The 72089-nt window shown below is 39.1% G+C and overlaps 3 protein-coding genes across 9 annotated transcripts; 2 read left to right on the top strand and 1 right to left on the bottom strand.

Moving 5' to 3' along the window:
• The first annotated feature begins 22284 nt into the window (after positions 1 to 22284).
• On the top strand, positions 22285 to 26035 carry LOC125191096 (uncharacterized). The gene is made up of 9 exons (XM_048088556.2): positions 22285 to 22518; positions 22599 to 22704; positions 23215 to 23495; positions 23776 to 23881; positions 23951 to 24304; positions 24385 to 24461; positions 24547 to 24671; positions 25232 to 25561; positions 25797 to 26035. Exons 1-9 carry the CDS (start codon positions 22427 to 22429, stop codon positions 25817 to 25819), a joined length of 1494 nt encoding a protein of 497 aa, XP_047944513.1. The 5' UTR covers positions 22285 to 22426; the 3' UTR covers positions 25820 to 26035.
• Positions 26036 to 27263: 1228 nt separating this feature from the next.
• On the top strand, positions 27264 to 33544 carry LOC125188926 (zinc finger CCCH domain-containing protein ZFN-like). Of its 7 annotated transcripts, none has more exons than XM_089058782.1 (11): positions 27375 to 27429; positions 27522 to 27682; positions 27890 to 27952; positions 28278 to 28397; positions 29014 to 29286; positions 29591 to 29899; positions 30108 to 31618; positions 31793 to 31904; positions 32555 to 32647; positions 32761 to 32971; positions 33055 to 33544. In XM_089058782.1, the coding sequence occupies exons 1-7, from the start codon at positions 27390 to 27392 to the stop codon at positions 30387 to 30389; spliced, it is 1248 nt and encodes a 415-aa protein (XP_088914908.1). In that variant the 5' UTR covers positions 27375 to 27389; the 3' UTR covers positions 30390 to 31618; positions 31793 to 31904; positions 32555 to 32647; positions 32761 to 32971; positions 33055 to 33544. The 7 variants fall into 7 exon arrangements, with proteins under 7 accessions (XP_088914914.1, XP_088914908.1, XP_047941983.1 ...); XM_048086026.2 differs by having other exon boundaries at positions 32545 to 32647; XM_089058787.1 differs by having other exon boundaries at positions 31793 to 32647; positions 33055 to 33248; positions 33325 to 33544.
• A 401-nt stretch (positions 33545 to 33945) lies between these two features.
• Positions 33946 to 37925, bottom strand: LOC125188927 (protein TRIGALACTOSYLDIACYLGLYCEROL 3, chloroplastic-like). The gene is made up of 10 exons (XM_048086028.2): positions 37643 to 37925; positions 37431 to 37529; positions 37070 to 37165; positions 36849 to 36926; positions 36703 to 36764; positions 36527 to 36602; positions 34971 to 35078; positions 34582 to 34757; positions 34420 to 34504; positions 33946 to 34155 (listed from the first exon to the last, which is right to left on the bottom strand). Exons 1-10 carry the CDS (start codon positions 37805 to 37807, stop codon positions 34117 to 34119), a joined length of 984 nt encoding a protein of 327 aa, XP_047941985.1. The 5' UTR covers positions 37808 to 37925; the 3' UTR covers positions 33946 to 34116.
• Between the last annotated feature and the right edge of the window lie 34164 nt (positions 37926 to 72089).

Raw genomic sequence — 72089 nt, 5'->3', positions numbered from 1 at the left:
ATCGGAGAATCTTCAGTCGGGGGTTCAGTAGGAACGTTAAAGCGCATGAAGCCATTTCCTCACCGAGGGAAGGCTAAAAAGAAGAAGGATGACACTGAAGACTTCATGGAGATTTTTGGCAAATTGGAAATCAACTTACCGTTCCTGCAGGCTCTGAAGCTGCCTACTTTCAGCAAATTCATCTAGGAGTTCATAGCTGGAAAAACCAAATCCGATGGAAAGACAGTGACTGTAGAAAATGTGTCAGCTATGATACAGAAGAGGAGAATGCCATCAAAATGCACAGACCCATGTATGTTCACTTTGCCCATTTCCTTGGGTGACATTAAAATTGAGCATGCAATGTGTGATCTAGGAGCCTCGATAAATGTTTTACCACTTTCGATATATAAGAAGTTGATAGGGGTAAGTCTGGTTGACACGAAATTAGTAATTCAGTTGGCCGATAGAACATGCATTTCACTCGAGGGTGTGTTGGAGAATGTGATAGTTAAAGTGCATGATTTCTTGTACCCAGCTGATTTCCATGTGATAAAAATGAGTGAGAATGAATCTATTGAGTCTAGCGGGGTGCTTTTAGGTAGACCGTTTTTACGCACCGCGAAGACTATAATTGATGTGTTTGACGGAACCATATGCATGATGGAGAAATACACCTTTAGAATTGATGAAGCTATGAAAAAACCATTGGATGTTGAAAATTTGCATGTTGTTGATGTTATTAACCCCCTAATCCAGGAATATCTTGAGACTAAATTAATGCAGGAACAGTTCAACAATTCGGAGTTGAGTCAGTCTATTGACAAGGAGGTAGCAGGGTGGTGTGAAACCCTATTGACTCGGGACTTGACAGACGAGCAGATCAATGAAGCGATCATGGCATTCTGCCACCAACCGTTGTCATTCGAGTCGACGGGTTCTGTTCAAGTAAGGAGCCCAGACAAGGCAACTGACTTGGGGGAAATGGCAACCAAGAGCCTGGAGAAAAACCCCCTGCCCCATGAAGCCATCACACCCAAGAAGGAGTTGAAGAAATTGCCCGAGAGCCTAAAGTATGCCTACCTTGAGGAAGATGAAACCTTCCCAGTGATAATCAACAGCCACTTGACAGCGGAACAGAAGAATGAGTTACTGGAGGTAATCCGAAGAAACAAGAAGGCCATAGGATGGACTCTCTCAGATCTGGTGGGAATCAGGTCTGATCTTTGTATGCACCATATTAGACTGGAAGAAGGCGCAAAGGCTCATAGAGACCCGCAGCGTAAGCTGAATCCGAACATGAGGGAGGAAGTTCTGAAGGAAGTTCTAAAACTACTATCCTTGGGTATTATTTACTCCATTCCAGATAATGAATGGGTCAGCCCTGTTCACATGGTGCCCTACAAAGTCGGGAATTCAGGTGATCAAGAACGATAAAAATGAGTTGGTGCCGACTCGATTGGTGACTGGATGGAGGATGTGCATTGACTACCGGAAGTTTAATGAAGCCACCAGGAAGGACCATTTTCCTTTACCCTTCATTGACCAAATGTTGGAAAAATTGGCTGGAAAGCAATACTTTTGCTTCCTAGATGGATACAGTGGATACTTCCAGATATATATGGATCCTGAATACCAGGAGAAAACAACCTTTACCTGTCCGTTCGGCACTTATGCATACAGAAGAATGTCGTTTGGTCTGTGCAATGCACCGGGCACCTTCCAGCGTTGTATGATGAGTATGTTTTCAGATCTGCTGGAAGTGTGTATTGAGATTTTTATAGATGATTTCGCGGTGTATGGAAATTCCTTTGCTTCGTGCTTGGCCAATTTAGATCTGGTACTGAGAAGATGTCAGGAGAAGAATCTGGTCCTAAATTTTGATAAATGCCATTCATGGTGCCAAAAGGAATAGTCCTAGGTCATGTGGCCTCGGAGAGGGGTATTCAAGTGGATAAGGCCAAAGTGGATGTGATCTCGAAGCTACCCTACCCTACGAATCAGAAGGAAGTTAGAGGATTCTTGGGGCATGCAGGGTTCTATAGAAGATTCATCAGAGACTTCGCAAAGATTGCACAGCCGCTCACTCATCTCTTGCACAATGATGTGAAGTTCATCTTTAATGAAGACTGCAAGAAGGCATTTCAAATGCTGAAGGACAAGCTCGTCTCTGCACCAATAATTAGAGCACCAGATTGGAATCACCCTTTTGAGGTAATGTGCGATGCAAGTGATTTTGCAGTAGGAGCGGTCCTGAGTCAGAAGATCGAAGGGAAAAGTTATGTCATTTTCTATGCCTCGAAGACCCTCAACCAGGCTCAGAAGAACTATGATACTACAGAAAAGGAGATGTTGGCCGTGGTATACTCATTTGAGAAATTTCGACTGTACTTACTAGGGTCGAAGGTGATAGTCTACACTGATCACGCAGCCATTAAATATCTCCTGGCCAAGAGAGAGTCCAAACCAAGGTTGACCAGCTGGGTGCTACTACTGCATGAATTCGACTGGGACGTAAAAGATAAAAAGGGAACGGAGAACAAAGTCGCAGATCATTTTAGTCGAATATTTCAAGGGGACACGGACGAAGCTATACCTGATGCCTTCCCCGAGGAACATCTTTATTATCTATGGAAACCTGCTAGACCTATTAACTGGGAAGCAGTGTTGGTGGTAACAGGTCCAGAAACATCAGACAAAGGGAAGCATCCGTTGAATACAAAGCCATGGTTCGCTGACCTGGCTAATTACTTAGTCACAGGAGAAATGCCAGGTTCCCAAGAAATTTCCCAGGCCCAAAGGATGAAGTTGAAGAGTGAGGCTAGATACTATTTTTGGGACGATCCTTATCTCTGGAAGATGTGCTCAGACCAAGTAATTCGACGATGCATTCCTGAATGGGAACAGAGGGACGTGCTCAATCATTGCCATGCCCTGGCATGTGGAGGTCACTTTGGACCTAGGAAGACTGCCAGAAAGGTCTTGGATAGCGAATTCTATTGGTCAACACTGAATAAGGATTGTTTTGAATTTTGTCAATGCTGTGAGAGATGTCAACAGATATGAGGAATTTCAAGGAGGGACGAGATGCCTCAAGTTCCAATAATAGTTTGCAAAACTTTTGACGTCTGGGGAATGGATTTTATAGGACCGTTCCCATCTTCTCATGGTAACACTTACATTTTGGTCGCGGTGGACTATGTGTCCAAATAGATAGAGGCGAAGGCTATACCCACCTGTGAATCGAAGGAAGTAGCTAAATTTTCTGAAGGCAAACATTTTCAACAGGTATGGAGTGCCCAAAGCTATTGTCTCGGACCAAGGAACGCACTTCTGCAACCGCACCATAGAGGCATTGATGAGAAAATACGGTGTGCATCATAGGTTGTCTACACCATATCACCCCCAGTCAAATGGTCAAGCTGAAATCTCAAATCGGGAAATCAAGGGTATTCTGGAAAAACGGTGAACACCACGAGGAAAGATTGGAGTAAGCGCCTTGATGATGCTCTCTGGGCCTATAGGACAGCTTACAGGTGTTCGGAAAAATGTGTCATCTGCCTGTGGAAGTGGAACACAAGGCATACTGGGGCATAAAAGAGATAAATATGAAGGCGCCGGCCTGTGAAGAAGAAAGGAAGCTGCAACTGCAGGAACTGGGGGAGCTAAGGCTAGAGGCATTTAACTCAGCAATGTGGTATAAGGAAAGAACAAAGCTCTGGCATGATAAGAACCTCCGGGTCAATGAACTATGAGTAGGGCAGAAAGTACTTCTTTTTCAATCTCGGCTCAAGCTGATGCCTGAGAAGTTGAAATCCAAGTGGATAGGGCCATACACGATCGTTGGCCTTCGAGCAAATGGAGCAGTGGAGATCCAAGGAAGCGCCCCAAATTCTGTTCCCTTCCTAGTAAATGGACACAGGGTAAAGGTATACGGGATAATTCGGATCTGCATGTGGTGGACGAAATGCCACTGCATGCATCCGTCATTATTTCCTAATTGGTCAGGCAAATGACTATTCTCAATGAACTCCTAGGTCAGGTAAAATGGGGAATAAAAGTTTATCTGTACACTGACCTAGGGAATTTGAGAATACTCATTTGCAAGTGTAAATAGTTTAATTGCTTTCTAATATAAGAAAACCCAAACAAAGAAAAAAATTAATCTTCCAAAAATATTTTCGAAGCACCAAACTCTTCAGGGAAATTGTTTTATCACTCATACTCCTCGACCTGAGAATTTGGTGTTTCACCTTTATTTTTGTACGGAATCGTGAGTTGCTAGGGGAAGGAAAGATTTTCAGGACAAGAAGTTGGAGGGAAGTCTGCTACTTTTTGAAATTCAAAATCCGTCTTTTTAGGAGGCGTACGGTTGCTTACATCACCTTGAAACCGTTCGTCTGCCTACCCTAAAAAGCACAATAATTTTATTCTTTTCGTTTTAAATCAAAAAAAAAATTTCAACCGACCTTTCTCTATCTACTCTCACGATTCTCTCTCTCTAATTTCTCCCAAATTTCTCTCAAACCCTAACCCCGAATTTTATCCTAGCTTTTGCGAGTTTTTGCAGAAAAAAAAAACCATGGAGAAGGCACAAGATACTGCTGCGAGGAAGGGAAACCCCGCCACCAAACCACCGTTCGGCGGTTCGTCTGAACAGCCGCCGGTTCTGGCGACTTTTCCAGTTCTTGATATACACTTGGTGTGGCGCCCGACTTCAGTTCCAGAACCCCCTACCGTCAAAAACCCTGAAGAGGAGGCGTTCCTGAAGGAGTTGGAGGAGAAATTTGGCAGCAAAGAGGAGGACAAGAGACTCTTTGACCGATTCTCGGCGTTTCGTGAACAACCGCAGATGATCCCTGACGAATCGACAGCCCAACTACCGGTTCCACACTCGGAAGGAGTCCAACCCCAAGACCAGCCACATGCAGAGACTGGGCCGAGCCCAAACATCGGAGAACAAGAAAAGGTTGGTGGACTTGAGGAGGGACAGGAGGCTGTTAGCGGTTTCACGGACGAGCTTGACAGAATGGAGGTGGACGATATGGGGAATGAGGCCACGGGGGAAGGTAATATTTCTGTTGCAAAGCCTGTTGAGGGGGAAACCCCTATTTTGAAGTCTGTGGAGGGGAAAACCCCAACTCTGTATATTGAGGGGGGGGGGGCATTCGAATCTCGGGGGGCAACCCCGACCATATTTACTGAGGGAGAAATTCCTGGGAAATCTGAGGAGGAGACTCCGAAACCAACTAAGGGGGAAACCCCAATCGTGTCTAAGGGGGAAACCCCGATCATGTTTGCTGAGGGAGAAATCCCTAAACAGTCTGGAGGGGATGAGGTCCCCATTATTGCTGATGAACAAGGGCCCAAGAATGACGGGCCATTAGAAATTGTAGATCTGGACGATGCGCCAGAGGATTCACCAATAAAGTGTAAGGAGTTAAGGAGAAAGACAAGAAGGAGTCTGCTGGACGAAGTGGACGACGTCGATTAGACCCAAGAACCGAAATTCTCTGCCCATGAGGAGGAAGAGGACAGTGAAGAGGCAGAGGGAGGTCGCTTAGCACTGGAGCGAAAGCGTAAAGGAAAGAACGTGGTCATTTCTCGACCCAGGAAATCAACGAGGGTCGCTTCTATCAGAGAGGAAGAGTCACCACTCCCCACGCTTATCAAAGTTCCCTACACTAAGGGAAAAGTAGTTTCTGGGTCTGGCAATCCAGCAGTGGAGCACGAGTTAGAGGAAGAGTCTGAAGAAGAAGAGGTGCCAAATTTTGAGCGGACAGAGATCTGGGTTACGAAGAAATTGCTGACGTCCATGGCGAAATTTGATGACCCCAAGCGAGCCCAAAAATACAGAGACAGGAGTGTTGTGGGCAAGTTGGCCAAACCAGGGAAGCGCTTTGATCTGAAGACTCTAGAATACATCGAGTCAGAAGAAGAATTTATGTCCATCATTAAGGACATTGGCTTCGAATGGTTGTTAAACCATTGTGACCAGGAGGTACCGCTCGTAGCAGCGAAGGAGTTCTTCTCGACTTTCAATCTCAAAGCAACCACTGATCCGGATGCAGATGCGATCTCCTTCTGTCTTTTCAACATAGAGCACGAGATGAGCATTAGAGAATGGTCTCTATGTTGAAAAGACGGAAGGAGATCGCATCTGCATCCGGGTCAGTGGTTGCTTTGAGCTTGAAAGTCAGTGGTTGCTCTGCGGATGGGGCTGTTTACAAATGCTGAGGATGACGAAGGAATCTGGAATGAACGGATGTTTGAACCGCCAAAGCATACCCCAGGATTCACGCCGCAAACTGCATGGGAGTTTATCACACATGGAAGGAGTGGAAAGTTCAAGACGAGTGTCTCGAAGGGCCTACACATCACAAACCATCTCTTGAGATTCGCGCAAGAGTTTATTGGATACAATCTAATGGGAACCGCAAGCTCCGCCCTCACCACTACCGAGTTATATTTCACATGGTGCATGTCCAAAAGGATTAAAGTCCACCTGGGTTATTGGTTAGCACAAGCCTGCCATCAAATGGCCGCAAATCCCTCTCGCCACATGTACACTTGTCATTTGCTGGGTGCCTACATTGAACTCAACCATGAAATGAAGTTTGGAAAGGCAGAACCAAATGTGACAATGTATGAGCCACCGGAAGTGTTTAGTCTGGATTATTTCTTTAACAAAGGGTTGCTGTACATGGAGGGAGAAGAGGTCTGCTTCTACAATGTAGGGGCAAATGTGGACAAGGTGAAACGCGAACCGGACCTGGTGGAGGATGTGATGATTACGGACGTGGAAGAGCTGCGGAAAGAGAGGAGCTCGGGGGAGTCAAGAGGGAGCTGTAGGGAATCAAGAGGAGTCTGGATGTTCTGGCCGAACGGTCATCTGCCTAAAATGATAGGATGACCGATGCGGTCAAAATTATGAAGAAAATGGCATAGTTGTTGGAGGAGAAGTTTTCCCAGACCCAGCAGAAGCTGCCCCCTGAACCCAGTAAAGTGGTCAGGCAGCCTGGTCAGGGAAGCTCGTCACTCCAGAAACTCCCTCCCTCATCCAAGCCGTTGGTAGACCCTCATGCATCTCCAGCCCTTGCATCCGTCTCTGTGAAGAAACCCCTGTCTAAAACCCCTGTGATAGCTGAAGAGGAAGCACTGGCGGCGCCGGCTAAGAAGAAGTTGAAAGTGAACCGCCCCAACGTACCACCCAGGTCTGGCTCCCAAGGGGGCTAGACTCAGAATTGAAATTCCCCCATTGACCAAGTAAATTTTATTTTTAGTCGTTTTAGTTTTTTTCTTTTATATGTTAATGTTTTATCTGTGTTGAGCATGTGTTGTTGTTATGTGTGTTCTCCCACTTAGCTCAATCCTTGGTCTAAGTGTGAGAAGTTTTTGTTTAAGTGAGCATGCTGTTTTTTTTTCTATAATGTTGTTTTCTCCCACTTAGCCCAATTCTTGGTCTAAGTGTGAGAAGTTTATATGTATTCTCAGCATGTTATTTCCTGTTTTGTCTCTTAGTCTTCTCCCACTTAGCCCGTTGTCCGGTCTAAGTGTGAGAAGTTTTTCTTGTGTTTTGATTATATTATTTTTGTGTTTTGTTTTGATTGTGTGCACCAACTCCCTTATTTCCCCTCTTCACTGGGATAGCTTGGAGACAAGCTGGAGTGAAGTGGGAGGGGGTAGGAGAGTTAGTGCAGTTTGTGCTCAGCATGCGTAAGAGTCCCTAGGTCTAGGAGTTAGTTTTTTTTAGGTTATGTGTTATTATATGTTAAGCATGAACTAGCAAGGATAATAAGCAAGATTCCCTTAGGGAAAGTAATTGAAAATAGGATGCATTACAACTTTGAGGCCTCTTTCCTTAATAAGCTAAATCAGTTTAGAAGAAGTAAGGAAGATAGAAAATGCCTTAGCGGACCCAGTTGTGAAGGCCCGTAATATCAGTGAGTTATAATCCTTAACACTGAGTGCTAATAATCTAAAAAGGGGACTGCCACCTGATGCTTAGGGAGAAGAATGTAGAAAGGAGAATACGAGAAGAAAAGAAACAAAATACATCTGTAGGAATAAGCTGGACGGAGTCCGGAGGAGGGAATAAAATAAAAATAAATAAAATATACTCCCTTCGTCCCAATAAATATGAAACGTTTGCTTTCCGGCGCAGGATTTTATGTAGTATTGTTTTGTGAGTTAAAGAAGAGAGAGTAAAGTAAGAAAGAGGGAGAAGTAGAGATAGAGTTATTTCTATTTTAAGAAACGTTTCATTTTTAATGGGACAATCCAAAAAGGAAAATGTTTCATTTCTAGTGGGACAGAGGGAGTACATATATATTTTAGAGGTATAAGCTGGACGAAGTCCAGGGGAAAAAAAAAAAGAGAAAGTAAGAAAGGAGGTTAGAGGAGGAATTCTCATAACCCGAAGCATCAATGGCAGAAAATAACTTAGAGCGATTGATCCTAACTAGGGCTGACAATTTTTGACACGACACGATAACACGACACGAACCGGCATGAAATTAATGGGTTTGGGTCAGAGCTTATCGTGTTTGTGTCCTTATCGGGTCGACCCATTAAGGATACGAAAATTTCATGTCGGATTCGTGTTATCCGTTAACAATGAGTGTTCGTGTCGTGTTCGTGTTATCCGTTAACACATAATATTTTAATATTATTATTCTTATTATTTTCATTTTTCAATACTTATTTTCGTGTCATTAATGGGTTCTTGTCGTGTACGTGTCGTGTTGACCCGTAACGGTTTGTATCGTTAATGTGTTCGTGTCGTGTTCGTGTCTGAGGGTAGCGGGTCGTGTTCGTGTTCGTGTTTGAGATTTTCTTAACGGGTCGTGTTCGTGTTTGTTGTTATCGTGTTCGTGTCGTTATCGTGTCGACACGATAACGACCCGACACGCACGATTTGCCACCCCTAATCCTAACATCCCTGGTGAGGAATGAGTGATCGAGCGAATCCAACAATCGGTAAAGCTAAAAGGCTTTCTGGATGAGCTGACAAACCGACTAGGTGGATGAAGGGAAGGGGAGGATTTGGAGAGTGTAGACTATTGGATTGAGCTTAAACTTGTGGGGACGGATGCTTAAATATCTGAACTTGTTCATGCCTATGTGTTTTATTTCTCTGAGTGTTTGTTTTTCTTTTTTTTATGTTAGTAAAGTGTCTAGGTCCAGGAGTCTTTAGGGGTCGGTCATGGAATAACCATGCATTGAAATTCGCCTTATTTCTTTTTCTTGTCTTTATACTTGAGGACAAGTATGGTTTAAGTGTGAGCAGTTTGATAAGGCTAATTTCATGCATTGGTTATGGGGGTAAATTATGTGATTTCCTGGGTCTAACAAGGTTTTATAAGCCAGGTGTGTAGAGAAATCGCCAAATTCAGGAAGAAGGAGGGGATCACCTGGAGAAGGAAGTTGGCAAAGAAAGTGAGCAGAAAAGAAGAGGAGTTTGCTAGACGAAGGAGCATCCGAAAGGAGGGCAAAATGGGAAACACAAGGAAGAGTCTAGAAGCTCCATCCCTTATAAATAAGAGCACGCACCTAACATGAAGGGAGTCCGTTTTTCTCACCATTAGCTCTTAGCTCAGCCTTTCTCATTCTCCGCACACACTTTTAGGGGAATCATGTTAGTGGTTCACGGTTCAAAGTAAATCAGTCGTTGTTTAGCACCGTCTCCATTGGAGGCGAAGATACAATCATCTTTTCCTGTTTTCTGTTTACGTTTCTGGTTTTCCCGAGTCTTCGTTGTTCGAAGCTCGGTCGTATTTTGTTACAATTGCATTGGATATTGCTCTACTTTGCTATGGAATTTGCTACTTTGGTTTCGTTTATGTTATAATTGCATTTTCTGTTTACTTTTGATGGATATTGGTAATTGATCTGAGTTGGAGTTTAAATTGCATGGAGATTTGTAGTTGATCGGCTGAATTCAGTTAAATCTGTGAGATCTGAGATGGAATTTGTATTGGTTTGTTGTGGATGGCTTGGATCCGGAGTGGATGAAGCATCCAGTGTTTGGATTTGTTCACGTCTATATGGTTGTAGTGTTTAATTTCTATTTTCATGTTTACCTCGTCTAGGAACAGTAGATCTACTTTAGTTTCTGTAGTTGATCGCATTAATCGGTTTAATTTGGTTTACCCTGTTTCGATCTTTGTTTTACTCTGTTTTCCCTCTGCATTTCGTGATCAAAGTTTAAAGAAGATGATGTAGTTGTTAGTTAAACCTTTAGTAGTTAATCTGCTACTTTTCTGCCGTACCATGTTGTTTTGGGAAATGGTCCCCACATTCTGTTCGTTCCTCTGTCTAGGTTAGTTTTAGGAAGCCGTTTACCAGGTCTAGCAGTTGTTTCAACTTGTTGGTTATTGTTATGCATGTTCTGTTATCTCTGCCTAGATCTAGTTGTTAGCATAGAGCATTTCATTTCCCGAGTGTAGGAATTAAATCTCAACCCCGAGAAAATTGCGTGGCAGTAGCCAAACATAGTTTCCAGATCTTTTAACATGTTTACTAACGCATCCGTCTCTGTGGATTCAATCTCTGCTTCCCTGTACTAATCTTTTAGCATAGCGGGTTGAGGGTTTGAAGGGGGAAGGAAGTGATTGTGTGCCCAACGACAGGAAACTAGAGGATTCTCTGAGTTCATAGACCCAGTGTCTAGTGGATTCTCTGGGTCTGGAAAGTTCAAATTTACACAGTAACACTCTCATCACATCATTCTCGCTCTTCGAAGCCTATGACAGCTCATCCACGTACAAGGAACGAGTGAAAGCCTACCATGATAGGATGATCAGTCCATGAGAGCTCACTTTAGGGGATGTAGTTTTGTTGCACAATTCGAGACTCACTCTATTCCCCAGAAAGTTGAAATCCAAATGGACCGGCCCTTACATGATCAAGAAATTCTATGACAGTGGAACGGTTGAGTTGCTAGCCCCGGATGGACAGCTGTTTCAAGCTAATGGCCATGTGTGAAGAAGTACTACAGTTCGGAAAAGGTGATGGAGGAGGAAGTTGATCAGGAAGAGCCACCCAAGGAGTGAAAAAGGGGGTAAAGTCAAGCTAATGACTTTAAAAGAGCGCTTGTTGGGAGGAAACCCAACCATTTTTGACATTTTTTTTGCTTTAAATTTTAAGTACTTTTTGGTTTTAGTTTAATTTTCTTCCTTGCAAATTTTTTTCGCAGTTTCTGACCCTTTCGTGGCGACCGCCGCATGTGTTGCGGCGGGCCTCCACCTGTTCGCTGGAAGATTCTGACATCATGCGGCGACCGCCGGACAGGCCGCGGCAGACCGCCACCTGAGCACAATTCCCAGCGCGAATTTATAGAATTTTTTGAATTTTCGCCCCGTCCAACTTCTGCGCGAAATTTTTCAAGGTATGTTTTCTTTTTGGTAATTCACTCGCGTCCCAACCGACTCTACAAACTTATTTCACACTTTGTTGTAAATAAGTTTGGGGGGATGAAGTGGTGGACCGTGAGTTTAGGTTTTTGTTTTAGGGTTTTTAGTTTGTTTTGTTTTTGTTTTTTGAAAATCCCGTAGGTGAAATTTGTTTTCTAAAATTTTCTTGAATCCATGTCATGAACTTAACATGAAGAACTTAGAAACATGCATGCTTAGGGACACACTTTAGACTGAGTTGCCGATGATATTACATTTCATCCATGTTTAAGTGTGGCTTGACGTTTTGATTTGATGGTTTGGTGAAAATGTGCATAATTAGTGAATTGCTTGTTTGCATAATTATACGCTCGGATTTTGCATTGTTTTAAGGCTATTATTTGGTCCGTTTTTTATGTCAAAGTCACTCTATATGTCCATTAATTGCATATTTTATACATTTTGGTATTTTGACGTGTTTTGTGAGAAACGTGCATATTTGAGCCGAAAAAGAGAGTCAAAACGCAAAGTCTGAAAATCTAGAGTTCAGACGGCGACCGCCGCAAAGTGTACGGTGACCGCCGGCGTCCGGCGGCCAGTGAAGTGTAGCGGCCCGCCTCGGAAATTCAAGCTTAAAAAGGAGTCTCGTCCGGCAACCGCTTGAGGATGTGCGGCGGCCTGCCGCCGAAGAGGCAGAGACTCTGGACTACCGCGCGGCGACCGCCGGAAAATATGCGGCGGCCCGCCGTGAAAAGCGGCGAATCCAATTTGACCTAGATTTGGGCCCAAGATTTACCATATTTTGAAGATCTTTTCCTTCTATGATGAGGAATGACTTTCCCCTATAAATAGGACCTCAAGCTTTATCAAATGAGAGCTTCTTTTTGCAACATAAATTCCCAGAGATTAAAAGCTAGAGTACGTCATTGTGCAAGGAATTGAAGAAGGATTCAAGAACATCAAGAACGACAAAGATTCAACATACGGGTTTTATTTGCTTTAGTTTTATGTTCCAATTGTTTTCCCTTCAATCTATGTGTTTAGCTTATTCCATTATGTGTAATTAAACTCATAGGATTCTAGGGATGTGTTAGTAACGACTTTGGTTATACAATTCCAGTTTTTCTATTTAATATCCGTTTTGTTTTTACTTTGTTTCTTCCCTAAGTTAATCTTGACGTTTCACTTCTGAGTAACACATTATGTGATTGATCAAACATAATTTGCTTCATAACTGTGAGAGAGTTAGCTTCCTTTAATTATTGTTAATTGAGAATGAGGACTTTTCAAGGCTCTTAGGAGCTTTTCAGAATTACGTGTTAGGATTGACAACCCTAATGTAATCAACGTTTGCATCGCATGAGCATGAGCAAGGTGACTCGTCCTATCAAAGTAATAATTGTGAGGGTATTGTAGTTTGGAATTTGTATAGCCATAATTGTGAACGCACATCCTAGAATTCCCTTTATCTCTATCGTTTATCTCTGCGTTTTATCTGCATCAAGTTGTTATTTGCTTTAAATTGTTTTCAGTTTTCAAAAGTTTCCAAAATCTTTCGGTTCTCCAGATAGTAATTGAGTTCTAGTAGGAGATAGACATTTTGTGTTTGTTTCCCCCGTGTTCGATATCTAGTACTGACCTTTGGCTATACTATTTCTATTTCGTATACTTGCAGGTATTAATAGTGCTAAAAAATAGTGCATCACTCGCCTCGACCTACATTAAATAAAGCTTTGCAAGTGGCTAATTTGTATGTCAGTTAACAACTGGGATTAATAATCAATGAATGAAAAAAATTAATTACCTTCTTTCATTGTTGAGAAAAAACGAAAGCAATAACCGAGTGCTCCCACTAATCGGTATTTTAAGAGAAGAAATACAAACATTGTCTTCTTTGATTTAGAAAAAATGACAACAATTTAGGACTGAGAATGTCTTCAATGGAGAACTCACGCTGAAAGTTTAGGGGGAGAAGAAAGATTGCAGCGTGTAATCGTGGAAAATAACCGCTGTGATCTTTGATAGAGATAATCAAGGAAATTACCATAACAAACTAATTTGTGTATCCCAATTTTGACTTTTTCGATTTATTTAAAGATTTTAATTAATTACAGACGACCTTATTTTGAGCCATCAGATCTTGAAATGTAATGGTCGAGATTGAAAAAGACAATTGAACAAAACATAGAAAAAGGATATGAATAGCATTAACCTCCTATTGTCCTCTTAGTGCTAAGTTCCAACATAATATCAACCATTAGATTAAAGGGATGGACGGACTAGATGATGCTTACATATCTCACTCCATGTTACATTATTAGGACTAAACGGTACATTATAAGGGTATAATTGTAAAACAAAACTGAATGACAAATGGCAGGTGAGATAATTAAGGGGGATTTTCATATACCTTCCATCTCCTCACTCCAAACGTATCATCCCTCAACCCACGATCAAAAATTCATCTCCCCTAATTCCAAGCCGCTGCAAAACCCTAGCCGCTAATCAAATCGAAGAACCAACATCCTTACCGTCGATTTTTGCCGTGAAAACAATCATCGGCCGATGATTATCAGTTTTAGTCTAATTCCTTTCACGCGCGACCATCGACTTGCATTCGACAACAAGGTAGGTTTAAAAAGTTCCAATTTTTGGTAAGAGACACTTCTAATCGTCGATTTTCGGCATTAAAACACCACATAGTCGACGATTCAGAGTTTTGTAGCAACCAATTTCATGTTTTGCACAACTATTTGTTCGATTTTTCTGTAAATCATGAATTGGTGTTCATTTGTTTTAAGTTTTTGACCATTAATGAAATTTTTAGTTGATTACTGATTTAGATTTTTGTTTTGTTCGATTTTGTTGAGGAAACCTTACAGATATTGGGTTGTGGTTGATTGCACTAAACGATTTTGCGTCGAATTGTGTTTTGTAATAAACGATTTCACTATTTTGCACAAAAGTTTGTTCGATATTTTCTGTAATTCATGAAATGTTGTTCATTTGCTTTATAATTCTGTCCATGATTGAAATTTTTAGTTGATTACTGTTTTATATTAGTGTTTTGGTCGATTTTGTTGACAAAATCTCACTGATTTTGGACTGTGGTTGACGGACAGTGGTTTGAATAGCCGATATACAAAGATATGTCGAAGAGAAGGAGACCTTTTAAGAGCCAACCCACCCAAATGCAGGTGAGTGCAACCACCAGGCATTGGAGAGAGAGTCCGCCAAAGTTCAACTTCGATCAGTGGGTCGACGACTATGGGATGGAGTGATCGGATGGATACTAAATAGATACGTTGTTTTTATGAATTTGAACTCTCTTTTTTTTATATAACTTATGTTGGAAGGGAAAATAAGCGACTTGGTGCTTGGTTCGTTTTGAACAATATCTAGTGTTCTGAACATGAGGAAATCATAATTATATTTTCGTATTAGTTTATGATAACTCAAAACATATAATTGATGTAAATTACCAAATAATGTAAAGTTAATGCATAATAATGTAATATAGGCATATAATAATGTATAAAAATTTTAGTGCATTTTTAAAAAAATTTAATTTTTTTGGGTTAATTCTATTTGTGTTCTAGGCTACAATAGCCATTCCATCTTAATACTGCGTTTTTTTTAGCTTCCCAGTTTGGGAAAGATACATGCGTCTTAGGGAAAGACGCATGACCCTCATGCGTCTTTTAATTTTTTAATTTTTTTTATTGAAAGACGCATGACCCTCATGCGTCTTTCCCTAAGACGCATAAGTGTCATGCGTCTCTATTTTGAACATAAATCGCGACAGACAGAGGCAGAAAACCATTCTGTGAAAGATGAGAGAAAAAAAGGAGGCAGCGCGATTTTGAGCCAATTTCCGGCGATTTCGTTAATTTTGCTGGCGATTTCTTCCATCTTGTCGTTATATTTAGGTAAGTTTATCTCTTACTCTTAATTATTGAATAATATTGTTAGATTAGGTTGGTTTTCCCTGATTTATTAAATTAGGGTTCATAGGAAAAAAATTGTCCCTAATTTTTGTATTTGTTATATTTTCTTATGCAGAAATCATGCAAATATTTGTGAGTTTGTATTGGGGTGGTAAAATAGTTCAACTTCCACACTTGGGTATTTGTTATGATCCACCTCGGGCGAGAGGCTCCATTATATTGAATTCGTGCGTTTCGTATTCTGAATTAGTTGCAATGATATGTGGTGCAATGAGAATAGATATGAATCAACACGTCATTCAAATATCATGGGGACATTGTCTAGTCTTTGCATCCACTATGAGTTATATATGTACTGAGATTTACACTGATCAAAGTGTGGAGTTTATGTTCAACGATGCTCAAAATTCTACTCGTTGTATTGAATTGTTTGTTGAGTATTCACCTGTGAGAAGTTCAGAAATCACACCAAGTGTTGATTATGGCGTTGTTGATTGTGGTATTGGATCATCGGCGAGGGTTGAACATGTGAGCTCTGATCGTGATATGAGTGTTGCAGATGCTGTTAATGTTGGTGTTGGAATAAATAACGACTTAGATGTTGCAGATACCCTTGATGATAATACTCGCATTGTACGAGATAATGATGAACCATTGTCGCCAGTAACATCTGAGGCAGATGCCAGTCTAAGTGAGGATTCTCTTGGTGATGCTTCTGATGATGAGATAGTAGTTTGTAAACCCGTTGTGCAAGGTGAACAACCACTTCCAAAATACGTTCCCAAGGGGATGAAATTCTTTCGCAGCTTACCAAGTGGTCCTTCTGAGGTACCTGATGAAGTTGGTAATGAACACAGCAACATGTACTGGGATGAGAGACATCCATATCGGATTGGTATGGGAACAAAATTTGACTCCAAGCTGCATGTGAAGACGGCTATGACTATGTGGAGTTTGTGGCATCAAAGACAGTTTAAGGTCGTTGAGAGCAAGTTAAGAAGGTGGCATGTCGTATGCAAATTTCCAGCGGGAACGACAGAAGATGGGATAGCTATTATCAGCGAGACCGATGCTGAAAAAGCGAATGAATGCTCGTGGGAAGTCTCTGTTACACAAAGGGCTCATGATGATCTTTGGAAAATTAGGAAGTGGGTGAGACGACATAAGGAGGTAGGTCATCACCCAAAGGTATCCTTGTTTGGTTGATCAGAGCGGTCATCAGCATACCGCCTTGCTTTGTCTCTGATGCTGCATCGGGTATCCATCCCAACAAATCTCGGCACTTGCTGGGCCAATCATCATATCTGGTATGATGTTCACGGCCTGTGAAAACACGACCGTCCGCTCTCAAGCCCCACAGGACTTGCACATCTTCTAGGGTGACTGTCGCCTCTCCAACCGGTAGATGGAAAGTATGTGTCTCCGGCCTCCAACGCTCAATCAAAGCAGTTATAAGCTCGTTGTCAACCTTCATCGACTTCCCACATTCGATCACGCCTCCAAAACCAAACATGTTAAGCTAATGCCTCACATTGGCATGAATATCCACATCCCATGTCTTACTTTCCGTCCGGCGAACTTTGAAAATATGTGATGTGCCTTCCGTCAGTAGTTTATTTGATATGTGTTGTTTCTGAAGATATAGAACTGACGGATCTTCAGGTCCATATAACAATTGCCCTCTAGAACTTGAAGTTGCCATCTAATCCTACAAGATTTTCACAAAACAATAATTACAAACAAATAATTCACAAAACAATAACTACAAGATATCATTCTAGTGTGCCTGTTTAATACAGTTGCTCCAATAATAGACAAACTTTAGTAGAACTTTTATCTCATACTATGCAACTGAAGGCATAATGATTAGGGGCCTAATGATGGTTAGGGGCCTATCCCACAAATAAATTAAGAATCCACCCAATTTAACAACCTAATGTAAGATGAATTTCTCACATTAATTTCTGAATTTCGTCCATAAATTGGAGACAAAAGACTTAACAAAAATCTCAAGATTCAACAATCATTCTTCACTAATTCGATGAATTTCACAACTTCAATAATTGGATAAATTTCACAAACATATAGAATCAATTGCTTGCATATCATCAACAAACACCCGTTACAATTAACAGAACATCAAATTATCAGCCTAATTGAACAATTTAATCAAAAACCCTAATTTACAAAATCACCTAAAACCAAAACAAAAAAGCCAATAACCAACCAATAAGTGAAGAATGTTGAAGGATTGAAGAAAACTTATCAAAATAAAACGAAAAATTGGAAGAAGTCGCCGGAAATCGCCTGAAATCGCCAAGAATCGCCGCTGCCGTTTTTCCCCTGCTGTGCGTTCTGCGTCTGAGTTTTGGAGGGGTGTCTAAATTCAAAGTAAAGACGCATGTGCGTTATGCGTCTTAACTATAGACGCATGTGCGTCATGCGGCTTTTAAAAAAAAATTAAAAATTGATAGACGCATGATTGTTATGCGTCTTTAGTTAAAATGCGTAACCCTGATGCGTTTCAGTATAGAAAGACGCATGACGGACATGCGTTTCTCCCAAACTGGGAAGCTAAAAAAAACGCAGTATTAAGATGGAATGGCTATTGTAGCCTAGAACAAAAATAGAATTAACCCAATTTTTTTTAAACTTTTTAAACTTTTTTTAAAATTTTTTTTTTTGATTTTTTGATTTTTTTAAATTTTTTTATTTTTTTTTTAATTTAATTTTTTTTTATTCAATAAAAACTTGCTGGAGTAAATAATGAACTATATTCACTACATAATGAACTTAATGAACGTATGTTATGAAGTAAATTTTCGCATTAATTACATACCGAATTTACTTCAACTGAAAGATAATTATTTCATAACACATTATGAAGTAATAAACTAATGGAATGAAGTAACAGCATGACTGAATGAAGTAATAAATTAACGGGATGAAGTAATAAACTAATGGAATAAAGTAATAGTATGATTGAATGAAGTAATAAGTTCAGAACTACTACTTGACGTTTAACACAGTTAACATTGTATTACAATAAAATGTCATATTTACTTCATTGCTAACATTCAAAGTTACTACCGCTTACGTTTAACACTAAAATTTGTTGTATCATTAATGTATTTCAATAACATGTCAAAATTACTTCATTACATACTTCATTTAGTTCATTATTTACTCCGACAAATTTTTATTGAAGAAAAAAAAATTTAAAAAAATTTAAAAATTAAAAAATTAAAAAATAATAAAAAAAAATTTAAAAAATAAAAAAATAAGATTAAATAAGATTAAATAAAATTAAATTAAATTAAAATTAAAAAAATTAAAAAAAAAAAGAGTTTTATTGAATAAAATATTAAATTAATTATAAATTAATCCTAACCACAAGCTTAAGAAAATGTACGACCCTAATTTGGTCTCTAGTTCGGTCTTTTCATATCTTTTGTCCTTTTTCCTTCTTAATCCTAGCCCCACGATTTTGTCATCTGACGGTTAGATTAATGCCACGTGTCATTTAATAATGCACATTTTCATTCTAATAATGCACCGCGGCTAATAATGCAACATTATAGACTAATAATGCACATTTTCATTCTAATAATGCACAACGGCTAATAATGCAACATTATAGACTAATAATGCATTGATCACAACCATCCAATTTAAGGATCCAAGGGCTGAGATTAAGAAGGAAATAGGACACTTAGGGTGCAAAGGAGCCTAACGTACCCCTATATATATATATATATATATATATATATATATATATAAGGATATACTAATATGCTAACTAATTTTAAAGTGCTAACATACATCCAATCACGTGCTGTCACGTGGCACGAAAAATGCAATATTGTACATTATATTGTACTTTCTCCATCCCACGAGAAAATGCACTTTTTTCTTGTTAGCACGTCTCATAAGAATATGCACATTCTAATTTTGGAAACTCATTTTTTCTATGAGGCAGGACCCATTCTCGATTAATAATACTTTAATTATGTTTTCTTTCTATATCTCTCTTATTTTACCAATTGTACATTAAAATCCGTGTATAATCCTAAATTTTATACAGAAAATCCCCTACAATAAATTTATTCTATGTCCACTACAACATAATGTGTAACTCTAGCTGATATGTCTAAGGTTCCTATCACACGAATTTTTTAAGAATATTTTAGGGATGTCAGTGTAACCCGTAACTCGTGGACTGGTTTGAATGGCCCGCCAAATTTAGAGGTTTAAGGCTGAAAATTTATAGCCCGATTAAAATCCGATTAACCCGCACCTGATTAACCGCAACCTGTTAGGGCCAGACCCGAAAACCCGATAAAATCTTTATTATTCTATTTTTTTTATTCCTAATTCGACACTTAATTGATTAATTTTATTATATAGATTAGTTAAAAAGTAACTTTCAATTTTATACTAAATATACAAATTATATATTGAATTTTTATTAATATAATGATTGATGAATAAATTAAATTCTTCACGTTCACTAAAAAATATTTAAATTTCTAAAACATGCATTAAAATTTCACGAAATATCTCAAATATTAGTATTTGATCTTGTTTATGATTGAGTTTAAACATATATCTCAAATTTATCATAATTAATTTTTTATTACATTTTATGAATATAACTAATTTTCATCATTATTTATTGGATTGATCGCATGTTAATCTTATCGGTAGCAACCCGATTAACCCGCTGGGCTAGCCCGAACCCGAGCTTTTAGGGTTAGGGCAGAACTTTTATAACCCGAAAGAAATCACAACCCGATTAGCCCGCAACTCGAGATGGGTTGGTCCGAAACCCGACGGACCGACCCGAGTGACATCCCTAGTATATTTTATTTCTAAAAATGTATCAAAGAATACTAAATTATAATTGCCTAAATGGTAGAATAACGTTGAAACGCTCCAAATATAATCAAATAAAATTAATCATTTATGTTTTCTTAAATTAAAATTAGGTAAATTTCTCCATCTATTACATATAACTTGAGACGTATTTTGTTGTAACTTTTCTAACATTACTTGGATCATTTTAATTTTTGAAAAAAAACAAAATATATAATCGCTCTTGTTTTCATTATATCTTTTATTAATTTTTTCTTCTTTATTTTTTTTCCATTAAACTCAGTAAACATAATTTTTGTAAATCACAAGTAATATGCGACGAAAAAAGTACGAGTAGTGTAGTTTGATTTTGACTGTAATATTTTTAAGAAAAACAAGAAACTACAATGTCTCGTATTTTAAATTAATATTTGTATAAATTATATTGTACTTTAATTTTGTCATAGGAAAAAAAACTAGACTCGTATTCTATTTGTTATATAGTATTGCGAGTAGTAATTAAAAGAGTGAACTACATGAAAAGTTTCTAAGTTTTCATTTGTGTTACTGCAGGCCCCTAGGAAAAAAAAAATACTTCCATACAACCCTAACCTTAAACATAATCACATATCTTGTTTTTTCTGACTAAAATGCCCTAAGCCCTAAAAGGGCATTTTTGTCACTCCATTATATTGTTGAAATGTGATTTTTATGACATTTTTGTCAAAAACTTCTTATGTAATTTTCTAATAAGTTCTGGTATTTTATACATAATTAAAATTTATCATTATTTACACTTTCTAATTTTTTTATAATATACATATTTATCATTAACCGCATTAATTAATATGAAAATAATAAAATGAGACCCTTTCTTCCTTATAAGACTAATTTTCTGATATTTTTTTAATGTTTTCTATTTCCCCTAATTTTATTTGTTTTTTACCTTGATTTATCAATCAATTTTATTTATTATGAAAGTATCCAATTTTGCAGTATTAATTTATAAATTCACGTTGTCTATTAATTTCAGATACTATTATTAGCAAACCATATGTTTTCATATGATGTTAAAAAATTTAAGTTGAAACTAAATTAAAATTTTTAATAAAATATCAATAAATAAAAATTTGTCTTAAAGTTAGCCTTAGATTAACAAATTAGTTAAATGATATATAATGAAATACTTCTTCCGTTCCAGTTTAAGAGTCACATTTTTCTATAAAAGTCCGTTCCAGTTTAAGAGTCACATTTTTCTATAAAAGTCCGTCCCAGTTTAAGAGTCACATTTAAAATTTTTCATATTTGGTCATACAATTTTACCCCATTGTTCATCAAAATTATATCAAAATATCATTATCTCTACATTAAAATAACTCAAAACAAAAATAAAAAACCAAAAAGTCAAAAAGGGACCCACCTTCAACCAACTCATTTCATTTATTACACACTCCACCGTCTCATTTCATTTATTACACACTCCACCAAATTCTTTAAACTCGTGCCATACCTAATTGGTACCCCTAAACTGGGACGGAGGGAGTAATATTTTAAATGTCAGTGTTTTCAAGAAAATAATTATTGTATCATTTGGTTAAATATGAAATACTATTTTTTATTCTATGTATTATTGATTCAGATTTTATTTCATAAATAACTTCATTTTTTATATTTTTTGTTGTTTCTCAATGAATTTCCTACATGATGTAAGTAGTATATTGTTATCATTAAATAGAAATAGAGGAATATAAAAAGTGTAGAAATATTGACAAAACTTTAATCACGTATAAAGTATCAAAACTTATTAGAATATCACATAAGAAATTGCTGACAAAAATGTGACATAATTCATATGTCAGCGAATTTAGGGATTGCTAAAAATGCCCTTCAACGAATTCGGGGCATTTGGGCATTTTGGTCAGAAAAATGGCTACAAATATATGATATATGATTATGTTTAAGATTAGGATTGTGTGGAGGTATTTTTTTTTTCTAGGAGCCTGCAATGACACAAACGAAAACGTTAGACACTTATTATATAGTTCACTCTAATTAAAATTAGAGTTCGATCGAAGATTGTGATGCGGAAAAGGCATACGACGTCTAATTAAAATTAGAGTCCGATCGAAGATTGTGATGCGGAAAAGGCATACGACGTCGTGCTGCTGTTTTGTGCGAACACAAAATCCCCCCAAAATTTCAAAACCCTCACTCTGATCGGCAACTTCCACCGCAGCTGTATCCGAAAAAGTTATGGCTGACGAAGATGAGGAGAAGCAAAGGCTTGAGATGCAGCTAGAGGGCGCAGTGACCGCTCGCCTTCAGCATTTCAAGGACCAAGCCGAGTATAGATTTCTAGCCATTTGTTTGTGTGTTTATGATAACGCCTGCCTTTTTATACATAATGTTTTGGATTTTGCTGCAGCTCACTGACGTTGGAGTCCGTAAGGAGACTCTTGGAGAAGGACTTAGGCCTTGACAAATTTTCCCTCGATGCACACAAACGATTTATTCGCCACTACTTGGAAAAGGTTAACTGTTTTCAGATGTTTGGCAATCTTCAATTTGTTAATTCAGTTGCTGAATGAGCGCTGGTAATTTGTAAGGGATTCAATGTTACATTTTCGAACTCTGGATTTTGGTTGGTGTTTCGAGAAGACATTATTGTTGATCTTAACAATAATACGTATGCCCTGTTTAAACCCTAAAAATGGTGCTGCGTTGTGTCTGACTGTTGATGTGATTTTATTGGAATTGTTTGAAAAGATTGAACTGTTAACACACTTTCACTGATTCTGCCCTTAAGTGCTCAATTTTGATGATAAACATAGGTTCATTACATCATGAGTGGACTTGTGCTGCCTAACTGTCAGTTAGAAACTGGTGATACTTGTGGAATCCTTAATATATTTCACTCGTTGCACTTAAAAGTACCAAAACACTATAGTGTTCAAGTATTTTGATTACTGGAATCTTCGTGTCATCTTGGGGTGTTGGAGGTTAGTTCTCTTGTAACAATATCAAATTTTTGTTAATTCCAGATAATGGAGGCTGCTGATGAAACCAATGCTGACCCGATAACTGCAAACATGGACAAAGATGAACAGACAAGTATGGATGAAGAAAAGGCTTTGCGTAAACAGCAAGATGCTAAGAGTGATCCTAAAAAATCTAGCCCTGGAAAAGACGAAACAATGGAGGACTCACCTATAATGGGTGTTCTTACAGCGAAATCTGTAGTTGGCACTCAATCTTCTTTGAGTGAAAGCAGTATTAAGCAGGCCATTTTGGAAAGAGCTGATCATCTTCAAGCTAATTCTGAGTCAGTATTTTTGATTTTGTGAACAACTGAATTGATTATTCTTTCATCCGATGAATTTGTTCATTTCATCTCCCTGCAGAAAAAATGAAAAAATAGTAACGTAAGAGTCTGGAGAGAAAAATATTGAAGAAATATAGTTATAGCTAGAATTGGTGCTTATAGTTTAGCTTTACTGCTAATGTTCAGCTATTTAATTGACAGTCTCTTATAGTAAATTGTTACTTTATTCTTGCAATTGTCTGTTTAAAAAAAAGAATAAAGTTTATGCTCTGTTTTTCAGAACCATATCGCTTGCCGGAGTTCGCCGACTTCTAGAGGACGATCTTGGTCTTGATAAAAACACCCTTGATGCTTTTAAAGAATTCATAAGTCAACAAGTGGATGAGGTCAGAACAGTTTTTTGTACATCTATTAATTTCTCAAATTGATTGCTGACTGAATGTATTGCTATTTAGGTATTGAAAGGGGATAAGTCTGTGAAAGATGTTAAGAAAAAAGTCTCACGGGGCGTGAAAAACAGAAAGTTAAAGAAGGGCAGCAGTGAAGAGGACTCTGATACTTCACAGTGTGGAAGCGATAGTGATGAGATGGGTGATAAAGTGAAATCAAGGAAGGAAGCTGCTCCCAAAAGAAACATTAAGAAATCGGAACAGCGAAAGAAACGTAAAATCTCTGAAAATGCAGATGTCTTTCCGAAGAAGCCAACCAAGCTTTCAAAAAGGCAAAAAGAGGAGGATAATAACTCAGATGAGGATGGAAATTTATCTGAAGATAATCAATCCCAATCATCTGGTGAAAGATCAGTCCTGGTTAGTTTTATTATGTCAACACCGTGCTCACTTACCCTATATGTGCCTTTAATTGTACCTAATGTAAGCATTTTAACCAGAGGAAAGAAAAATCAGCTCCTGTTTATGGGAAACGCGTAGAGAATCTGAAATCAATAATCAAAGCTTGTGGAATGAGGTTTGTACATCTGTTTGACCCTCTGTTTTACAACCTGTGTTTGCAATTCGTTAACAAGGTCACATTTTTTGGTCTTTATTGTCAGTATTCCTCCTGCTATTTACAAGAAAGCTAAACAAGCACCAGACAACAAACGAGAAACCATTTTAGTGAAGGAGTTGGAGGGTATTCTCACAAGAGAAGGGCTATCGAAAAATCCCTCTGAGAAAGGTAATAGATTATTTGGTATGCTCATATTATGTGCCAAATGTGGGGACAAGTATGTTAAAAGGTTAAGATGCATGTCATGATCTAATCAGAACCTTAGTTTCAGAAATGTGTAAAATTTAAATATATTTTCTAGAACCGAGAGCTCTGAATTGGAACTCTTGCCAATTAGTTAGGTTTAGTTTGTTTTAAATTGGATGTTACTCTGCTCTGCTTCCAGTTCCATATCAACATATCAATGTCCAGATGACAAGCATGCTGTATGAGCTTGAAGAACGTTTCTCTTTATAAAGTGTCATGGACCACACAAGATTAGCTTTGGTAGATGATGTTTTGAGACATTAATGTTGTCTTTGCGTGAAAGGGAGAAGATCATTAAGTTTACAAGATATTTTGGCTGATGAATTGATTTCAAACTGGCCACAGTGGCCTTTTAATTTGACTGTGGCTCTGAAAGGCTTACTGTACCTACATTATTCTAACTTCTCTAGATCCAGTTTTCCTCACCCCCAGCACACACACCCCTCTGTAGATGAATAATGCTGCCATTTTCATTATTTCAGAAATCAAAGATTGTCGAAAGAGAAAAGAAAGAGCCAAAGAACTTGAAGGCATTGACATGAGCAATATCATATCCAGTTCAAGAAGAAGATCAACGTTTAGTTTTGCGGCTCCAGAGAAACCTGTAGTTCGTGGTAAGAAAGACAAGGTTGATGATAAAGATAGTAAAAAGCAAGAAAACAATGACAAAGATCTCAATGATGACAACGAGAAAGAGAAGGAGAAGGAAATGGAAGAAGAGAAGGAGAAAGACAAGGAGGAGGAGGCAGAAGACGAGGAAGAAGATGGCGAGGAACAAGATGATGAAGATGAAAGTGAAGAATTTGATGAAGGTAATATTGGTTGATTTGTCTTAATTTTCTCATAATTGCGCGCCTTAATCAATTATTTGTGTATTCCTTTTGAACACTTATAAATTGCACTTTGACACACCACCTGTTTGCTAGCGAGCTTTTTTACTGAGATAATTTAGAGCCCTCTGGACTGTTGATGTAACAGTGCAACAGAGGAGCAAACTCTATTACCCTTATGGGAAATATTGATATGCAGTTTTATGTTTCTTTGCAGATGATAACGAAGAGAGTGACTAAGTTTCGGGTAACAGAGGTTTGTAGACAGCAGAGAGAAGCAGTGGTATGCGGAAGTATTTGTATCTTTAGTAATTTTATTGTGTGGTTGGGTTAGGTATTTTACATTCCTTAATGTTGGATGGAACTTATTAGGCATTTGTAGTGTAATATTGCGTGATAAATTAATTCCCAAGTATAGGGTTGACATATTATACAAGCAAGTGAGAATACAATACATATTGCGCAGTTGTAGGTAGATATAGAAATGTGGGGATGGTTGTGGTGTGATTGTGACATAGCATTTCATCTTGAAAGTGGAAATGTTCACTTTTGGTGGGTGGAAGGAGGCATTTCATTTGGGTCAGATCAGATGAGAATTTGTTCCAGTCTTTTTTTTTTATCGTACTAGACAAGATGTGAAAAGGCCAATATTGCTTTAGGATTTAGGAGTAGTATTTTTTAAAGCTGAGTTTCATCTCGTATTTTTGTTGTTTTAAGATTAATGATGTTCGCATAAATAAGCTTTTATGGACATACATAGAATATTGAAATGTATCTGCTTTCTACTCCCTCCGTCTATGACACGTTTTCCTTTTTAGTTTGTCCAAACTAAAATGACACGTCCTTTTCTGGAAACTTTTTCTCTCCAATTAATACATCCAACTACTTTTTCTCACTTCTATTCAAATATTCATTTTTCTTTCTCTATTTTAATACTAACATCCACATTTTTTCTCTCAATTAAACACATTAACCAATAACTCATAAAATCTCATGCCGGCCAAGGAATTTGTCATCTTAGATGAGACTGAGAGAGTAATAAATTTTATAATTACATGACTTGTGGCAGTATAAGAAAAACATTTATCGGGCGAATGAGTTTGAAACAAAAATATTAAAACATTTATCGGGCGAATGAGTTTGAAACAAAAATATTTGATGAATTTTGATTATCCATACAAAATATTTTACAAGCGTGTTTTATAGTGATACAAATTGTTTGAAGTTTGCATTCTTTGGAGCACAAGACTTTAAAAAACGACATGCATGAAGAAAGAATGAAGTAGAGGAAAAAGAAAATAAAATAGATAAAAAGGAAAGAATAAATTTTTTTTCTAAGATACAAATTGATTAACTGTGTCCACATTTCAATTTAGTAGATTCTCATTAACTTTTTTACTTACGTAATGATATTTTTGTACCAATATAAAATAATAATAAATGTTTTTTTATCAATATGAAAACAATAATGAAATTTTTACATACTTTATGTAAACATGTTAAAATAAACTAGGAACGTACTTATTAAATTAAAATAAACACGAATGAAATATTTGAAAATAGCTTTAGGATGGAAAACGATTCGTGGTTGGATGTGGTAACATGTGGCAGAATGAGAAAGCGAGTAGAATGGAAAAGAGAGTTGATTTTTAGAGTGTAGAAAGAGTAGCAGCATTATTTTAGTTTTAGTTTTAGTTTTAAGTTTGAGTGTTTGTGTGGAGGAGAGAGAGAGAGAGATCGCCCATCCCTTCCCTTTCCTTTTTCCTGTATTCGCTCCTCCGTTTCTGAGGTCATGTCATGGTGAATTTCAATGTCCGTCACCGCCGCTTCCTCCTCCATGCACCACCAAGGTACTTAATGCCATTCACACATAATTCAATTCTACTTGTGCACTTTTTAATTAGAAGATGAATTTCTTACTTACTGCTTATCTGTTTACTAGATGTTTTGTGGCAAATGAACATGCGATCAAGGGAACAACATATGGAATATGGACCATATCCAGTGCGTGAAGGAGAACCCGATTGTTCATACTACATTCGAACTGGAGTATGCCGATTTGGCCCTACATGTCGATTTAACCACCCTCCTAACAGAAAGCTTGTATGTTATGCTCTCTCCGCACTTCTTTTTTAGATTCGATTAACAATTAAGATAATTAAGTAAAATAGAGTGTTTCTTTTTGCTGTAAATAGAAATTACTCCTACTCAACTTTAATTTTGGAGCTCCTGTCTCTGGATTGTTTGCTGGCTATACTATTCTATTTTTTTCCCTTACACTTAATCTGAAATTATCAATTTAATTTATAGGCTATTGCCACAGCAAGGATGAAAGGTGAATATCCAGAAAGGATAGGACAACCTGAATGTCAGGTATGTGTCTATACAACTTGTATCTTCATTCTTGGCATTACATTTTCTCTAGCCATATTGGTCCCATGTAGACTGACTCTTTTCATGATTCCATAAGGGTTTATTATGAAATTCTTTTGATCACTTTTGTTTTGACTTTAATTATTTTCCTTGTAATGTTTTGTCTACATTTGTGTATTTTCCTCTGATTTCTTTGTAGCCCTAGTCTTTTTTGAACTATGAATGCTGTCTTTTGTAACTTTAACTTATTTGACTTAAGTTCTCTATTTGCTTCTGACAAGCTTCTTCGTTATATCACATTTGAACATTTTTGTCTTATCTTCAGTATTATTTACAAACGGGGACATGCAAGTTTGGAGCCACATGCAAATTTCATCATCCTCGAGACAAAGCTGGGATCACCGGACGAGTTTCCTTAAATGTTTTGGGATACCCACTTCGCCCGGTCCACACTTATACCTCCCTGTCGATGATTTTCCTTGGTTTAGTTTCGTAGCTGAATTTTGGGATACTATTGATATACAGTCATTTTGCAATAGTTTTGATAAATGATCATTTTTACAGTTGCTAAGTTGGGTTATAAATTACTGGTTGATGTTTACAGGCTTTAGCTTTCTCATTATCTCTTATAACACAGTCTCAATAAAAATCTGGATGAGAATTCGCAGTGGTGAGAAAAAATTAGCCTCACTTTTCTAAACTGGATTATGAGTATAGTCTAGTATGAGAGGAAAAAGATGGATGAGTTCAAGGCCTGATGAAGAAAGCACTTTATATGAAGATCACAATTGCTTGTGTTCTAGTTCATGAAAGGGAAGGGGCTAAGCTAGGCTTCTGGATAATATGTACCTTCATAAGAGAAGGACGCATATGAGTTACTGCAAAAATCCTTGTTCCTCACTTGAGAATGGTTTTGAGTAAACAGTCCGTTCTCGAGAAATTTGGTGTTTTCTTCACCTAATTTACATAACTGACAGTAAATTTTTAACAAAAGTAACTTTTGCATGTTTTTTTCAAGCTTTCTTGTTTTAATTTAGTTTTTTCCATTGTTTTCTGTGCAGAATGAGATGGAATGTGGATATTATATGAGGAATGGACAGTGCAAATTTGGAAGTACTTGTAAATTCCATCACCCCCAGCCATCAAATATGACGGCATCTTTACGTGGTTCTGCCGTATATCCTCCAATTCAGTCTCCTACAACCAGCCAGCTGTCATATCCATTGACAAGAGCTTCTTTTATAGCCAGTCCACGGTGGCAAAGCCCTTCAAGTTATGCACCACTTGTCATGCAGCAGGGAGTGGTATCTGTGCCTGGATGGAACACATACATTGTAATATTTCATATGAGTTTGTTTTCTTTATACTTAATTGCCTGTATGGCTTTGCTTTGTCTAAGCAAGACAGATTGGAGCATGCCAGTGCCCCAATCATAGTAATTATTAATTGCAATCGAAAACTTAAATCACACTTCAGCCTTGTGGTATGAAAAATATGCATGTATGAGGTGCTCCCTCCCAAACCTGTTTCTCATGGAGAGTATTAAATAGTGAATTTCAATTGGTTGGATGCAAGATCCTTCCAAAAAGTATCCAGCTTCAGGATAAAATCTGAATTTGCTCATGCATGGCTTTTCAGGGTCAACTCGGTTCAGTTCTATCTTCTGAAAACCAACCTCCTTCAGCAGTAAACATCCAAAATGATGGAGCATCACATCAGGGCGACTCTGGAAATGTTGCATCTGAGTATGGTGCTGTACCAATGGGATATTATGCATTCCAAAAGGATAATGTATTTCCTGAGAGACCAGATCAACCTGAATGCCAGTTTTATATGAAAACTGGGGACTGCAAATTTGGTGCAGTTTGCAAGTTTCACCATCCTAAGGAAAGACTGGTTCCTGTTCCTGACTGTCACTTGAGTCCAATTGGACTTCCTTTACGGCCGGTAGGTTTTCTCACCAACATTTATTTTTTCCTAGCACACTCCTGAGGACAATAAACCAGGAATGGGTCTCTGCCTTCACTTTCAGTTATTCAATAGTTAATTTTACATACAAGCCTGTACCTTTTTGCGATGGTGCCTAACCTTTGGATTATTTTTCAAAGTCAGCATTTTTTACCTTTCAAATATATTTCTTTGTTGTTGGTTGTAGGGGGAGCCTCTATGTGTATTCTACTCGCGATATGGTATCTGCAAGTTTGGTCCAAGTTGCAAATTTGACCACCCCATGAGAGTTTTTGCATACAATACCCCTGCCTCATCATCAACTGACCCTACAGCTGTTCGTCGGTTTTTGGCATCTTCACCGGGAACAGTTCCAATAAATTTCTCCCCAGATGGACTCATCGACACAAGCTCCACAAGAAATAGGCGGCTCTCTTTGTCAGAGACTATACAAAAATCCTCGGGTGACAATAACACTGACTCAGAGTGAAAATATTTCTTCCAAAAGTAATTGAGTTATTGTCCTATTTACTTTGGAAGATAAATAAATAACAGCTTCCTGTATATTCATTTCCCTGGCTGGAGATGTACATAATTCAATTCCAAGTCGATCTGCTTTTCTGAAGATGCAGTTCAATTGACTAGATTCACTACTTAAACTTGCTGCAATGTATAAATCTGCAAATGTTATCACATTTGTTAAAAGGCAGTGGTGGATGTTTCCAATTTTTGAGAGCCGTCATCATTTTCATATATTTCTATCACTTCTGACAGTCTTCTGAGCATTTGGTTTTGCAGCAGGGTTTGCCTCTCCGGCAATAGTCTTCCCAAAACTATACAGGGTCATTCCTTGCGCTAATAGCTATTTCTGCTGATTATGGTTGATTTCCTCTGTGTTTAAAATGCTTGCTATGTCCCCTCCATTTCATTATCATTAGTAAGAATTATCATATAGTTTCCGAGCATTACTTTGTTAACATGAGCATAATTATCTCTCCACTAATTTTTTAGACATCTTTTTCTACTGATTAATGTTAATGTCCTATTTGTCTGGAACTCATGCTACATCCATTCGTGTAATGGTTATTAGTGAGGATTATCACAATTTGTGAGCATAATTTTGAGAAGCTAAGGTGTTAGTATTCTCTTATTACCAATGTTTGCTTCTTTAGTTTCTCTATCAGGAATCTAATGTCTCTCTTCATTGACCATGCTAGTGGTCAAACGATTAGGTAATTATGAATTTATGATATGTGCTATTACCTGTCAGTGATGCTATTAGGCTAGTAATTTTCTGTGTCAGCAATATGTATGGTAATTTATGACCAATAGGTTTCTGTTAAACAGTATTGATGTAGAAGTAAGAAAAGTGCACTGGATCTGTTGAAGTAAGAAAAGTGCACTGGATCTATATCCAGACACGTCAAACTAAGTATAACCTATTTTTGTGGTTTGTCTAATTTAAGTATGGTTTGTGGGTCATATGTTCTATGGAAATGGGAAGGGACTGGAAGCAAGTGTTTTTAATTCAACCTACATTGATTCAAGTTGTATGTGATTGAGTTCTAACATAATCTGATCAGACTTAAAGATAAAACCATGAAAAAAAGATACTATATCTTTCTATAAGAGCCAAGTCCAGGGGTAGTTGTTCCATGATTGAAAGCAATTCATTGAGAAAGCTAAAGATCAAGTTTTGCTGTGCCAAAACAGAATCAGGTAACTTGTGGTATCTATCTGTCTGCTTTATTAATTCTTTTGAATTGTAAAAAGTTTTCAAGTTCATAATTATCTCTTTGTGTAGAGCTCTACCTATGCTTGCTTCTACACACTGAAGCTATAAGGAAGTATGGTCAACCTAAGTTGAAATAGTTTTTAATTTCTCCTGAGCAGCTCAGAGATTGCTATACTTATCAATTAGGATCTGCAAAGAAACAGCGAAGGAAAAGTGGCGTGCTTCACTTATCCTATGTAGCAGTATATTTTTCTGAGGGGCAATTAGCAGGTATTCTACAAAATTAAGACATAAATTTTTCCTCACATGACTTCACCATTTCTAATTTCTTGAATCACTAGAGGTGTTTGATTGCAATAGCCATCTTTGTCGGGGTGTTGGCTCTCTTTACTTATTCTGTTACTCTTTCATTTACATGTTTGATGTGTTAAAACTTGCATGGTATTACACTTGTGTACAAGTGTCCTTCCTGGCATGGAGGCTCTTTTAATAAAAAAAATGTACTTGTAGAAAGAAGATTATTAGACCGAAGGAAATCTGTGTGTTTAAAAAGTTGCAACAAATTTTACTTTGATACTGCTGCAGCTCTCTTTCTCTTTCATTTGTACCATGGCCGAAGAAAGCATGAAATGCCATAGGTGTGAAATGCCCATCTGCAAACTTTAGCATTTCTTCTTTTTGGTTTATTGAATACAATTAAACCCCCCAACCTTTCCTCCTCCCTTATACACACCTTCAAACCAAAACTACTTTATTTATTATCTAGCAATATAGTTAGATCCATGTTCATACCCATTCACTATCACTTCCCTCAACAAGAAACATCTACTTCCATATCTCCTTCCAGATTACAGTTCATCACCGCCAATTTCCTGCTTCTTTTGTCGACTCTTTTAATTCCTTTTTGAAGAACATCACAGGCAGTAAGGAATGAATGCAAGTATTCGTGGAATTTTCTGGTGTGCTGATTCTTTTATTCATCTCTAGTCGCCATCAACAACTGATTGTTTATGGTAAGTTTCTCTCTCCACCACTTTTATTTTCTTTTTGTGTATCAGAAGACAGGTTGATTGTGAAAAAAACCCATCTTGAAAAGGAGTGCTGGTGATAAAAAAAATGGTTGCAGGTGGCGGCGGAGGATATGGTGCCGCTGGGGAAGGAGATGATGGTGATGTGAATGATAGCACAAGGAGTTGGGGAGCTTTCAGATTTGTTCACTTTGCACTTGCTGTGGAGGTGAAAGCAGAAGCTACTGTTTGCCATCTCCATGCTGCTATGCTATCAATTGCAACATTCCAAACAGGCCCTTTGGATCTGTTCTTTCACTCCCAAAACTTGTAATTGCTTTGGATGCCATGTCTAATTCTTGATATTCTTTTTTATTATTTTCATCATCATCAATAATGCTGGTTGCTTTCAGTTGCTGGCAGTGAAGCTGAACAACAAAATCTCTGCTGAGATTCCTCCATGCAAGGGATAGTTTGAGGATATAGCAACAACAGAAACTCTGGGGAGGGACCATACCTTGCAAGTCGTTGGAAGTTGTCGATTTGAGCTCTCTCAACGATGCTGTATCCACATGGTCCTAGCTTGGATTTTTGTCCATCTCACATAGTATGCTGAATGGATCCCTACCGAGCTGGTTGGTCACATTCGAAGCAATCAATCACATAACATAATTGTCTCTCAGGGATCATCCCACAAGGCAGGGCTACTGAGGGCATTTGCAGGCAACCCGGGTCTCTGCCACAAGGAGTCATCATGCAATGGGAAGGGACAGCCTGCGATGCTATTTAGATATGGGAGTGAACAGGGACTGACTTCAGTGAGGATTTTGTGTGTAACTAGTTTTGTAAGTTTCTATACTGGTTATATTGATCTTTGTTTTTATGGTCTAACCATAAACTCTACATGTTGCAGACCGAGAAGTAGTGATTTTGATGGTGGAATCCCTCGCTGTGAAGAGAAGCAAAGATGTCTCACGCAGCATGCTATTTAATCATAAAATATAAAGTATTAAAATATTAATTTATTTTTTAATAAAATGGTGGGGTGTGAGATTGTGCTTCTCTCCACAGCAGGAGATCTAAATTCGGAAAAGATTGATTACCGCCTTGTGTTTACTTATTAAGTACATAAATTGTCTTGTTTTGCTATGTTAATTATTTTATCTTGTCCGTTTTCAATTGAGAGTCAAATCAAATTCGATTTGGTATAGTGCAAAAAGCAAACTGAAAAACCATGATTAGATTCTATAACACACTATGCCATCGATGCTATTATTCCTCACGTGTTAACAGAACATTAAAAATAGCATCAAAATGTTTTAAAATGGGATTGGATACTTAACACTCAGCATACAAAGTAAAATAACATGCTGGATTACAAAATAAAATGAGAAATATAATTCCCCAGAAATAAACACTATCACATTCCTTCGAATACATGGAGATGGATATTGTAGACACAGACAGAAGACTGCTTAATACCTAATTGGCCCATCCAAGCTCCCAGATGCAAACTGAAACCACAATTCATGTATGAGAATCATTATTTAAACCACAAATTAGAGTTTGAGAAGGGAAAATATAAATATTAACAACTCTAAACACTAGAAAAGGTTCATATGGAAACCTCACATGATCATGATTCATAATAATTACTCATTTGCATTTTGGATCCTAAACATACTGGAAAAAATTTGACTCTTTCATTGCATCCCCACAGATAAAATCCCATGATACTGCACAAGGAAAATATGCACATAGAAAGAAATGACATTTACCTGTCGAACAATTGGATTTGTTGAGGAAGAGAATTCATGAGTCGTTCCTTGCCAAACAGCCCTTCCTTCGTACAAAAACAACAGCCTGGATATGGTATTTGGTATTAGAATGAGAAGTAGTAGCCTCAAGTTGTGTTCAAAAGGCTAGAAATTAACCACTACCTATCAACAGCTCTTTTGATTGTGCTATGTTGATGAGTGACTACCACATAGGATGCAATCTTCCCAGGCTTCCCAAGTGCATCCTCACCTTTCATATGAACCGAGCGAATGAGATCTTCAACAACAGTTGATGCAATTGGATCCAGACCAGCTGTTGGCTCGTCATATAGGAGCACCTATTCAAAAAACATTTGATGTATGGTTGACTAAGAAATTGATGATATTTTTACTTGGATAAAGCAAATTAAATTGTATTTCATGATAATACGTTGCATATCCTTATAACACCAAAAAATACAAGCCAAAATAGATATAAAATCTTAACCTTTATGTGTAAGCAGAGCACCAGAATTTTCTTTGGTAGACAAGAAAAGGAGAACAAAAAATACCTCGGGTTCAATCGCATGCTTTGTTGTATCAAAAATGATGGAACGAGCAAGGGCAACTCTCTTTTTCATCCCACCAGACAATTCAGAAGGTAATCGATCTTCAACTCCCTGTAAAAAGAATTCACTTAAACTACCCCTGCCTTGGGAAATGAGTAAGTCCTTCCACTGTATGGCATACAAACTATTAACCTGGTTACATTTTCTGAGAAATTTTGCTGTCAGATTCTTACTCCTAAGTAGGTTCATCAGATTGACCATTACATATTTTATGTGTGCATCATGATATCATCCATAAGAACTAATCTCATTTAGTCCACGCTATATTTAATTGGTTTTACAAATAATATGGAAATCAAAGCTCGATTTGTTATTTTATTCATTTATTTGAAGTTACAAAGAAAATAACCAAATGAAGCTATTCTTAAGTAATTTGTAGAATTAATGACATCAATAATAAATTTTGAGGTATAGAATAGAATTAAAATAAATGTATAAAACAAAGCAAATAATGCTAACGAGGACTAAACAAGATCTTAGTATATTACTATATATTTATAGGATTGTAATAAAATCTGAATGTGTTTATACAAAACTAACCAAATATCAGGCTTATGATTCGGAAAACAGACAGTTGTTATTAACGTCACTTGGCAACCAATTGAAACAGATAAGATTGATTTTGCCAATTAATGCAAAATCGTTTGTGGAAATAGCGTGATTCGTAGAAAATATGACATGATTCCTACAATTTATGCTATGGTGAAGTAAATGTATTGTTATGCTGATGTACATTCAATGTTATGATGAAGTAAACTTTCGAATTTGTAATGACGCCTTTCATTTTCAATGACAACCGTAACTCACTTTCTCTCTTCTAAAATATCACAAAACTATAAATTCCATACAACTATATCGATTTAAACCATTTTTTCACAAACCATGTATCCAAACTAAAAGTAATTTTATTAGGATTCTACCAAATTATTTGATTGCATATGTTCACATGAACAAACTGTCAAATTTTCATGAAAAAATGGAACATATAAGTATCTCGGCATATTTGCATTATGTTGAATTAAATCCAATGTTATGCTTAAGTTAATTGAATGCCATGCTATGCATTATGACGATGTAAATTCAATTTTATGCTGAAGTGTATTATGTCGAATTTATTGATGGTGCCAATAACAATTGACAACTACCCTTAAATGTCATGGGGTTATATACTTGTGTTGTACTAAAGTAAATTTAATGTTATGTTGAAGTAAACTCAATGTTATGTTGAAGTACCTGTTCTAATTTGTTGATAGCCCAAAAGACATCCAACAACTACACTTTATTACCGCAAGGTTCATATAATTTTGGACAATTTTACTCACATGCTGAAGAAGGTATATTGAAACGAATTATTATGAATTCCCAACCTTCCATTTTTTAATCTAATGGATGAGTTTTGGTTTTAATTCTACATTTAAGTGTGTGTGTGTGTATGTGTGTATGTGTGTATGTGATATGCTTAGATGGTAGCTAAGTGGATGTGATCATTAACCACATACCTTTAGGCCCACAGCAGCTAGAGTCTCTGTGACGAGTTTGGCAATTTTATCCGCTGGCATAGTTGAATTTTCATATCTGTCACAGAAATTGAAAAAATAATTTAATACATAACTTAAACATGAAATACAGTTGATAACAATGAAGCAAAAACTAATTATAAAGACAAATATCTTACAACAGAAACCCGACATTTTCACGAACAGTGAGAGAATCAAAAAGTGCTGCACTCTGAAAAACCTGTTACATTGGGCAGTAGCTTCAAAAACTGTCTAGATTAGAATCCCTGAAATAATAGAGGAGGTGCAAACAATGTTATCTCACCAAGCCAATTCTTAGGCCAGATAGTTCCTCATCACTGATCAGCCCGTGCCGTCTTCTCCCGCGAATCAATACCTCACCCTAGTTGTTCAGAATTAATGAGAGACCACAAGAAGACAGTCAATCTCAATCTAAAGTAGCTTCCATCAATAATAATAATAATATCAGTATAAAGTACAACATAATACCAAATGAAAGGAAGGAAGTTGGAAGAATCAGATTACCTTGTCTGGAGCAAGAAGGCCGGCCATAATCTTCAAGATGGTTGACTTTCCAGTCCCAGATGGCCCAATAATTCCGACAGCCTCTCCATGCCTAATCTAAAAAAGAATTTTAAGTTTGTGAATGGTAAACTGAGAATGATTTAGCTGGTTCCTGTGGGATCACAAGCTTATTCACTAAAGTTGACAAAATATAGTTAGTTAGAAAAAGGAGCACGTAACCAACACAAATGAAGAATGGTGATGATCTCATGTAACAAACAACCCATTCCTTTAACAAATCACCACTTGCAAACATTCATTTTCTTCCTAAAAGAAACACATAGGACAACGTATGCATTTGTAAGTTAAACAAGAAAATCACCTTAAAGCTCACACCTCTTAGTATGTGCTTTTCCCCAAAGGATTTGTAGACATCTCGGCATTCAATGAGCACATCTGACCCATCCTCAATGTGAGCACCCTGGAGAAAAAAATGAGTATAATCCGAAAAAAGCATCTAAATGTTCTCATCACCTATCACAATAGAGAAGCAAGCAAACAAACAAAACCTTGAAAGGGAAAATGAAATAAAACCTTAAAGTTTGCAGGCTGGTAATTTTGAGGCGGAGCGACGCAAGCACAACAAACCCTTCTTCTTCTATTTATTGAGGAAAGCGGCGGGAAAGATGGGAACAGATTAGAGCGGCGGAGAGAATCGAAAGCGGTGAGAGGGTTGTGAGAGATGGAAGCCGCGGCCATCCTTGATCTTCCAGCAATCCAATTTCCGATTACCGCCGGAGGAGGAGTGGCGATCGCTGCCCATCTTCGTTTATAGGAGTAGTACTATACTATTTATTTTTCTCATTTTTTAATCATAAATTCCAATCTCAGGAATGAGTAGAAATAGAATGTGTTATTTACTAAATCCTCGTCCTCCAATTATCTACTTTGATTCTTTAAACCAATTTTAAAAAATTTAAAAGAAATTGAATCGTAAAAGTTATGGTATAATAATCTCACTTTTGTATACTAGTATTAATTGTGTAAGAATATATAATAAGAATAAGTTAGTGGAATATAAAGCCTACTTATCATTTATGAAAAAAATGAAAGTAAAAAATTAATAGAAAATAAATAAAAATGACAAAAATGGACAATTAATGGGGAACGAAGAGAGTGTTATCTTTTACTCCATAAAACTATTAAAATCAAAATATAAATAAGTCAAATATTTGTTACTCTCATGTCACTGAAAAAAAAACTCCACAATAAATAGACAAAATTATAAATGACATGAGTTTTAACTTTTAATGTATAATTGGTAAAATAAGAAAGAGAAGAAAGGAAAATGTGATGAAAGTGGTAGTGTATTATAGAAAAGTATTTATTTAAAACTTTTCATATGCAGAACTGGTCTAATTTTAGTGGACACTCTAAAATAGTAAAGTTATTCTATTTTTTATGAACGGAAGTAGTACTAGTATAACTATGAATTTTTAAAAAGGCGAGTTTAATCAGTTAATGCACAATTTTTAAAAATGCACAGGTTAAATGAATCATTTGCAAGTAAGATAGATAAAATTTAATAATGATTGAAGTATTATTAGAGCATCATCAATCGTGCCCTTAGCTAAGAGCATGGTTGTGATCTGGTCGCACTTTTATTCATTTTATATTTCATGCTCTTAGCTAAGACATGATACCTGATGTACTTTTTATTAGCACTAAATAAACTTGCAAGTACACAAAGTATATATAGTATAGCTAATGGTCAGTACCGGATATCGAACACAGGGAAAACTATCACAGACTAGCTACCTTCTACTAAGCTTCTACTACTATTTGAAAAAAAACAAGAAATTATGGTTTTTGAAAACAAAAGATTTAAAAAAGAAGAACAAATAACAATTGCAAATAAAAACACAGAGATTAGATAGATGAGATAAGGGAATTCAAGGGATGTACTTTCACAGTTATGGTTATACAACTACAACACCTAGCACAACTCATACTTCACTAGAACGAGTCACAGGTATATTGTCCATGTGACACAAAGTGGATTACAGAAACTAGGGGCGTCAATCCTAAAAGCTCCTAAGACTTCTAATGTTCTCACTCTCAATTAACAGTGTTGTTTTAAGGGAAGCTAATTGTAACGTCAACAAAGCTCTTCTAACTCGCAAACCTCTTCTCACAATTATGTTGCAAGTCAATAGATCATCACAGAATGTGTCTCTCAAACGTGAAGCATCCAACACTTAGAATAGAAGCGAAATAATGAACAAAACGGATATTACATAAATAGGAATTGTATAACCAAAATCGTTACTAACACATCGAATTCTATGAATTTAGTTACACATAATTGAATAAGCTAAAAACATAGTTTATAGGAAAAACAAAGAAAAGATAAGAACTATAATAATAGAACCCAAAGGTTGAAACTTGTAGTTTTGATCTTCTCTTGAATCCTTCTTCAAACGCCTTTGATCTTGATGAACAGTAAAAGGACTCTCAAATATTATCTTTGAAAATTATGCAGCAAAAGATCTCTTATTGATGAAGCTTGAGGGGGTATTTATAGCCTTTAATCTCATGCTCTGTATGGTAAATCTTGGAGAAAAGTAGGTTAATTCTGTGCATCACCGGAAGAGCACTGCTCTTAGCTAAGACAGCGTTGGGGATGTTCTTAGTGAAGAATGAATCTCAACTCAATATAAAAAAAATAATACTGTAATAAACTTTTAAAATTTTTTAAGAAATGAATGAGTATATTTAAGTGGAGTAATAAATATAAATTTACGATTATATTTCTTCAATCCTATTCCAATTCCTATTTACCATTCCCATCTGTTTAAATGATAAATTCAACCTATAATTAATTAACATTACACAAAGTTTCAGCCCATAATGAACTTGCTACTATATGAAAATAATATGATTCTAAAATTTTATAATTATGAGTTTGGCTTAATTAAAAGGAATATAGAATATGATTTGATTCATAATTATTAAACTATTATGTTTGGTTTGATTATTAGTACTCCTCTTTTGTGGTCAAAGATGAATCACTTTTCTTTTGGGTTTACCTCAATCAAAATGATTCAATATTAAAAATAAAAACACATATATTTTCAAGTTTTACCTATCTCTCTTACTTTATTCTCTCTAGTTAACACAAAATAAAACTACATAAAATCTTGTGACGTTCAAGGAATGAGTCGTCTTCCTTGGAACGAGGGTGTAATATATTTGCGGTTTCTATCATTTTATTTGGGGCTCAAATTTAAAGCACCAACCTAATACCCGAGGCTTGTATCTAACCACCCCGATTGAACTGATTCGATCACCGTGTTTATACTTGCTCTATATCTACCCTCACCTTACAATGTAGCTCCACTTTAACATCTTTCCGCTCTCTCTATTTCTCTCTCCATGAGTACGTCATCTTCTTTGATCATTTTCGTCTTCTTTGTTTTTCTATGTAGCCGTAAGATCATTTTCACATACCGTATAGTATCAAATTAAAAGTAATAGTACTATAGTAAGAATTTTAACAAAATCTCAATTGCAAACATTCTAAAAAAAATTGGACGAAAATGTAATTTGAATGTTTCTATAATGACCTACAGTTTAATTCTCTTCATTGCATTGTTTTTTATGTGCCAAGAGGATATACAGAATGCCTTAAGTTTAATGTGTATAATATTATAATGCTGAAAAAATTGTGATGTTTAAATATGTTTTTGAATTTGCAAGCAGTTTTGGTTTAATGGAATATGTTGCACAGATAATGCTCAAGTGCAATGTATAGAAAATGTGTGTGTTTTTGAATCATACGTATGTATAATACAGTTAGTTATCATTGGGACCATTTTACCCCTTAATGCCCTATTCATGTTAAACTAATGTTGGATGAAAATCATAGATCTCCACCCTCTATTTCTTGATCCAAGGGGTCATATTTGACCTTAGTTATGATAAAAAAAAATGAGATTCATTTTAATCCTACACTACATAATTGTATTTATTGTCTCATCCGATTTTACGATTTTAATTTCTAGATCTGCCATTGATGTAGATGCTGAAAGTTCGAATGATTGATTTGTTAAGTATCTATTCGATGAATTTATTGCCTATAATTCTTCAACTGCGAAAGAAACAAAAGCAAATGTGGGTAAACTATTGCATAAAAAAGTTGTTCAAAATCAACCAACAAATAGGAAAAGTGCCAAGTGTGGAACATGTACTTAATTTAATATTTCCATATAGTTTACGTACTTAGTTTGAAATTGTGATTGATTTCCAATAATTTGGGTAAAGAAGGTACAGTACTAAATGCTTCCAATGAATTGGGGACATTTAAGTTGAAAAGGATTAATGAAGTGCAATACAATAAGATTAAAAAGGGCTAACATCAAAGTCCAATGATCACCCATAATACTTTTTTTGAAATCTAATAATGATACAACCTCAAAGTCTATGGACCATTTGTATATTGACAGGGATTGGTGTCCCTTGCACAACGGAAGTTATGTATAAACAAATAAATCAGATCTACGGATCTATTTGACCGATTATGAGATTAATTATCTACATGTTAAACAATCAAAATTGCATACAAGAACGCACATAAATCATGCTTTAAGGAATTAAACCCTAATTCATGATATTCTACGGATTAGGGTTATCGATCTGATTCTCCAAAGAATCGACGATTGCTTGCTCCTTCTCCACATGAAGATCTTCGTACTCGACTACGGATCTTCTAATCTGTATCCCGAACTCAGATAATGACCTTTGGGTGGACAAGGCTTGTCAGAATAAAAAAGGAATTGATTCGTTCACGGCAGAGAGCAGAACGAAAATTATGAATTAAATCTTAATTAATCTTCTTTCTAATCTCCTTTTATATAGAGTTATGATGGGCCAAATTAGGGATCCATGGAGGTTGGACTTGGGCCAAACCTGTTGGACTTTTACTAATTGAATTGAGCCCCAATTTAATACAAGTCCAACAGAATATTATAATCAGCCACTACAGTAAAATAATATTGACTGACCGTCCAATCAAAAATTACGAGTAATCCAGGCTTTACCTCTTTAATTTATTATTTCCCGTGTTTAAGATATAACTATCCATTAATTAATTTAAGTCTGCTATTTGACTTTAATTAATTAAAATATTTTTCCAAGAGTTGTCTAGTTCAAAATCTTTATTTATTATTCTGGAATAAATTCCAATCGGCCGGGTTTCTGAGTAATAAAACCTTTTTCGAACACCTCTTGAGGATATTATCAAACTAGACTCACTCAGCACACGATTCATTGCAATAACAATACTAGCACCTTTAGACATTGATCACCACTACCCAAGATATCAGGATTCTTGGATTGCGAAAATCCGCACCATTTGATAAATCAAAGTAGTGCATAATCAATATCATGTGCTCAATGTTATGTCAACAATGATTAAGAAATAACAATCACCGAGACCTCATCTTTCGGTAAATAGCAAGAAAGACTTATCTCAACTGTTAGATCCTTTAGTGCTATACCACACCAGTGTCGTTTATTTCCTAAGGTAAGGAAACATGCGGACTGACACTACAACCTTTCACGATAGGTAGCCAAAGCCTATCTAGGTTGTGAAATTCTATTTCTCTTCTACAAAGGACCGACTGCGTCACCTTCTGTGAACATCGTTCACGACCAGTCTTCTATGTAGAAAAATTACACTTGTTTGCTTCTTATACATTTAAATGTTTGAGAAACATCTTATAAATGCACAAACAAACATCAATGCAATAAAATTACTTCTTCTCGCTTTGGGTTAAAAGTGGATTGTAAAATTTATTGTATACAAACAATTCTATCCGTGCAACATGCTCAAAATATGCTTTTCAGTATACCAATCCTAACAATCTCCCACTTATACTCAAAATCATGCTTTCGAGTATACCCACTGCCAAAACTCTCCCACTTATACTCTAAGCAGGTCTCGGACCATGATACATCGATCTACCATACTTTTCACCTCATATGTAAAACATGTTGCCATATAGGCATTGTGTGAATAATTCTACCAGGTTGTTCTCTGATGATATCTTGGTAACCATAATGTCTCGCTGCGTACTTTTTCCTTAATTAATTTCATACTTCATCTCTATGTGATTGCTTAGCTTTATCTGATCGTGTTTCCCTCGAGTTAGACACATGTCTAGAGTAACCATAATAAAATATAATACTCATAGGCATACTCGGAATCACGGTCAAAGCTATTAGAAAGTTACTGAGATGAACAACTACCTTAGTAGTTTCCTATGAAACCACACTTGTAATTATCATGATAGAGCCTGTGATGTAATCACACTCCTTCAAGACTCAGTTTTCAACTCCTAACGTGAACACATAGTCAGAGGATAACTCGATCACCGATCAATAATAAAATCGAGTCGATGTAACCTAAAGGACATAACATGGATGTCTGGTAAACTAGAGCATACCGTTTAGTCTTCTTCATGTACTATAGTATATTCTTTACCAATCTAATATCCTTGGCCATGGTTAATATGATATCAAGCTTCTATGCCAATGGAAGGTCAGGTTTTCTTTCGGGTTTTCGTATGTAATTGGGAGTGTATCCAACTGATCAGGAAGAGATTCCCGACCCAGCTGAGTCGTTGGTACGAAAACCGGGACCTGGCTTCAACAAGTTTCCTCAACCCACTTCTACTAATTAGTATAATGGAGGTAAGGGTCGAATCCCACGAGGATGGACACGTTTTGATAACTGCGGTGACTTTCCTGGGTGTTTTGGTTAGCTTGGGTTGAGATTTTACCTAGGCGAGAAATAAAGGTGGTACTCTACTGACTAGTAGGCGTGAAAATAACAGGCATGTGGTGGTGTTCGTGAAAATAGGGGACAAGGTGTCTCAGAGGCATATGGAAAGTAGACAGTTACTAAAAGAGGAAAATTAGACAACAAGGTATATCTGGTGGCTAGTGGTGAAGAACTCCTTTGAAACGTCCTCCTGGGTGGTAGGCTTGGTCATCACGCGGGTACTAGTATCACTTCTTGCTGTCTCCTCCCGACCTACTGACTCTGATGCGAGGTCCAGACCCTCAGCCACCTTGTCAGTATTCTCCTCCTGGTCAGTCGGCGTTGCTGATACTGTCCCTGTTGCCATTTGGGTGTCCTCCTGGCTAGCATTCGAGGGCTCCTCCCCAGGTTTTGTAGGAGTAGTCTTCTCGTCATCACTCGAAACCTCCACTGCATCTGCTGCTGTGTTTGTTCCTGCCTTGTTGGACGTCCACTTTCCTAAGCATCTCTGTGACACTCTTTGGGGTTTCTGCCTTTCTGCCTTGGGGTCGTTTTTCAACACTAGCCTTCTTTTTACTGGTTTCGGTTTAGTTACCACTGAGGCTTCCTCTTGATGTGTTTCTGGCTCTTGCCTCTCCTCCTCAAGTTGTTCGGCCCTTTTCGGTTGTTCGTCTGTCTTTTCCTCTACTGATTGGTGGGCTACCCCTTCCGACCTTTCCGCTTCCTTTGTTGCTTCCCCCTTCCCTACTGCCTGGGATGCGAGGTCCAGTACCTCAGCCACCCCTTCAGGGTTTACCACGATCCTATCCCCCTTGCCCAAAACCGCTTGGAACTCATCTTTCGTCATTAACCCTTGCTTTCTGGCCATTTCGTTCAGGTCTATCTCCTCCCTCTCTGCTTCATCGGTTGTGGCTTCAGTGGCCGTTATCTCCTCTGCTCCACCTTTCTCGCTCCCGCTTGCTCTCCCTCCACTCTCCTTTTCCTCTGTTTCTCCCCAGTTTGGATCTTGATATGCGGAAACAGGGCTGACGTCGAGCGGCTCTGTTTGTTGGTGTATGGGAGAAGGGTGGGAGGGTTCTGATTGTGCAGTTACTATTGGGGAAGTCTTTTCGGATGTCGGAATTGAGGTTTTTGGGGTGGTGGTGGGTGGGTTTTCTGTGGTTGCAGTTGGGGTAGGGTTTGATGTCGCCGGCATTCCTCCGGTCAGGCTAAATCCGGCCAGTGTCACTGTCCAAACTTTGTTCGGGTCTTGTTGCCTTAGATACGCTGCCAGTGCGTCTAATGGAACCATTGCCAGAATTTCTGTCGTCGGCGGTGGCTGTGATCGTTGTGGGCTTGGCGGCTGCGACTCGGCTGTTGCTTTGACTTTTGGCGGGTCTTCGCCGGTGGTAGATGTTGGGTTACCGGTTCTTCTTCCTTTTGCCATGGCTTGTATCGGTGGTGGTTCTTTTTCTGGCGGTGGTTCACGGTGGTTTCCGTAGTGGGTGGTAGTTTTCCCCAGTCATCGTCTAGGCAGAATGAAGCAAATAACTGGATCTAACTAGTTCAGGCAGTTCACCTTCCTTTGAGAATCCAAAAGCAATAACTAGATCTAACTTTCCTAGGCAGAATGAAGCAAATTCGAACCAAAGCGACATGCAAAATAGAAACTTCATAATGTAAATGTTGGAAAATAACAAAGTACTTCAAAAGAGCAAAAGCGATGAGTGTTTGCAAATAACTAACGATGAAAACAAGTAAACTTTAAACTAAGAAAGCGATTAAGATTGTTTGTGCCACTCCGAGCGATGATACTACTACACTGCTACGATAACTGGCTGGAACGGCGGATTGATGACTTCTCCGGCAACTCTTCGACGTCAAGTAACCATGGCTGTGGCGAGAAACGAGAGGTGGGATAATGCTGAAGGAACTGATCTTCTAGAGAGAATTCTACTAAGTGTGTTGAGAACCGAGAACTTCCAACCGAACTCTAAGGAACCAACTCTAAGTGTGATTTTTTCCGAACTTCTCTCTCTCATCCAAGTGGCTTCTTTTATAGGGAGGCTTGCCCTTGCTTTTAGGGTAGACTTCTCCTGCGTTTGTTGGTGTATGGGAGAAGGGTGGGAGGGTTCTGATTGTGCAGTTACTGTTGGGGAAGTCTTTTCGGATGTCGGAATTGAGGTTTTTGGGGTGGTGGTGGGTGGGTTTTCTGTGGTTGCAGTTGGGGTAGGGTTTGATGTCGCCGGCATTCCTCCGGTCAGGCTAAATCCGGCCAGTGTCGCTGTCCAAACTTTGTTCGGGTCTTGTTGCCTTAGATACGCTGCCAGTGCTTCTAATGGAACCATTGCCGGAATTTCTGTCGTCGGCGGTGGCTGTGATCGTTGTGGGCTTGGCGGCTGCGACTCAGCTGTTGCTTCGACTTAGAATAACACGTACCTTTTTCCCATCAATCTTCTGACCCAGTACGACCCCCACTGCATAGTCACTAGTATCGCACATCACCTCGAAGGGGTGATCCAGTCAGGAGCCTGAATGATCGGTGCAGAAATCAATTTTTCCTTAAGGAGGTTGAAAGCAGCCTTGCAATGCTCATCGAAGACGAACTCCACCTCGTTCTGGAGAAGTCTGGTAAGGGGTTGGGCAATCTTTGCGAAATCCTTGATAAATCTTCGATAAAATCCAGCATGGCCAAGAAAACCTCTTATTCCTTTCTGATCATTAGGGAAGGGTAGTTTGGATATGACATCCACTTTAGCTTGATCCACCTGGGTCCCCTTTTTTGACACCACGTGTCCTAAAACTATTCCTTCTGTAACCATAAAGTGACATTTCTCAAAATTTAAAACCAGACTCTTTGCTTGACACCTTTCTAGCACCACATCCAAATGTTGCAAGCACGAGTCGAAAGAGTCTCCATAGACGGTGAAATCATCCATGAAGATCTCTATACAATCTTCAATCAAATCCGAGAATATGCTCATCATGCACCGTTGGAAGGTACCGGGGGCGTTGCATAGACCAAATGGCATACACCTATACGCATAGGTTCCAAATGGACAGGTGAACGTGGTCTTATCCTGGTCCTCCGGGTTCACGTAAATTTGAAAGTAACCACTGTACCCATCCAAAAAGCAGAAGTACTTCCTCCCAGCCAGTCGCTCCAGCATTTGCTCGATGAATGGCAGGGGAAAATGGTCCTTCCTGGTTGCAGTGTTCAGCTTTCGGTAATCTATACACATTCGCCACCCAGTAACTAGTCTGGTGGGTACTAGCTCATTCCTCTCATTCTTAATCACTTGGATCCTGATTTCTTGGGGACCATATGGATTGGGCTGACCCATTCACTATCTGGTACCGAGTATATAATGCCCAGTGAGAGTAACTTCAAGATCTCCTTCAGTATCTCTTCCCGCATGTTTGAGTTCACCTTTCGTTGAGAATCTCTATGTGCCTTGGCTCCATCCTCCAGTCTAATGTGGTGCATGCAGACGTCCGGGCTTATACCCACCAGGTCCGTAAGGCTCCATCCAATAGTCTTCTTGTTTTTGCTCAGCACAGTTAGTAGTCTTGTCTCTTGCTCTTCAGTCAGCCCGCTATTGATGATTACAGGGAATGAGTCTTCCTCCCCTAGGTAGGCATACTTAAGGTTCGCTGGCAACTTTTTCAACTCCACTTGCGGGGGTAGTGTGTCTGTAGGTAGAGGGTTCTTCTTTGAATCCTCCTCTTGCTCTTGTTCAGCATTTGATTTTATCTCCATACTGGCCGGTACCACGGCCCCTACAGATTTTGCTAGTTCTGACTTCTGACAAAATTCTGTAATTGCTTCTTCGATCTCTTTGTTAGTCAACCCTCGGCTACTGATCAGATCACACCATGCAGCTGCTTCCACATCAGCCTGGGCATACACATCCAAAGCTTGGAGTTTTTCCTGCAATAATTCGGTCTCAAAAAATTCTTGGACTAAGGGGTCAATTACATCAACATAACATAGATTTTCAGAATCTATTGGTTTTTTCATGGCTTCATTGATGTCAAAGACAAATTTCTCACCATTAAAGTCAATGCAGATTGTCCCCTCGGCCATATCCACAATTGTCTTAGCCGTTCTTAAAAATGGTCTTCCTAACAATATCCCGCTAGACTCCCTAGCTTCTGGTTCACTCATTTTTATGACATAAAAATCAGCGGGATAAGTAAAGTTTTGTATCCTGACCAACACATTTTCTAACACACCCTCAGGATTGATACATGACCTATTAGCCAGTTGGATCAACACCCTAGTATTTGACAATTTTACCCCCTTTAACCGATTATAAATGGATAACGGCATAACATTGATAGATGCTCCTAAATCACACATTGCATGCTCGATTTTCACATCTCCAATTGTTATGGGTAAAGTAAACATACCTGGGTCGGCTCTCTTCGGCGGCAGTTTCTCCTGTACAATGGCTGACGCTATTCCTTCCACCATGATTTTTCCATCCTCCTGGGCCTTTCCAGCTATAAACTCCTTTATAAACTTCCCCAGAGGGGGTAGTCTCACGGCTTGGAGGAATGGTAAGGTGACATCCAGCTTTCCAAAGATCGACATGAAATCCACAGGGTTTTCCTTCTTCCTCTTCGTCACAAACCGATATGGAAACGGTTTTTCTCCTTTAGCCTCTCCAGTTAGTCCTTGTGGACTTTCCCTTGGTTCCTCCTGGGGTTGAGGTTCCGATGCGGGCATTGCTCCTTCCGGTTGCTCATTTCCAGGTTGTGTTTCTCCCTCATTTCCTTCCACAGTAGGCTTCTCGTTTAGAAAAAACGGATCCTCCATCTGAGGCAGAGGCCTTTTGAGTTCTTCCGCTGAGATGGTGTCGCTCAGCACCCTTTCTCTACTAGACTCCCCAACAGGGTTCTTGAGTTGAGGTCCATTGTAGGTTGTTCCGGACCGCAGTGTAATCTTGCTCACATTTGCCTTTTCAGGTACATAGACTGTAGATAGGAGTTTCCCTGAGTTCCCTTTCATTTCGCCCACCGAGTTAGCAAGCTGGGCCAACTGCCTGTTCATCATATCCATATTTGCCCTATGCTCCTTCTGGGCACCTTGCATTCCTTGCATAGTTTCATTACTGGACTGCAAGTCGTTTTTAATGCTTTGCTGCGAGGCAAGAATCTCTCCCATCATGTCCTCCATGGACCTCCTCGACCTGTTTGGGTGATGGAATTGGTTCGAGCTCTGGTGCTGGTTATACTGGGGTGGTGGGTTTGACTGGTAGCCTGAGAAATTTTGTTGGTTTTGGTTCTGTGGGTACTGATTATACTGGGCAGGAGGGTTGTACTGGTCGTGGTTGTTTTGGTACTGATTTTGGTTTTGGTTGTGGCTGTTATGTTGAGGTCCTGGGTTAAATTGGTTCTGGTTTTGGTTCTGGTTGTTTCGCTGATGGGGTGGCACATAGGTAGGGTTCGGGTTCTGGTTTTGAGGGTTTTGGTTCTGAGGATGCTGGTTTCTTCCTACCCAGTTAGACTGGTAGTCAGGGTTTGTTGGGCCACGGTTGGGATTTTGGTTCGGGTAGGGGTTGGGTTGATTTGGAGCCTGATTTTGGTTCTGATTCTGATTTCCATATCCCCATCGGAAATTTTGGTGGTCCCTCCACGGTGCATCCCTCTGCCTTCCCGGAATCCAATTGCCGTTGGAATTGTAGTATCCTGCGGCATTTGCTTGCTCCACATCCAGCAAGTTGTCCGGCTGGTCATATGGTAGTTCTGGGGCCTCCTTGCCTCCAGTCGGAGAAGGTGGTGGAGTGTTCTGCTTGATTGCAATCAACAATTCCTTCTTTAATTCCTCCATCTTCAAATCCATCAACTCCTGGTCAGTAGCCGAAGCACTTGCTACCCTTTCTCTGCTGTACCCATCCCTCGCGTTGTCGTACGTCTTTTTCGCATTCAACAGCTTGCGTAACACTTTTTTGGCTTCACTTACTCTCAACTGGGTGAAATCGCCTCCAGATGATGAATTCGCCAGATCCTTGGTTTCCTTGTTCATCCCCTCATAGAAGGTCTGGTGCACCTCTATCTCCTTCATGCGATGGTTGGGGCATGACTCCAGAAGGCTCATGTACTTCTCCCAGTACTCGCTCAGGATTTCATCATATTCTTGCCTTATGCACGATATTTTCCTCTTCAATGCACTTGTCTTTGAAGACGGGAAGAACTCGGCTAGGAAAACTGACTTGAAATCGACCCATGTATTGATAGAGTCAGTTGGCAGGCGCATGAACCAAGTGTTGGCCTCTCCCTTTAGGACAAAATGTAGGGCCTTCAGCTCCGGGAGTTGGTACTCTAGCTCCTCTTTCTCCTCGTCGCTACTCGTGCCTAGGTCGGACAGTGCTGTCGACAGGCCAGAACGCGTGGTAACGAGTATTGTTCCTCGGGGAAGTCAGGTTTTCTTTCGGAAGGTCAGGTTTTCTTTCGGGTTTTCGTATGTAATTGGGAGTGTATCCAACTGATCAGGAAGAGATTCCCGACCCAGCTGAGTCGTTGGTACGACAACCGGGATCTGGCTTCAACAAGTTTCCTCAACCCACTTCTACTAATTAGTATAATGGAGGTAAGGGTCGAATCCCACGAGGATGGACACGTTTTGATAACTGCGGTGACTTTCCTGGGTGTTTTGGTTAGCTACCACGCTTGGGTTGAGATTTTACCTAGGCGAGAAATAAAGGTGGTAATCTACTGACTAGTAGGCGTGAAAATAACAGGCATGTGGTGGTGTTCGTGAAAATAGGGGACAAGGTGTCTCAGGGGCATATGGAAAGTAGACAGTTACTAAAAGAGGAAAATTAGACAACAAGGTATATCTGGTGGCTAGTGGCTCTCTGACAGGTCTGGATGGTACAACTGAAAAGTAGGGAACAAAAGCAAAAGTAACTTAAAAGTAAAAGTGGTCCAAACTAAAGTTGATTTTGACGTTTTCTTCTTCACCAAGTATTGACAAAAATCATATGAACACAAACACCATAACTAAACTTAGATTCATAACCTCAAACTCAAGATCCATTGATTTAAAAATGCTCAACTTAGGATACACGGCGAAACTGCAATTTTACTTCTACTGACTAACATGCAAGGCGGTGATTATAATGCAACGCGAAGACTTCAAGCACGAAGATTGGACTAAACATAACTACAACTTCAGATCGACAACTCCATGTAAGAAAACACTTAGAAATTAAAAGCAACAACTAGATCTAATTTTCCTAGGCTGAATGAAGCAAACTCGAACCAAAGCGACATACGAAATAGAAACTTCATAATTTAAGTGTTGGAACTTCACAAGGCACTTCAAAAGGCAACAACGATGAGTGTTTGCAACAAAAACAACGACGAAAACAAGTAAAGATTAAACTAGACAGCAAATAACGATTGTTTGGCCACTTCGGGCGATGATACTGCTATACTACTACGATAACTGGCTGGAACGGTGGATCGATGACTTCTCCGGCAGACTCTTGGACGTCAAGTGACCATGGCTGTGGCGAGGAACGAGAGATTGGACAATGCTGAAGGAACTGATCTTCTAGAGAGAATTCTACTAAATGTATCTTTGAACCGAGAACTAAAGCCGAACTCCTTCTCTCTCTCCAAGTGGCTTCTTTTATAGGGAGGTTTGCCCTTGCTTTTAGGGTAGACTTCCTTCAAGTTTTGACTTTTATGCCCTTGTTAATGATCATCCCAGCTATCCTTCTTCTCCATCTCGAGCCTTTTCTCTGGCATGCATCCTGGTCAGTATTGCACCCTTCTAGCACCCTTTTCACTTGCGTCAACTGAATCGTCTCCTACTGACTTGGATCTTTGGATCCTGCACACATGAGCAACTGTTTTGCAGATAATACATACATTTCACGACATACTGACCAGTAACCAAGGCTTAGAATACGACTTATCAGCCAACGACAAAGCTAATATCTAACTTAATACACATCATGCATACATGAGACTTCCAATTACGGAACTTGTCTCATTCCTCTTGATCTCATTTAGTGTTGAAAAACACTTGGCTAGAGACAAGATAATTCCATCTAGAGAAGTAAAACCTTTTCTTGGAATTTTCAATGCTAAAGTGTCTAAGTATGATGTAGATGTCAGATTCTTTAAGAAAACTTAACATTCTTTTTCTAGCAATCTAATGACTTAGATGCTTAGAATGTAACTAGTTTATCTTAAATCCATCCTCCTTAAACTGGGTAGACGACCAGTTTCCTGCGCTAGATAACCCTCTGAGTTGTTTATCAACTTTTATAGATGTCATCATCGTAGAGTACCAAGAATACCATATATAGTGCACTTTCAACTTTCTTGTACTTGTAGCTCTGTTTAAGGGCACTTGTCAAATTCAAAACATTTGACAAAATTAATGAAACACATATTCTATGATTTAGATACTTGCGTAAGACCATAAAGGTCTACATAAGCTTCCAAATCACGTGTTTCTTGCCCTTCATTACATAACCATTAAGATGTTCCATGCAGATGATCTCCTCAAGACTTATACTAAAGAAAGCTGTGTTGACAATCATAATGCATACATCCTAATTTATGTAGGCTACAATAGACAATATACAGATCGACTTAGGCAAAATGGCAGCCAAGAATATGATTCTCTCTGGGTATAACCCTTTGGAAGTCGATTTGGCTGTTGATGTTACTGATTATCTATGCATTTCTTAGTTTTTGTTATATTTATGTTATTTCGTGTTGATCTACGTTGATCCTGATGTTAAGAGTTTTTATTTCGGCGAGTTGCATGTTGATCTCTATTTCTGTCATTTTGGTGCTCGATCTGGGAATTTGGCTGTAGATCTGCGGTGTTGTTGTTGATCGGAGGTTGTTGGTTGAATCTGAAGTTATGAAATGTTTTTTTTGGTTGGAGTTTGTGTCGGATGCTTGGATCCGGAGTGGATTTAGCGTCCGAGGTTGGATTTGAACAGAGGAAGTCAAGTTATGCATGGATTTTGGTTTTTCTGTTTGCTTTCTGTTTTGCTTCGTCTAGCATCCGTAGATCTGTTTAGTTCTTAATTGTTTGTCTAGCATCCAGTCTGCTCTGTTCCGATTTCGCTCATGCTGTTTTCTTCTGAGTTTTTATGCAAATTGGTTGGAGAAGATGATGTCGCTGTTAGTTAGTACCTTAGTTAGTTGTTTTTCCAGCTTTTCGTCCGTACTCTGCTTTTTCAGTTATGGTCCCCATCGTCAGTTTATTTCCCAGATCTAGGTAATTAGAATAGTTTCTCAGATCTAGTGATTGTTCGGTTCTAGTTTACGTGCATGCTTTTGTTGTTTCGCTTAGATCTAGTTGTTAGCATAGCAGTTTAAAATCCCAAGTTTAAGTTTAATTTCCTCAACCCAAAAAAAATGCGTGGCAGCAGCCAACCCAAAAACAATTTCCAAATCCTTGAGCATGATTATTACGGATCCATCTCTGTGGGATCGATCCCTACTTCCCTATGCTAGGTTTTAGTAAAGTGGTTGAGGGTTTTTGAAGAAGTGCTCTGTGTGTCCGACGACCAGGATTTTCCGACGACCGTGTGATCTAGCGGATTTGCTGGACCTAGAAAACCTGTTATTTCTTTCTGTGCACACAGTGACTACCCACACACTAGTTGTGTCCTCTTCAAATGGCGCCGTTGCCGGTGAAGGATGACGTTTATTGTTATTGCGTTTGAGGATTTGGTTTAAATAATTTAATTTCTGTTATTTTGTTCTCCTTGACAGTTTATGAACGTAGGCTTCCATTCTGGAAGTTGGGCGAGCTCATCTTGGTCAGGGAGCGGCCAATACAAGTGACGAGTCAAGGAATCTACGTCTACCATCACCACCAGATCAGGTTTAAGGACGAAGGACCCATTTCCGTTCGAATCAGAAAGTGAGAAGGAGTGGAACTCATCAGGAGAAGAGGACCCGAAGTCGTCCACCGAAACAGAGCAATCCGTGACTGAGGAAGAGGAGGACGTGATGGCACACATAGAGGACCCCGATCTGGAAATAGGTTCGCTCACCGCGCATCTAGACGGCGAGCCGGCTTATGCCATAGTCTCAAACCCGCGCCGGAGGTCTATTGATATCAAGACAAATGTGCTCGGAGTTTTGCCCACATTCTCTGGACGAAGGAACGGATGTCCTTACGAATTCCTAAACGAGTTCAGTAAGTTGTGCAGCATTCAAAAGAGACCTAACGAGGCGACTGAGGAGGACTACCATTTACGTGCAGTTCCGTTTGCCCTCAAAGGGGAAGCCAATACTTGGCTACTGAGGCTTCCACCAGACTCGATTAACACATGGAAAGATTTCAAGCTGGAATTCTTGGATTATTTTTTCCCTTCCAACGACGAATGCCTTGAAGAAGGAGATTCAGGAGTGCAAGCAGGAATATGATGAGTCTCTGAGTTCTATTGGTCCCGGTTCAAGGGATTGCTGGATGCTTGTCCTAACCACAGGATGATAGAAGCGGAGACCTACTATCTGTTTTACGAAGGTGCAAATCCTGAATCAAAGGACTTGATGAATTCCTCGAGCGGGGGAAACTTTACCAAGAATAAAGCAAGTGAAGCCAGAGAGACTTTGGGAAGGCTGATTGAGGCGAAGAAGGCCTATGATAACCCGCGAAGCATATTCAGGAGAGGGTCAGCCAATGCAGTAACGGAACAAGATGACAAGATAGTGGAAGATAGGATCGATAAGCTGGAGAAAGCATTGCTGAATGCAATTGAGAAATACAATCTGCATGCTCCAGCAAAAAATGAGAAACCCCCTGGTCCAGAGGAAATGCAACTTCAGCCGTGTTATAGTCAGCCCTGTGAAGGGGAATGCCAAGCTCAAGCAAATTCGATGAGAAGTTGGAATCCAGACGGAAGTTGGAACCAAGGAAGACAGAGGGATGCTCCATGTAGGACTCACCCAAATTTTAGATGGACTGACCATGATCAAGGTCAGCCACCCCCACTTCAGCTCACGAATTATGCACACCCTCCGGAGAGGCAGTCCAACTGGTCAGGGAAAGGTCAAGAGGGGCAATTGTAACAGGGGTACAGGAATCAGGACCATACTAATTGGGGAAATAGGAATCAGAACAATCCAGGGAGCTCCTATATGCCACCTCACCAGAGAAATAACCAGGGAAACTACCAGAATTCCCAACCGAATCATCAAGGGAATCAAGGGTCTAGCAACCAGTACAACAACCATCAAGGGAATCAAGGGAACTATCGTCAGAACCAAGGTCAAGGACCGAATTTTAATCAATTCAACTCCAGGCCACAAAAGAGTTTGGATGACATGGTCCACGACCTAGTGAATTCACAGCAGTTCATGCAGAATAACTTGCATTCCAACAATGACGTGGTGCACAAATTGCAAGACGCTCAGTCTGAACATAAAGTCGCCATGGACATGATGGCAAAGCAACTGTCCCAGATCGCAGTTTCCTTGAATGAGATGCGGGGAAATGAAGGGAAACTTCCTGCCACGGTCAAACCACCAAACCGAGCAAACATTAGTCAAATCACCTTGAGATCTGGGCGCGGCTATGAAGGACCAACTTCATAAATTGACGAGGAGGTACCTATGCAGGTTAGTGAAAGGGAAAAAAGTCAGATGCTTCAAGGGGATAGCCCTAGACCCAGGGAAATCCTTGTTCAGGATGACCTCCAGAAGGGAGATTTAGGGGGATCCCTACCTCGACCAAGAGCCTATTCTTCCTAGACCCAGAACCTGAAGTAGTGAGCAAGGAAGAAAACAGGGAAGTTGGTGAAACCCAGGCTGGGACTTCCACAAATGCAGTAAAGCGAGCAAAACCATTTCCATACCGAGGGGAAGCAAAGAAAAAGAAGGATGATACAGAGGATCTCATGGAGATTTTTAGCAAGTTGGAAATCAACCTGCCATTCTTGCAAGCCCTAAGAATGCCTGCTTTCAGCAAGTTCATCAAGGAATTCATTGCAGGGAAGACCAAACCAGACGGGAAGATTGTGATCGGGGAGAATGTGTCTACTGTGATACAAAAGAGAAGGATGCCCTCAAAATGCACCGACCCAGGTATGTTCACATTACCCATCTCTCTAGGGGACATCAAGATCGAGCATGCTATGTGTGATCTAGGGGCGTCCATCAATGTTTTATCGCTTTCGATCTATAAGAAATTGACAGGAGTAAGGATGGTTGCTACAAAAGTAGTGATCCAGTTAGCAGATAGAACTTGCATTTGTCTTGAAGGTGTGTTGGAAAATGTCATAGTCAAAGTGCATGATTTTCTATATCCTGCTGATTTTTATGTGATCAAGATGAATGATAATGAGTCTGCTGAGTCTAGTGGCGTGCTTTTAGGGAGACCATTTTTGCGTACTGCTAAGACCATTATCGATGTCTTCGATGGAACAATTTGCTTGGATTATAATGGGGAAAAATATACATTTAGCATAGATGAGGGGATGAAAAGGCCTTTAGATGTTGAGAATCTGTATGCTATTGATGTTATTAACCCCCTGGTCCAAGAATATCTTGAGACGGAATTGATACAGGAACAAATTGACAACTCGAAGTTGAGCCATTCAATTGACAGAGAAGTTGTAGGATGGTGTGCAGCAATGAACACAACGGAGTTGACAGATGAAGAACTCACGGAGGCCATCATGGAGTTTTGCAGAAGTCCCGAGTCAGTCAAATCTAAATGATCGGCTCACGTGGCTAGTCTGGAGAATTCTCCTGGGTCTGGGAAGGAGGCATTACCAGAAATTGTAGACAAAAATCCCTTGTCCCAGGAGACGAATGGAACAAAGAAGGAACTGAAGACACTCCCGCCAGCTCAAGTACGCTTACTTGGAGGAGAATGAGACATTCCCAGTAATAGTCAACAGTAACCTGACCAAGGAGCAGGAGAAGGGGTTGTTGGAAGTCATCAAAAGAAACAAGAAAGCAATAGGGTGGACTCTTTCGGATTTGGTAGGAATCAGTCCGCATCTTTGTATGCACCACATTCGTCTAGAAGAAGGTGCGAAGGCTCATCGAGATGCACAACGGAAACTGAATCCGAACATGCGAGAGGAAGTCCTAAAGGAGGTGTTAAAATTGCTTGCTCTAGGGATCATCTACTCCATTCCGGACAGCGAGTGGGTCAGTCCTGTCCATATGGTACCTAAAAAGTGTGGAATACAGGTTGTTAAGAATGAAAAGAACGATCTGGTGCCCACTAGACTAGTGACGGGGTGGAGGATGTGCATCGACTACAAGAAGCTGAACGAGGCCACAAAGAAGGATCACTTCCCCCTACCTTTCATTGATCAGATGCTAGAAAGACTGGCTGGCAAACAGTATTTTTGTTTTCTTGATGGATACAGTGGCTATTTCCAGATCTACGTTAACCCAGAGGACCAAGGGAAAACCACGTTTACGTGCCCCTTTGGTACCTATGCATACCGAAGAATGTCGTTTGGATTGTGTAATGCACCAGGAACTTTCCAGCGGTGTATGGTGAGCATTTTTTCGGATCTGCTGGAAGTATGCATTGAGATATTTATGGACGATTTTACCGTATACGGGAACTCATTCGATACTTGTTTGGCCAGCCTTGATCTAGTGTTAAAGAGATGCCAAGAGAAGCATTTAGTATTGAATTTCGAAAAATGCCACTTCATGGTGATGGAAGGCATTGTCCTGGGTCACGTGGTTTCTGAGAGAGGGATACAAGTAGACAAAGCAAAGGTAGATGTGATATCAAAGTTACCATACCCTACGAACCAAAAAGAGGTTAGAGGCTTCCTAGGTCACGCAGGGTTTTATAGGAGGTTTATCAAGGATTTCGCGAAAATCGCGCAACCACTCACTCATTTGTTGCACAATGATGTGGAATTCGTCTTTGACGAAGGATGCCAAAAGGCATTTCAGTTGCTCAAGGACAGATTAGTGTCGGCACCAATTATCAGGGCGCCAGACTGGAATCACCCTTTTGAGATAATGTGCGACGCGAGTGATTTTGCTGTGGGAGCTGTTCTAGGACAGAAAATTGATGGAAAAAGTTATGTGATCTTCTGTGCTTCCAAGACGCTGAATCAGGCTCAGAAGAATTATGACACCACGGAGAAGGAAATGTTGGCTATCGTATACTCGTTTGAAAAATTCCGACCCTACCTTCTTGGGTCGAGGGTTATAGTCTTCACGAATCACGCAGCAATAAAGTACTTACTGGCTAAGAAGGAGTCTAAGCCAAGGTTAATCCGTTGGGTGTTGCTCTTGCAGGAGTTTGATTGGGAAGTGAGAGACAAAAGAGGAATGGAGAATAGAGTAGCCGATCACTTGAGCAGAATATATCAAGGGGAAACAGAAGAGGCCATCCCCGATGCCTTCCCTAAAGAGCATTTGTACTTTCTGGAGAAATTTCCTAGACCAATTGACTGGGAAGCAGTTTTGGCTTTAACCGGTCTAGGGGAATCTGATAAAGGGAAGCGCACACTTAACGCGGAACCGTGGTTTGCTGACTTAGCCAACTACTAGGTCACGGGAGAGGTGCCAAGCTCAGACGAAGTTTCCCGGGCCCAGAAGATGAAAATTAAAAGCGAAGCCAAATATTACTTTTGGGACGACCCCTACCTGTGGAAGATGTGCTCAGATCAAGTGATTAGACGCTGCATTCCCGAATGGGAACAAAAAGATGTGCTAATTAATTGCCACACTTTGGCATGTGGAGGTCACTTTGGACCAAGGAAGACAGCAAGGAAGGTTCTAGACAGCGGTTTTTATTGGCCGACATTAAATAAGGATTCCTTTGAGTTTTGCCAGTGTTGCGAGAGATGCCAACAGATGGGGGGAATTATAAGGAGGGACGAGATGCCTCAGGTCCCGGTGATCGTGTGCGAAATTTTCAACGTGTGGGGAATGGACTTCATGGGACCGTTCCCATCATCCTGTGGGAACACTTATATATTGGTTGCAGTAGACTATGTGTCTAAGTGGATAGAAGCTAAGGCCATCACAACATGTGAATCGAAGGAGGTGGCAAAATTTCTGAAGGCCAATATTTTCAACAGATATGGAGTTCCCCGAGCCATCGTCTCAGATCAAGGAACTCATTTCTGTAATCGCACCATCGAGGCTCTGATGAAGAAATATGGTGTTCACCATAGAGCGTCGACTCCGTACCACCCTCAGTCTAATGGCCAAGCAGAGATTTCTAATCGGGAGATCAAGGCGATATTGGAGAAGACAGTTAATCCGTCAAGGAAGGACTGGAGCAAGAGGCTCGGTGACGCATTGTGGGCCTACAGAACTGCTTTTAAAACGCCTATTGGAATGTCTCCTTACAGGCTTGTGTTTGGCAAGATTTGCCACTTACCTGTGGGTATTGAGCACAAGGCGTACTGGGCAGTGAAAGAGTTGAACATGAAACCTATAGCTTACGAAGAAGAGAAGAAGTTACAATTACAAGAACTGGAGGAACTTAGTCTGGAGTCATTTGAGTCTGCCATGTGGTACAAAGAAAGGACAAAGTTATGGCATGACAGGAATCTCCGGGTCAAGGAACTTCATGTGGGACAGAAGGTACTCCTTTTCCAATCCCGGCTCAAGCTGATGCCATGGAAATTGAAGTCTAAATGGATGGGCCCATATACCATCATCGGCCTCCGCGCAAACGAAGCAGTGGAGATCCAGGGAAGTGCCTCTAACTCTGTCCCTTTTCTTGTTAATGGTCATAGAGTGAAAGTCTATAGGGATAATTCTGAGCTGTGTGTGGTGGACGAAGTTCCACTACACGCACTCTCCACTATCGCCTAGACGGACGAGGAGGTATTCTCGATGAATTCCTGGGTCAGGTAAATGGTTGACATTTTTGAAAATATGTGCTGAACCAGGGGATCTCGAGGATACTCAAAGGGAATGTGTAAATAGTTTAATTGCTTTGCTAACTAAAGAAAATCCAAAAAAATGGAGTATATACAATTTAAAATCTTCCAAAAATATTTTCGAAGCACCAGACTCCGAAGGGAACCGATGTCTTACATTCTAACCTTGACCTAGGAGTCTGGCGTCTTCAAATTTTTTTTTAGGGTCATGGTCAGGGAAATCAACTAGAGGAAGGAACCCTGGAGGAAGAAGTCAAGGAGGGATGGAGATAATTTGAATTTCAAAATCTGGCCGATATTTATGGGAGTTGTACGGTTGCTTTCAGAAAAGGCAACCGTCGCCTCTCTCTCTCCAATAATCCAAATCGACGAAAAAAACCGAAATTACTCTCCCTTCTCTCTACTTTCGTTCTCTCTCTAGAACACAAACCCTAACCAAAAATTCGACCCAGTTTTTGTCTAATTTCAGATCTGTAGTAATTGGCAGAATTGACGCAGAAATTGGGGAGCGTCGAGAAAGCAAATGAAGTATACCATCACTGGCGATTCCGGCAGATTCGGCGGCACAACCGGCAGTTCTCCATGAAGAAGGGCCTCGAGACTCTGGATCTCAACATGCAGAAACCGCTTCACGGGAGGCGGAAAAAGAAGAGGCGGTGCACGAACGGCCGGAGGATGGTGGACAGACGAATAGCGGAGCAGAGGTGGAGACTGAGAAGCAAGGTGACGAAAACCCTAGTTCTGAGGGTAAGGAAGATGGTGAGGGGGAAACCACTGTTATAGATGGCGTTGTGGAGGGGGAAACCCCTATTGTGGACAGTACTGTTGAGGGGGAAACCCCTGTTGTGGAAGAGGTAACTAAGGGGGAAACCCCAATGGAAACTGGGGATGAGACCCCAACTGATTTCAGGGGTGCGACCCCTGAACCCATGGAAGAGGGGGCAACCCCAAGTGATGTCAGGGGGGAGAACCCCATTTATATTGAGGGGGCAACCCCGATGGTGGATAATGAGGGGGAAACCCTGGAAAAATTGATGGAAGAAACAGATCTACATGTGACTGGAGTACCGGAGCCCGCTAAGGGAGGGTTGAACTTGATTGTGGACCTGGTGGATGACCAGGAGGAAGACGAACCCCAGATAGACGAGAGGGCAGAGAGGAGACGAACCAGGAGGAGTCTGCTCGACGAAGTTGATGACTTAGTTCCTGATGCCGCGGAAGTAGAGGAACGTCGCCTGGCCACGGAGAGGGCAAGAAAAGGAAAGGCAGCGGCGACCTCATCCACCCGGTCAAGGAAAGCTCCCTCCGTCAAGGAGGTTTAGGAGACCCTTTCCCCAGTGACCAAAGATCCCTCTGCCGAGGAACAAGACGAGCCTACCCATGAACCCGACTATGAATCTGAAGAAGCTGAAGAAGAGTTTATTCCAGGACGCCCGGAAGTTTGGCTGACTAAGGAGCTGCTAGAGGCGATGAGGCAGTTCGACGATCAGAAAAGGACCACGGTGTACAAGGAAAGATGTAGCACCAGGAAGATGGCTAAGTCTGGGAAGCAGTACAGCCCCAAAGAGCTTAAAATGATTGCATGTGACGAGGACTTCCGCGCTTGTATCTATTCGATCGGATTTGAGTGGTTACTGAAGCATAGCCAGAAGAGGGTGCCGGTGGACCTAGCAAGGGAGTTTTTCTCCACCTTTCGATTGAAAAAAACCACTGATCTTGACGTGGACTCCATAACTTTCAGGCTTTTCAATGAAGAACATGAGATGAGCATCCGGGAGTGGTCTTTGAAAATGGGGTTGTTCACCCAAGCCGAGGATGATGAGGGGATATGGAATGATAGGATGATCGGTGTGCCGAAGAATACGCCGGGTTTCAAAGTGCAAACAACATGTGAACTGATCACCCACTCCAAGGCGGGAACGTTTAAGTCCAGCTACTCCAAAGCCTCTCACATCGAAGACCGAATCCTCCACTTTGCTCAGACGTTTATCAGCTACAACTTGATGGGAACCGCTAATTCAGCTCTTACAATTACCGACCTTTACTTCACTTGGTGCATGGCGAAGGGCGTGAAGGTGCACCTAGGTTATTGGCTGGCTCAGGCATGCCACCAAACGGCGAGCAACCATGCGCGTCATATGTATACCTGCCACCTCCTCGGCGCCTACCTCCAACGAAACATCGAAATGAAGATTGCCAAGACCGCTCCTTTGGTAGTCATGTGCGAACCCCCGGAGATTTTCAGTGTTGATTATTTTTTCAACAAGGGGTTGCTACAAGCTCATGGCGCCAAGACCTTCTTCTACTCGATAGGAGACAAGGTAAAGGCGGAGACTGGAGAAGCTGATGAGGCCATGTCAAGTGAAGATATTGAAGAGTTGCGTAAGGATGTCCAGGATATGAGAAAGGAGATGCAATTGATGAGGAAAGAAATGGTGAAGGAACTTAGGGGGGATTAGAAAGGAATTGAACGGAAGCCGGGAGGAAGTGAAGACCCTGAGGGGCAATATTGCAGATTTGGCGGTGAAGTCTGCCAAACAAAATGAGCGAATGACGGAGGCAGTGGAGCTTTCAATGAAGATGTTGAAGTGGTTGCAGCAGACACTCCCCTTGACCCAGTCGAAGGTAACTCCTGGGTCCAGCAGCGAAGTCAAGCAGCCCGTCTAGAGCAGTCCCTCCGTCAAGCGACCACAACAATCGCTCAAGCAGATGATCTCCCCACCCGTTCCCAAGCAAGTGTCAGTCCCAACAAAATCAAAGTCTCTGATGAAGAAGCCAGTACCCGACCAGCCAGAACAGGAAGAAGAAGAGTCGGAGCAGCAGCTAAGAAGAAGGTGAAAATGACCCGACCCGGAATCCCACCCCAGTCTGGCTCTCGAGGGAGCCAGCCCCAGAAGTGAATCACCCCCATGACCAAGTAACTTTTATTTTTTTTTTCTGCTTTCAGTTCTCTGTTTTTGTTTTTGTTGCCTATTTGTGTTATGTATTTGTCTGTGTTTTCTCCCACTTAGCCCACTGCTTGGTCTAAGTGTGAGAAGTTTGTATTTTCTTTTTTGTTGTGTTTTCTCCCACTTAGCCCAATGCTTGGTCTAAGTGTGAGAAGTTTTTTTTATATATATAAACTGTTGTTGTTGTTGCATTGATCTCTCTGTTTCCCCCCTTCACGACGATGGCTTGGGGACAAGCTTGAGTGAAGTGGGAGGGGGAGATGAGTCAATGCATGTATTTGTCCGCATGATAAGAGTCTTTAGGTCTAGTTTTGTTGTGTCGCATGAGCCAGTGAATATAATACGGCATGAAGAGAGAATGATAGAGGGGTATTTCAACTTAGAAGCCTTTTCCTTTAATAAGCCAAGTCAATCTGAGTGAAGAGAGAATGATAGAGGATGCCTTACTTACTTAGTTGTGAAGCCCTACTATAATAGCGAGTTATAAGCCTGAAATAACTTCGAGCTAACACATGTTAAAGGGCCGCCACTGAATGCTTAGGGAGAAGAGTTGTGAAGGAGAAAAATAGGTGGATTGGGTTATGAAGGTATAAGCTGGACGAAGTCCAGGGTAAGGTGTTATAAGCTGGACGAAGTCCAAAAGAGAGAAGAGGAAAATGGAGGAATAAGCTGGACGAAGTCCAGAGAAAAAAAAAAAAAAAGGAAAGCAAAAAAGGAGAAAAAAAAAGATATAAAAAGAAGGGGGTATAAGTTGGACGAAGTCCAGGGGGAAGTTGTTTAAAGGGCAAGAACAATAATAACCTGACCCAGGAAAAAAGGAGGAACTCTCATAACCCGACGCTTCAGTGGTGTGGCAATAACTTAAGAGAGAATCGATCCTAACATCCCTGGTGAGGAATGAGTGATTGAGTGAATCCAATAATTGGGTAAGTAAAAGGCTATCTTGACGAACTGACAGATTGGCTAGGTAGAGGAAGGGAAAGCGCCTATTTGGAGGAGTGCAGCCTGTTGGATTGACCTTAATCTTGTGGGGACGGTTGCCTAAAAGTTGAAGCTAGCTCATGCATATGTGTTTATGTGTTTATGTGTTTGTATGTTTTTCTTTAAGTGTTTTAGTTTCAAATTGTGTCTACATATAGGAGTCTGTCTAGAGTCAGGGGATAACCTTGCTTGAAATTCTCCTTATTCTTTTTCTTGTGTTTATACTTGAGGACAAGTATGGTTTAAGTGTGGACAGTTTGATAAGGCTAATTTCATGCATCGGTTATATAGTGAAAAACATTACATTTTGCTGGGTCTAACACGGTTTCTAAGCTAGGTGTGTGACAGAATCACTAGATCCAGGAGATGCTGGAGGAAACAGTCTAGCGAAGAAATGAAGTAGAAGTGAGCAGAACCTAAGGAAAAGAAGGCTAGAAGAAGGGAGTCAATAGCTGAGGGCAACAAAGTCTATCTATACCTCGCTGGGCCCCACCTCAACGCCTATAAATAGAGGAGCATGCAACACACAAGATATCACTCTTTCGTTCACTCTTAGCTCACACACAACACACACTTGGGAAATGGGAGTTCTGGGGTAGTTTTAGGTTTCAAGGGGTCAATTCTTCAGAGAAATTCCGTCGTAACACCGTCCGCGTGAGGGCGAAGATACAATCTACTTACTTTCAGTTCTTTTGCATTCTATTTCGTTCAAACTTCACTTTTGGAAGTCGATTTGGCTGTTGATGTTACTGATTATCTATGCATTTCTTAGTTTTTGTTATATTTGTATTATTTCGTGTTGATCTACGTTGATCCTGCTGTTAAGAGTTTTTATTTCGGCGTGTTGCATGTTGATCTCTGTTTCTGTCATTTTGGTGCTCGATCTGGGAATTTGGTTGTAGATCTGCGTTGTTGTTGTTGATCGGAGGTTGTTGGTTGAATCTGAAGTTATGAAATGTTTTTTTTGGCTGGAGTTTGTGTCGGATGCTTGGATCCGGAGTGGATTTAGCATCCGAGGTTGGATTTGAACAGGGGAAGTCAAGTTATGCATGGATTTTGGTTTTTCTGTTTGCTTTATGTTTTTCTTCGTCTAGCATCCGTAGATCTGTTTAGTTCTTAATTGTTCTTCATTAAATTGTTAAAATCCAGTCTGCTCTGTTCTGATTTCGCTCATGCTGTTTTCTTCTGAGGTTTTATGCAAATTGGTTGGAGAAGATGATGTCGCTGTTAGTTAGTACCTTAGTTAGTTGTTTTTCCAGCTTTTCGTCCGTACTCTGCTTTTTCAGTTATGGTCCCCACCGTCAGTTTATTTCCCAGATCTAGTGATTGTTCGGTTCTAGTTTACGTACATGCTTTTGTTGTTTCGCCTAGATCTAGCTGTTAGCGTAGCTGTTTAAAATGCCAAGTTTAAGTTTAATTTCCTCAACCCAAAAAAAATGCGTGGCAGCAGCCAACCCAAAAACAATTTCCAAATCCTTGAGCATGATTATTACGCATCCATCTTTGTGGGATCGATCCCTACTTCCCTGTGCTACGTTTTAGTAAAGTGGTTGAGGGTTTTTGAAGAAGTGCTCTGTGTGTCCGACGACCAGTGAGTTCCTAGACCGTGTGATCTAGCGGATTTGCTGGACCTAGCAAACCTGTTATTTCTTTCTGTGCACACAGTGACTACCCACACACTAGTTGTGTCCTCTTCAGTAGTATCGCAAGTCTTGCAAACATTCTTGTCTATCTTAGATTATTATTCAAAATCTATCATCTTATCAAGAATGATTATCTGAATGAGTCAACGCGTCCTTATAGTTACATGAATTAGATTCAAGTCGATCTAAAACTGAGTCTAAAGACTCTTAGATCCATGCACTTGTTATGATCGCAAGGAACGCTCCCACTACGACATGACTCTTATAATCTTAGGTACAAATGTTGATTTTCTAAATGCATAAGTATCTAATGGTATGACTTCTTGGTTCAGATGGAAAATAGATATTCTTATTATCTTGAGAATTATCATGCTTGTTAGGCTTGTAGTTCTTCTCATAATCTTTATGAAAGAATCTAGTATTCGTATAAACAAACACATATCTTGCCGTGAAGATTATAGAACCTGTACCTCTTCTATCAATCGGGACAATCTTAAAACATACCTCAGTACACAACTCCAATTACTTGGATACCTTTTCCAAAACATGTGTTGGAATAACTCCACACCTTGAGATGTGCTGGACTAGACTTACCTCTAGTCCACAACTCGTGTGTTGTAGAAGGTACTGATGTTATGGTAATTTCTTTAAGATATAACTCGTTGTTTCCAACGTATATCCCATCAATGATAAGGTGTTATTGAGTGAAACTATTCCCATATTGAACTTGTCTTAGAGAGACTTCGATATCTTCTTATATGACTATCCCATTCTTTAGAAGAATGCTTGGAGTAGTCAACTAGGATTTAACTCCCACTACTAATCTTAACTCATTGCTCGTCTCCCATGGTGTAGACCATTGAGACTTGCTAGTCTTTGTATGTTGCATCTCTATAAGTATTCTGAATCCCTTGAACCACCAAAGGATCCTTACTTATAGTGCACCAACCAGACTTACTTGACTTTCGAGCTATTTAACAAGCAAGTTGTTAAAATCTCGATAGTCACTTGAGTTAGAAAAAATAAGTTTGAACAATTACTAAGTATTTTCTTGGCCTTATGTCTAAGTGACATAAATACTTTAGCATTCATTGTATAAGAAGTTGAACTGTTGTTCGAAACTCAATCTTGTTGCATTTATGTTGTTTAGATACTATGATGTATAATTTATTTTGTACTATGATAGATATTCGAATCACATTTCTTAATAATGCACGCATTATAAAATGACATCGAACATCGCTTAATCATAAACAAGTTTAGAAACTGAAACTGGATTCTTTCTAAACTAAAATGTACCAATAAAACAAAGCTCTAACATCAAAATAAAACAATTAAGTGAGCATAAATAAATAGCTCTCACTACAATAACTGTCCAACTGGATTAAGATCTCTCCTTTACAAGTTGCATTGTTATCTAAGTCATTGTCCTTCTTTAGAAGAGGTCAATCCGACTTACAATGCATCTTCAATTTGCCTTTTCACCTAATTTATCTTGCCTTACTTGCTTTCAGCAAGCATTGATGACAATTCAGCTCTTCCCTCTTTCCATTGCTAGTCTTCTGTTCGATTGAACTAAGACATAGGAAAGATGTAGCTTTAAGGAATTTGTCATCTATCATGTTATCTTCCTCTATTAGTAATAAAGTGAATATCATGTAGAAGGCTTCCAACCTTTAAGTAACAACCTTCATACTATCACTTCCTATTACATTTGACGAAGAACTGAGTGTAGAAACTATTTGAGTAACTGAATCAGAAGATTCCTCAAACTATTCTATCTCTCGTGGATATTCCAATAGAATCTGGACATCGTCCTTATTGGATATTCCTCTTTCATCAATATAAACCAAGACATGCCTTACTACTTAAAATAAAGTAGTTTGGGCTTCTATCTCAAAGAACTTGTCAAGTACATGCATGAGATGCATTCTTAAACTTTCTTTATAGAATTTTGTCAAGGAAATAGAGGACATGAATTGGTGAATACAAACTTTAAATTTTTAGCAATGTGAATCTTATCCATTTTATATTTCCAGTCTACATAATTTTGGCTTTCGAGTTTGATTTCTTTAAGGTTCGCAGACATTATAAAGAATTTGGCTGAGAAGAAATAAAACTATTTATCTCATACTATGCTTGATACATAATTGCAAACAACCACAAAATAATTTATGTATCTCGCAATTACCAAAACCAAAATAAGTACGCCTCTATGGAGGTCACACAAATTCGGATTCCAACAATTTTCTGGTCACAATCTTGATGGCATGGCCGCCAGATATTGCCTAAGCTTTTACCATAAATATTACTCCCTCCGTCCCGCTTTAGGAGTCCCGGTTGATCAATTTTGGGCGTCCCGCTTTAGGAGTCCCGGTTGAGATAAATTAATAAAAAATACCTACAAAAGTCTTAAAAGTGGGTCCCAACATCCACTACAACTAATAAAAAAGTGTTAAAAGTGGATCCCAACATCCACTACAACGTTTATTTATTGGACACTCAATTAAAAGTGGGTCCCAACATCCACTACAATATTTATTTATTACACACTCAAATACTTTTTTCCTTAAAACATGTGTCCGACTCAACCGGGACTCCTAAAGCGGGACGGAGGGAGTAGCATCTAGAAATTTCGTTTGTGTTTCACTCTATATGTACAAGGAATGAGAGGAGGCAAAGAGGGATGGTAAATATACGACTCTTATAAAATAATTTTATCTTTATTTTATATTGGTACAAAAAATTTAAAGTTTAAATAAATTATACAAAAAAGTTTCATTTGTGTTTCATTTTATTATATTTCGTTATTTTTGTTTGGATACCGTTAAATCTTTTTCCTTATAGAGTACAAAATGTTTCATCATTATTTCATATTGGTAGAAAAATCTTTATCATTATGTTATATTGGTATAGACATTTTTTACCATTGTTTCATCTTTTTTACATTACATGGGTAAAATGATTAACTATATTCAAACACATACTCCTTCCATCACAACCTAAATGAGGTGTATTTGTTTTTAGAATAGAGTGAACTACAAAACTAGTACCCATAAAATGGAATTTGCACACTTTTAGTACTCAACATTTACAAAATCACATTTTCAGTAAAAAAGTTTCATAAATCCCAAATTTACTCCCGATTTTTACTCTCCAAGTACAAGGTGTTGGGGTTTGGTGGCCCTTGCACAACGGAAGACATGCATAAACAAATAAATCAGATCTACAAATCTATTTGACCGATTATGGGATTAATTATCTACATATTAAATAATTAAAATTTCATTCAAGAACACAAATAATTCATGTAAAAGGAATTAAAACCCTAATTAATGAATTTCCTACGGTTTAGAATTACCGATCTGATTCTCCAAAGAATCGAGATTGCTTGCGCCTTCTCCACGTGATGATCTTCGTACTCAACCACAAACCTTCTAATCTATATCCAAAACTCAGATTATGACCTTTGGGTGGGCAAAGCTTGTCAGAATCGAAAATGGCTTGATTAAAAAAAAGATAGATTTTCTGTTCTGGAGAGAACTGAAAATCACGTTCACTCCGTAGAGAGGGGAACGAAATTTTAGAGTTAATTCACCATTAATCTCCTTTCTAATCTCCTTTTATATAGAGTTATGATGGGCCAGATTAGGGATCCATGGATGTTGGACTTGGGCCAAACCTGTTGGACTTTTACTAATTAAATTGAGCCCCAATTTAATACAAGTCCGAACAGAATATTATATCATCCACTATAGTATAATAATATTGACTACCCATCCAATCCCAAATTACGAGTAATCCAGGCTTTATCTCTTTAATTTATTATCTCTTGTGTTTAAGATATAAATATTCATTAATTAATTTAAGTCTGCTATTTGACTTTAATTAATTAAAATCTTTTTTCAAGAGTTGTCTAGTTCAAAATCCTTATTTATTATTCTGGAATAAATTCCAACCGGCCGGGTTTCTGAATAATAAAACCTTTTTCGAACACCTCTTGAGGATATTATCAAATTGGACTCACCCAGCACACGATTCATTGCAATAACAATACTAGCACCTCTTGACATTGATCACCACCATCCAAGATATCAGGATTCTTGGATTGCAAAAAATCTGCACCATTTGATAAATCAAAGTAATGCATAATCAATATCATATGCTCAATGTTATTTCAACAATGATTAAGAAATAACAATCACCGAGACCTCATCTTTCAGTAAATAGCAAGAAAGACTTATCTCAACTGTTAAATCCTTCGGTGCTATACCACACCAGTGTCGTTTATTTCCTAAGGTAAGGAAACATGTGGACTGACACTACAACCTTTCACGATAGGTAGCCAAAACCTATTTAGGTTCTGAAATTCTATTTCTCTTCTACAAAGAACCGACTGCGTCACCTTCTGTGAACATCGTTCACGACCAGTCAACTATGTGGTAGAATTAGACTTATTTGCTTCTTATACATTTAAATGTTAGAGAAACATCTTATAAATGCACACGCAAACACCAACGCAATAAAATTACTTCTTCTCGCCTTGGGTTAAAAGTGGATTGTAGAGTTATTATATACAAGCAATTCTATCTGTGCAACATGCTCGAAATATGCTTTTCCGTATACCAATCCTAACACAAGGGTGGTCCTCCACCTTAGCTGTCACTTTTGTCAAATTCTCAAGTTCAGCTGGTGTAAGGTTGGTGATTGGTTTCTCTCGTGCACCACACACTGCACTCATACATTGCTCATTAAGACTCGACAACATCACATTGCATACAGTGACCGGATCAAAGATACGCTCGGATTTTGCACGGTTTTAAGACCATTATTTGGTCCGTTTTGATGTCAAAGTCACTCTACATGTTCAATAATTGCATATTTTATACATTTTGGTATTTTGACGTGTTTTATGAGAAATGTGCATATTTGAGCCGAAAAGGGAGTCAAAACGCAAAGTCTGAAAATCTGGAGTCCGGATGGCGCCCGATGGTCAGTGTTATGTAGCGGCCCGCCTAAATTTATGCTTGGAAACGAGTCTCGCCCGACGACCGCCGGAGGTCATGCGGCGGTCCGCCACCGAAGGAACAGAGACTCTGGACTGCAACGCGGCGACCGCCGGCCAAGGTGTGGCGGCCCGCCGGAGAAAGACGGCGAATCCGACTTGACCTAGATCTGCTCCATGATTTACCATATTTTGAAGATCTTTTCCTTCTATAATGAGGATTGACTTTTCCCTATAAATAGGACCTCAAGCTTCATCAATTAGAGAGCTACTTTTTGCAAAATAATTCCTAGAGATCAAAAGCTAGAGTATGTCATTGTGCAAGCAGTTGAAGAAGGATTTCAAGAACATCAAGAACGACAAGGATTCAACCTACGGGTTTTATTTGCTTTAGTTTTATGTTCAAATTGTCTTCCCTTCAATCTATGTGTTTAACTTATTCCATTATGTGTAACTAAACTCATAGGATTCTAGGGATGTGTTAGTAACGACTTTGATTATACAATTCTTTTTTCCATTTAATATCCGTTTTGTTTATACTTTGTTTCTTCCCTAAGTTAATCTTGATGCTTCATGATTGAGTGACACAATCGTGTATGATTTAATATACCTTGCTTCATAACTGTGAGAGAGTTCTAGCGAGTTAGGTCCACTTAGTAGACACTACAGTTAGCTTCCCTTAAAACGACACTGTTAATTGAGAGTGAGGACTTTTCAAGGGTTTTAGGAGCTTTTTGGAGTTACGTGTTAGGATTGACAACCCTAATCTTGTAATCAACGTTTGCATCGCATGAGCATAAGCTAGGTGACTCGTCATATCAAAGTAATAACTGTGCTAGGGTATTGTAGTTTGGAATTTGTATAAGCATAACTGTGAACGCACATCCCTGGAATTCTACTTATCTCTATCGTTTATCTCTGTGTTTTATTTGCATTCAGTTGTTATTTGCTTTCAAATATTTTCTGTTTTCAAAAGTTTTCAAAAACTTTCGGTTCTCCATATAGTAATTGAGTTTTAGTAGGAGATAGACACTTTGTGTTCTTCTTCCCCGTGTTCGATATCCGGTACTGACCTTTGGCTATACTATTTCTATTCTGTATACTTGCAGGTATTAATAGTGCTAAAAAATAGTGCATCAATCACCTTTGCTATCTTCTCTATGGATTTAAAAAGGAAAGTATGTACTCCCTCTGTCCCACTAGAAATGAAATGTTTTCCTTTTTGGGTTGTCCCATTAAAAATGAAACGTTTCTTAAAATAGAAATAACTTTATCTCTACTTTTCTCTCTCTCTTACTTTACTCTATCTTCTTTAACTCACAAAACAACACTACATAAAATCCTGTGCCGAAAAACAAACGTTTCATATTTATTGGGACAGAGGGAGTATATTCTTATGGAATATAGATAAAGTATAATTCTATTGGTAACTCATAAAGATACGAAAATATTTTTTTTATCATTTTTAATTTTTGAATTCATAGTAATTGTAAAAATAAAATGAAGAAATAGTAGTATAACTTTAAAATATTGAATTAGGAGTAATATATATATATTCATATACATTTGATAAAAATATTTGACTAACTTCTAAAAGTTTGAAAAATTAATGAAAATTGACAATTAAAAATGAGAATTATTATATTTTAGGCAAATTCTATAGGCTCGGGTTAATTTCAAGCCAGCGCTATTGGGTTGCGGGCTATTCGGGTTGTAACTTTTCTAGGTTATAAATTTTTAACCCTAACTTTATAATATTGTAGACTATTCGGGTCAATCCATGAGTTTCA

Source organism: Salvia hispanica, chromosome 5, assembly GCF_029641045.1.
Source record: "Salvia hispanica isolate PSC_SH4W2 chromosome 5, Shi_PSC_v1, whole genome shotgun sequence".
Lineage (NCBI taxonomy): Eukaryota > Viridiplantae > Streptophyta > Magnoliopsida > Lamiales > Lamiaceae > Salvia > Salvia hispanica.
This window is presented reverse-complemented; position numbering and strand designations above follow the sequence as displayed.

Bases quoted from the DNA above. Each gene is read 5' to 3' on its own strand.
- LOC125188927 (XM_048086028.2), bottom strand. From the start codon at position 37,807: ATGGCCGCGGCTTCCATCTCTCACAACCCTCTCACCGCTTTCGATTCT. The intron at 36,927-37,069 runs GTAATCTGATTC...CTGAACAACTAG, and splicing joins GCCTTCTTGCTCCAGACAAG to GGTGAGGTATTGATTCGCGG. The intron at 36,603-36,702 runs GTAAGATATTTG...TTTCTGTGACAG, and splicing joins GAAAATGTCGGGTTTCTGTT to ATATGAAAATTCAACTATGC.
- LOC125191096 (XM_048088556.2), top strand. From the start codon at position 22,427: ATGGCTGACGAAGATGAGGAGAAGCAAAGGCTTGAGATGCAGCTAGAG. The intron at 23,882-23,950 runs GTCAGAACAGTT...ATTGCTATTTAG, and splicing joins TAAGTCAACAAGTGGATGAG to GTATTGAAAGGGGATAAGTC. The intron at 24,462-24,546 runs GTTTGTACATCT...CTTTATTGTCAG, and splicing joins ATCAAAGCTTGTGGAATGAG to TATTCCTCCTGCTATTTACA.
- LOC125188926 (XM_089058788.1), top strand. From the start codon at position 27,390: ATGTCCGTCACCGCCGCTTCCTCCTCCATGCACCACCAAG. The intron at 27,683-27,889 runs GTATGTTATGCT...TTTAATTTATAG, and splicing joins ACCCTCCTAACAGAAAGCTT to GCTATTGCCACAGCAAGGAT. The intron at 28,398-29,013 runs GTCCACACTTAT...TTTTCTGTGCAG, and splicing joins TGGGATACCCACTTCGCCCG to AATGAGATGGAATGTGGATA.